A 72,089-nucleotide genomic window follows, 5' to 3' on the forward strand; every position below is an offset into this window, starting at 1 on the left:
AGAGTATCTCAACGATCAACAACTCACAATGAAAATATCTCAACAATACACAACTCAAAAGAAACAATATTCAGCGGAAGCATTTCGAGAGTAGAATAATGCTATGTATGAAGACACACCATATTCTAGACATTTGATAGACATTCTTCACTTTTATGCTCAACACCCACTGCGCTCGTCACCGCTCAACCTGCACATAGGGAAAACATATGCAGGGGCTGAGTACTTTAATGCACTCAGTGAACTCATGCCCAAAATACATTCATCATTTAAGTTATGTCAAGCCATCATTGAGTGAAACTCGGGTTTTACTTTAAAAGGCCGAGAATCACTAAAACCATTCCATAAAAAGTTGTCTGCAGACAAATATCATTATCATCCCCATTCATGTACCATATCTGAACCATCATGTGAAACGAGAATGTGGCCACAAACTCGATCACTGGACTGGTCGACCACAAAGGACGGCTCACGATCCCCATCAGTGCACTAGTCTGAGTAGGGACTCACTCCCTAGTCAGACCCGAATTCGTTAACCATCAAAGTCTAGTAGGACATTATCCTAGTAGACAATCAGATAGGCAATTCAAAATATAACATACGGCATGACATAATACTTAAAACCACCCTTATTTCACCATAAACATATCATTTCAAATAAAAGAGTTTAAGTAATAAGCCCACCTCGAGTGCTTAATCCGAAAACACTTTCTTTCCCTTGCGATCACGATTCACTTGCGATGTTTCACCTTTAAAAATTTACATAGCACATATATCAACATATTTTCCAATCACATAAATCACATCATAACATACATCTTTGCATATCCTATCACTTCATCACATATATAATTTCATTTGAAAACTGGCAGCACTGCGCAACGATTTTATAAAAATCATTTAAAAATCATCCGACTTCCATTGGGGCTAAAACTTTACCACAATACAGAAGACTCATCAAAGGACTTCCAGTTAAAATTTCATGTCCAAATACCCCTTTTAGGTCAGTCAAAACAACCACGTAACCTACTGGTCGAGAAAACATTTTCGGCAGAGTTGCGCAGTTAACTTCAAAAATTCACCAAAATTTCATCTTTAATCCAAAAGGGTTGAAATTTACACACAACATAGAAGACATCATGAAGTTTACTCAGGAAAAAGAATTGGTCAAATCGGAGTTCATTTGGTCGGTCAAAAACGTGTCGGAACTTACTGTTCGGAATTCGTCGAGCAGACGAGCGGTGCCATCGCTGTTCGGCCCGTTGCTGCACGTTGTTGCTGTTGTTGGCTGCTGCACAGAGCCGGGAGACGCTGCTGTACGAACGTTGCTGCTCCGCCGTTGCTCCCTTTCCTCTTTCGACCACCATCACTCATCTCTCTATCAATTCGTTTTGTTCCATCACTGTAAACTCTGCAACTCACGGTCCAGATCGGTCATCGTCGGCTACTGCCCGTTGGTCAGCCTGTTCGCCGCCGACGTCGCCGCTGCTGACTCCGATTCGTCACCCGTGTCCACCACAGACGCTCGGCGCTGCTGCGTCGTCGCTGCCGTGCAGTCGAAGGTCTCGCAGCGTCGCCGTCATTCGCAATTAGCCACTGCATTGTCTGTTTGCTGTTCGGACAGCCATCGTTCCTCACCGATTCAACCTCGAAACGACACGGCAGCCCCTGAAACATCTCCGAACAGCCCCGAACCAACTCCGAACCGCCCCGAAAGATAAGTTCTCCTTCAAAAATATGTTCTTTCGTTTCAGTTTTCAAAACGCAGCAAGGGGGCCACTGTTCGTCGCCACTGCTGGATCGTTGCCGCTGAACTGACGTTGCTGCGTTCGATTGAACCGGAGCCCTCACGCTTCTAACGTCGCCATTTCTCTTCCTCATCGCCGCTGCCTCACTCTTCTTCTCCCCTCATCTCTCGGTTTCTTCTCCTCTCTCTCTTTGTTCTTGTTGTAAAGTATAAAGTGAGAAGAGAAGTGAAAGGGTGGATGTTTAAATGGGGTGTCTTTTGGTTGTAGGATTAATTGAGGGAGTTGGAAGGTGGAAGATGAAGGGTGGAAGGTGTCGTGGGGTTGAGGAAAGGATGCATGTATAGAAATCATTAATCTCTAATTGGGCTTCAAAGTGTGGTTTCCAAATAAAATGAATTGGGCTTGGAAACTTAAAGTTCTTTGATGAAATTGGGCCCAACATGTAAATTGTAGAGTTTGGCTAAGTTGGTTAAAGAATAAGAAAATTTGGATGACCCAACACTCTTAAAATTAATAGCCCAAAGCCAAATTGTAAAATTATTCTCTCGACAAAAGAAACAAGGTCGAAAAAATTTTCAAGTGTACAAACGACGGTCCTTTCAAGAACACAATAAAAAGAGTAGAAAAAGTCGGGGTGTTACAATCTACCCACCTTAACAAAAATTTCGTCCCGAAATTTACTTACGTCCTTCGAGTATAGAATTTTTCCATCGTCTTGTCTTCCAAGCAGCTTCCTCATGTCGTTTAATTGTAGTTCAAAGTCACATCGCTGCCACTCCTAACAATTTATGCGAGATTAGACTATATTAACTTAACTCGCGCACTGCGCGTCATCCCTCCTTGTCTTACACCCTCTTTTGCGTTTGAACTTCATTTCGTCTTCGCTATCTTCCACTACTTGAAATCTACCTCGTATTCTTTTTGTTCTTGTCGTTCAGGGAAAACGTAGGAAATCGTGAAATAGTTCGCACATCAAGCTTGCTCCAACATTTCGCATCATTCCAAGAATAAAAAGTTTCATGGTTCACCGACCTCCATTCGCACTCTCGATCTCCTTGCCTCGTCATCTCATCACGCCCCTTGGAATTCGCTATTTTCTAGGCCTCATTCGTTCCATCGATAAGTATATTGCCTTAAAAGAAAACATAGTTCGCGCGTATAACTAGCCTACATCTAAGGCCTTTGAAGTCTACATCTCATAACATTATCAATCATACTCCATTCATTATCACGTCCAACATCAATTGCATAAACATTTCTCATTTCACAACATTTTACCACCTCATAGATCAACAAATATCACATATCCAGTCATTCATACTTCAAATAACAAGTACAATACACAACATTTCACTTCCCAAAACAAAACGCTTTCACATTTCACATCTACTTTCAAATCAAAACATTTTCTTCAAAACTCACACTTTTCTCAAAAATTCAACATCTCACTTTCAACTTTGAAGTACAAGCTTTGACTCAAAAATCAAAACATACTTGAACATCAACTTTCATCTTTTCATGTAAAAACAAACAATCCATCGTTCCTCATCAAAACTTCATCATCTTTCTTTCTCAAAACATTCTCATAAAACATCTTACCTTTTTCTCGGTTGAGTGTGACGAGTCGGGATGTTGAGCCTTCAATTCACAACCTCATAGTCTAGCGAAACGAGTCTAGACTAGATTGAATAAGAGACTCTCGGTCCAGAGCGGAAGGAAAAATTGCTCTGATACCATTCTGTCACGCCCGCATTTTCTAAGGATAGAAAACACGGTTGATCGCGACTAGGGGAGGATTAAAGAAGCGGGGAAGAAAGGGGAAAACAACACAACTTGACCATAGCTCGAAACAAATTAGAATAGCTCGACTAAAATCAGAGTATCTCAACGATCAACAACTCACAATGAAAATATCTCAACAATACACAACTCAAAAGAAACAATATTCAGCGGAAGCATTTCGAGAGTAGAATAATGCTATGTATGAAGACACACCATATTCTAGACATTTGATAGACATTCTTCACTTTTATGCTCAACACCCACTGCGCTCGTCACCGCTCAACCTGCACATAGGGAAAACATATGCAGGGGCTGAGTACTTTAATGCACTCAGTGAACTCATGCCCAAAATACATTCATCATTTAAGTTATGTCAAGCCATCATTGAGTGAAACTCGGGTTTTACTTTAAAAGGCCGAGAATCACTAAAACCATTCCATAAAAAGTTGTCTGCAGACAAATATCATTATCATCCCCATTCATGTACCATATCTGAACCATCATGTGAAACGAGAATGTGGCCACAAACTCGATCACTGGACTGGTCGACCACAAAGGACGGCTCACGATCCCCATCAGTGCACTAGTCTGAGTAGGGACTCACTCCCTAGTCAGACCCGAATTCGTTAACCATCAAAGTCTAGTAGGACATTATCCTAGTAGACAATCAGATAGGCAATTCAAAATATAACATACGGCATGACATAATACTTAAAACCACCCTTATTTCACCATAAACATATCATTTCAAATAAAAGAGTTTAAGTAATAAGCCCACCTCGAGTGCTTAATCCGAAAACACTTTCTTTCCCTTGCGATCACGATTCACTTGCGATGTTTCACCTTTAAAAATTTACATAGCACATATATCAACATATTTTCCAATCACATAAATCACATCATAACATACATCTTTGCATATCCTATCACTTCATCACATATATAATTTCATTTGAAAACTGGCAGCACTGCGCAACGATTTTATAAAAATCATTTAAAAATCATCCGACTTCCATTGGGGCTAAAACTTTACCACAATACAGAAGACTCATCAAAGGACTTCCAGTTAAAATTTCATGTCCAAATACCCCTTTTAGGTCAGTCAAAACAACCACGTAACCTACTGGTCGAGAAAACATTTTCGGCAGAGTTGCGCAATTAACTTCAAAAATTCACCAAAATTTCATCTTTAATCCAAAAGGGTTGAAATTTACACACAACATAGAAGACATCATGAAGTTTACTCAGGAAAAAGAATTGGTCAAATCGGAGTTCATTTGGTCGGTCAAAAACGTGTCGGAACTTACTGTTCGGAATTCGTCGAGCAGACGAGCGGTGCCATCGCTGTTCGGCCCGTTGCTGCACGTTGTTGCTGTTGTTGGCTGCTGCACAGAGCCGGGAGACGCTGCTGTACGAACGTTGCTGCTCCGCCGTCGCTCCCTTTCCTCTTTCGACCACCATCACTCATCTCTCTATCAATTCGTTTTGTTCCATCACTGTAAACTCTGCAACTCACGGTCCAGATCGGTCATCGTCGGCTACTGCCCGTTGGTCAGCCTGTTCGCCGCCGACGTCGCCGCTGCTGACTCCGATTCGTCACCCGTGTCCACCACAGACGCTCGGCGCTGCTGCGTCGTCGCTGCTGTGCAGTCGAAGGTCTCGCAGCGTCGCCGTCATTCGCAATTAGCCACTGCATTGTCTGTTTGCTGTTCGGACAGCCATCGTTCCTCACCGATTCAACCTCGAAACGACACGGCAGCCCCTGAAACATCTCCGAACAGCCCCGAACCAACTCCGAACCGCCCCGAAAGATAAGTTCTCCTTCAAAAATATGTTCTTTCGTTTCAGTTTTCAAAACGCAGCAAGGGGGCCACTGTTCGTCGCCACTGCTGGATCGTTGCCGCTGAACTGACGTTGCTGCGTTCGATTGAACCGGAGCCCTCACGCTTCTAACGTCGCCATTTCTCTTCCTCATCGCCGCTGCCTCACTCTTCTTCTCCCCTCATCTCTCGGTTTCTTCTCCTCTCTCTCTTTGTTCTTGTTGTAAAGTATAAAGTGAGAAGAGAAGTGAAAGGGTGGATGTTTAAATGGGGTGTCTTTTGGTTGTAGGATTAATTGAGGGAGTTGGAAGGTGGAAGATGAAGGGTGGAAGGTGTCGTGGGGTTGAGGAAAGGATGCATGTATAGAAATCATTAATCTCTAATTGGGCTTCAAAGTGTGGTTTCCAAATAAAATGAATTGGGCTTGGAAACTTAAAGTTCTTTGATGAAATTGGGCCCAACATGTAAATTGTAGAGTTTGGCTAAGTTGGTTAAAGAATAAGAAAATTTGGATGACCCAAAACTCTTAAAATTAATAGCCCAAAGCCAAATTGTAAAATTATTCTCTCGACAAAAGAAACAAGGTCGAAAAAATTTTCAAGTGTACAAACGATGGTCCTTTCAAGAACACAATAAAAAGAGTAGAAAAAGTCGGGGTGTTACACTTTGCCTTGTCCTCCTCTATCTTTTTTTGGACTTGGTCCATTTGGTTCTTGATATTGGTGATGGCGGTGGAAATGGCGGTGGAAAGAGAATTTCAGGGATGTGCGTTCACAGTTATGGTTATACAAATTCTAAATGCAATACCCTAGCACAGTTTATACTTCGATAGAACGAGTCACATAAGTTTTGCCCATACGGTACAACCGTAGATTACTAACACTAGGGTTGTCAATCCTAGATCCGTAACTCCTAAAAGATCATAAGACCCTTAAAAAGTCCTCACTCTCAATTAATAGTGTCGTTTTAAGGGAAGCTAATTGTAGTGTCTACTAAGTGGATCTAACTCACTAATCTCCTCTCACGATTATGCAAGAAGTTATATTAAATCATCACCGAATGTGTCACTCAAACGTGAAGTATTATAGAACAACTTAGGAAAGAAACGAAATAAAAATAAAACAGATATTAAATAGTAAAACTGAATTGTATAACCAAAGTCGTTACTAACACATCCCTAGAATCCTATGAATTTAGTTAAACATAATTGAATAAGCTAAAAACATAGAATGAAGGGAAAACAAAGTGAACATAAGAACAAAAGCAATAAAGAAGAAGGTTGAATCCTTGTAGCATTGATATTCTCTTGATTCCTTCTTCAACCTCTTGCACAATGAAGAACTCTCTCAATTTTATGCTCTAGAATTATATGGCAAAAAGAAGATATAATGAAGAGGTTTTAGGGGGTATTTATAGAGGAAAAATCGAGCTCCATCATATAAGGAAATAAGTGGCTAAGTCAATTTCGTGGTAGCTGCACCTTGGGGAAAGAAGAAGATTATAATGAAGAGGTTTCGCGGGCCGCTGCACCTTGGCCAGCGGTCGCTGCACAACGATCCATAGCCTCTGCTTCTTGGATAGTGATTGCTGCACTGTGTTGCACAGCGGTCGCTGTGAATATTCCAGCGGTCGCTGCGTACTCCCCATCTGTCGTTGGACGAGTTTTTCGTTTCAGCACAACTTTCTCTGGAGCGGACCGCTATTGGTTCGGCGGTCTCTGGGCACCAGCAGTCGCGGTGCATGTTGCAGCGGACCGCTGGGCATCTCGAATGCTCCAGATTTCCAACTTCGACTTTTTCCTGTCTTTTTAGGCTTAAATATGCACAAATCTCACAAAACACGTCAAAATACCAAAATAGAGAAAATATGCAAAAATGGACATGAATTGTGATTTTGACATTAAAAACAGTCCAAATAAAGGCCTTAAAACAGTGCAAATTTGAGCGTATCACTTCTTCACAGGCGGAATCACCTGCAAACGAGGAGAAATGGGAGAAGATGATGGAGCACATGTTCCAAAAGTTTGAAGAAACTCATAAAGAACAGAAGGGGCTTTTTGAGATCCAATCTGAAAACATGAATAAGGCCATATCCCATATAAAGAACATGACTGCTTTGGCGGAAATGAATTCCCGAATTGCCCAATAGCTCCTGTCCGCCTCTGTTTCAAAGGAGAACCAACAAAAGGAAGCCAACCCAGAGGCCAACCCTGTTCTAACACCGCTAAAAAGAAAGGATGTTGCCGCCAACACCAGCCAGTCAACCGCTGAAGAGACCGAAGGGCCTTCCCAGAGGATTAAATTGGCATGTACCAAGCAACTGACCTAGTGGTTCTAATTTTGCTTCTTCTCAGCATGAGCATGATCCTTCTACCAGTATATGTATGCTGACTGTGTTTGTTCCGTATGCTTATTTTGCTACTGTCATTTATATGTGTACTTCTCTCACTTAGCCCAGTGCCTGGTCTAAGTGTGAGAAGTTTATCTGTTTTCCCCTGTCAATATGTGTATGTTTGTTTTTATGCTCTTCTCACACTTAGCCCATTGCATGCTCTAAGTGTGAGAAATTTTTGTTAAAGATATGTTTTATGTATTTTGGTTTTCTGTCTGATCATCTCATACTTAGCCCACTGCTTGGTCTAAGTGTGGGAAGTTTGTTTCTCTATTTTTGACACCAACCACCTGTTTTTCACTTCATCAAGTCACTTGAGGACAAACTGTAATGAAGTGGGATGGGGGAAACAGTTGGTGTAGTTAGTGTCAAAGTTGTGTTTTGTTAGCTAGGAGTCTCCTGTCAGTGTTTTGTTTTATGTGTTTTCAAATATGAACCGATTTAAGAAAATAAAGGCAAGATTCCCTTAGTAAGAGTGATTGAAGAGAAGATACATGTTGATCTGTGAGTTTCCCTTCTTTAATAAATCAAAATCTGCTTGGAATATGTAAGGACGATGGAAGTAGCTTTAATCTAATCCCTTTGTGAAGCCCTCTAAATTATGAGTTAGAAGTCAGAGTAGAACACTTTCTACCAAAATAAAAAAAATAGAGAGGCTGCCATTGATGCTTAGGGGGAAATGACATAGGCTAGCAAGGACTAAAGGCAATAGGAATAACCAGTTGAGCCAAATGCTTTCAAACCAGATGGACTGTTAGGATTGGTATACCGAAAAGCATATTTCGAACATGTTGCACATATATAATTGCTTGTAAACAATAAACTCTACAATCCACTTTTAACCAAAGGCGAGAAGAAGTAATTTATCGCATTGGCGTTTGCTTACGCATTTATAAGATGTTTCTCAAACATTTAAATGTATAAGAAGCAAACAAGTCTAATTTTCTACAATAGTAGACTGGTCGTGAACGACGTTCAAAGAAGGTGACACAGTCGGTTCTTTGTAGAAGAGAAATAGAATTTCACAACCTAGATAGGCTTTGACTACCTATCGTGAAAGGTTGCAGTGTCAGTCGGTATGTTTCCTTACCTTAGGAAATAAACGACACTGGAGTGGTATAGCACTGAATGATCTAACAGTTGAGATAAGTCTTTCTTGCTATTTACTGAATGATCTAACAGTTGAGATAAGTCTTTCTTGCTATTTACTGAAAGATGAGGTCTCGGTGATTGTTATTTCTTAATCATTATTGATATAACATTGAGCATACGATATTGATTACGCACTACTTTGATTTATCAAATGGTGTGGATTTTTCGCAATCCAAGAATCCTGATATCTTGGGTTGTGGTAATCAATGTCTAGAGGTGCTAGTATTGTTATTGCAATGAATCGTGTGCTGGGTGAGTCCAGTTTGATAATATCCTCAAGAGGTGTTCGAAAAAGGTTTTATTATTTAGAAACTCGACCGGTTGGAATTTATTCCAAAATAATAAATAAAGAATTTGAACTAGACAACTCTTGGAAAAATATATTAATTAATTAAAGTTGAATAGCAAACTTAAATTAATTAATGGATATTTATATCTTAAAAATGAGAAATAATAAATTAAAGAGGTAAAGCCCGGATTACTCGTAATTTGAGATTGGACGGGCAGTCAATATTATTTTACTATAGTGGCGGATAATAATATTCTGTTGGACTTGTATTAAATTTGGGCTCAATTTAATTAGTAAAAGTCCAACAGGTTTGGCCTAAGTCCGACCTCCATGGATCCCTAATCAGGCCCATCATAACTCTATATATAAAGGAGATTAGGGAGAAGACAAATTAATTAATTTTATTCAAAAGTTTCGTTCTCTCCTCTCACAGATTGAACGTGTTTTTCAGTTCTCTCCAGAACTGAATTTTTGTCTCCTCTAATCAAGTCCTTTTGATTCTGACGAACTTTGCCCACCCAAAAATCATATTCTGAGTTCGGGGTACATATTAGAGGATTCGTGGTTGAGTATGAAGAACATCACGTGGAGAAGACGCAAGCAATCGTCGATTCTTTGGAGAATCAGATCGGTAATTCTAAACTGTAGGAAATTCATGTTTTAGGTTTAATTCCTTTTACATGAATTATTTTCGTTCTAGCATGCAATTGATTGTTTAACATCTGATAAATTGATCACATAATCTTTCAAATAGATCCATATGTATGATTTATTTGTGAATGCATGGCTTCCGCTGTGTAAGGGGCACCAAACCCCAACAATTGGTACCGGAGGTAATTTTTGGCTCTAATTATGTGGATTAATTTTATGTTATGTAAATTGCTTGAATGCATATTGTATGATTATGTGTTAGAACATGTAAACTTCGAAAACCCTAGTTCTACGTAATCTTGTGATCTGCCCTGATTCATCGAATTGGGAGAATTAATTCTCCATAATCAATTCTTATCATCCTAGTTTGTAATCATTACTTGGAATGATCACTTTGGCTGATTGAATGAGTCGGCGACATGCCCTTGATATTAAGAATGTAACGCCCCGCTTTTCGAACCCTAATTTTCGAACCCTAAGACGTTGTATTTATTGCTTTGATTGCCGCAATTAAATGACGATTTATTTTGTGCATACTTTGGTGACCTAATTTGTTTTGACTAAGTCAAAACCGTTGATTTTATGACGTGGCTTTAATTAATTGTCGGGGAATGAGATATATTGCGGTGAATTATATTATCTTTGGGGAGTGAGATTTAATTAGTATCATAAATATTTACCTTGCCCCTTTCATTGTGGAAATTTCGACCACTATTATTTTAAGGAGAGGAATTCTATTTCTTGGATTTAATTATTTGCTTGGGATAATTATCCAATTAAATCCAAAGCCTAATTATCCTATTTCCTTCTTGAGAAAATCGGCCCCCACTAATTTTCCTAAGGAGATTTCGAAATCTCCTTACTTGTGGGAGAAGAAATTATTCATTATTCATTTGATCTCTTAATTATTTCTTTCCATGTTTTAATTGGAATATCCTAGCAAATCTTTCCCTATCTTATTTTATTAAAGATTTGGAAATTTATTCCTTGTGGGAGGAATTGAATAACACGCCTATTTCCATATTGTTTGGGAGGATTTTTATTAATTTTCTTGCTCCGTATTATTTTATTCTGCTCCGTGAAAATACCAAATTAAATTGGAGGCTAATTAAATAGCCTTAATTTTCGAAAATCCTCCTTAATTCTTCCCCCTTATTCACGCCATTTCCCCTCCATCAAATCTCAATCTTTATTACAATTATTCTCCCAAATATTCTCTAATTAATTGTGGGGTATTTTCAAGCTCTATAAATAAGAACCTAACCCTAACCTCACAAATCACACGCCTCTCTCTCTCAATCTCACGCCATTCCCTCTTCTTCACTCTCCCACACTTGTTCTTCCATTCAACTCAAGATCCTTTCGATTCGCCAAGAGTTTGTCGAAGAACCAAGAGTTTTAAACGTTTCTACCGATTGTTTTGTTCAAGAAAGGTACAATCAAGCCTCTATTCTTCATCCTCTCCATCCCAACTCTTCTTTTGTTCTCTCATGCATGTAGAGAGTGTAGGGAATGCAGATCTAAGGGATTTAATCGGTGGGACTTTGTGATTGTGTATATGATTGCGTTTTGAATGAATTGTTTGATGATTTAATGAATCCTCGGTGAATGATATGTGATGTTATGAAAGCATGAGTGTAAGGACCCTTTTGAGCATGTTTGTGTGTTAAAACCATGAAAAGGTTGATTTTGAATAAGTGGGTGAAAACCCAAATGAACTCCGATTTGATCGATTCTTTTTCCTGAGTAAACTGCATGATGTGTTCTGTGTTGTGTGTGAATTTCAACTCTTTTGAACGAAAGATGAATTTTTGGTGAATTTTTAAAGTTGACTGCACTTTTCTGGCAGAAACTGTTTTCTCGACCAGTAGGTTACGTCTTTTAATTGACCGACTTAAAAGGGGTATTTTGACATGAAAATTAAACTGGAAGTTATTTGATGAGTCTTCTGCCTTGTGGTAAAATTTTAGCCCCAACGGAAGTTGGGTGAATTTTTAGTAAATTTTACAGAATGATTGCGCAGTGCTGCCAGATTCCTATCTTTACAAAAACACTATGTTACTATAAGTAAATTACATGATTGATATATGTGATGACGTGATGTGATGTTCAAAGATGGGAAAAGGGAAAACGATAGGGACATGCATAATATTAAGTCAATGGTTGTGACTGATAAGTCATATATATTATCTAAAGGTGATAACTCGTGCTCGAAGCGTGATAGCAAAGGAAAGGCAGTAGTTGAAATCAAAACGGTCGAGGTGGGCTACTTTTCTACCCTACACTATGTGTGGGTTTCTCTTTTACTAAAAACTCTTTTACGTATGACTGTGGAGCTATAAGGGTGGTTTTAAGCGATTATCATGCCGTGATTTGTTTTAACGTGCCTATCTGATGTGGCTGTTGCCACTGTTATATAAATCGAATTCGGGTCCTCGTAGGGCCGCAAACCCTACTTGGATTAGTGTACACCTATGGTAGACTGTGTGCTAGCGTACGGGCTGGCCGGTCTAGTGACCTGGTTTGCGGCCGCATTCCTTGTCATGTATTGGCAGATATGGACGACGATGGGGAAAAATGACTGCGCAGTCGCTATTTTGAACAATGGAAAATATTTTGGTGCCTCGGGCCTTTCCAAAGCAAAACCCCGATGGTTACTTACGTATGGCATGATAATATGTACTTTTATTTAAAATATTTTCGGGCATGAGCCACTGAGTATTATTTTTATAGTACTCAGCCCTGCATATGTTTTCTCTATGTGCAGGTTGAGCAGCGACGAGCGGTTGGTGGTGTTGAGCAGAAATAATAATATGGTTGTTTTGAAACTTCGAGTGTCGTTGTGTCTTCATACATGACTTCACTCTTCTCTTGGATGCTTCCGCTGTGATATTTTCTTTACGTACATTTTTACTTAACTATGGATCTTTTTGATTAAATGTTGAGAACTCGTTACCCTTTTTATTAATGTCAAACCTTTGGTCTTTTCATTTATTTTAATATAGATATCGTTGGTCGTTTAATTATTAGACTTAAATTTTGGTCAGACTTTTATCGAAACCCTAGCCTTCTAAGCCCGTTCATTTAAACCCCTTTAAGTCGCGATCGCCCGTTTTTATTAACCCTAGGGGGGCGGTCGTGACAAAGAATCTGTTCATGGAGAATCAAATCGTCACATTGCATCAATGACCGACCACTTGGTTAATTCGCGATGGCGGCGGCTGTCTTTGATGGCTGTTCATGGTCGAGAATTCGGCTGGGCTTTCTGCGGTGACAACGTAGCTGATGCAGCGACTACACCGAGGCAGAAGCAGCGCCGATCCGGCGGGGATAAGAATTGCATCGGAGATCAGCAGACGGACAGCAACGCTGCAGCAAGGCAGCTGCAGAGACGACGTCGCACAAGTGACGACGACGCAGCAACGCTGGCGGCAGCAGAAACAGCGGTGCAGCAGCTGCTGCGAAGTCGACATCGCAGCAGCTACGGCGACGCAGCAAAAGCAGCAACGTCGGTCCGACGGGCAGCTCGACGCGCCGGTGTGTGTGCTGCAGAGATACAGCAACAGCGGCGCTGTCCGAGATGCAGTTTCGGTGGAGTTCCGGGCAGCAGGAGGTGCAGATTTCAGTGGGAGTACGACTACGCAAGATTAGGGGTTCCCTATGCGTGACGTCGCATCACCTCGTCCAGTGATTTCGCTTTCCAAAATGATTAGGGTTTTCCAAATACTTGGATTCATTTTTGGAAATAATTCAAGATATAATTTGGAATAAGATTTGAATATATCTAAACGGATTATTTAAAATTTAATTTAATTAAATTATGGATTAATTGGATTTTTATCCTTATTTTATAGATTTAGATAAATTAAATTCTAGAGTGAACTACATAAAATGACCCTGACGTTTCCATTTGTTTCACTCCAGACCCCTGACTAAAAAAATATCACCACATGCCTCTGACCTTTAACATAATTACAAATGAGGTTTTTTCGGACTAAAAGGCGCTTCAGCTCTAAAAGGGCATTATTGTCATAACACCACGCGTCTGCAGTGGCGGCCCTGCATGCTGCCTGCCAACCTGCGTGATTTAACGGGCCGCACGTCAGCTGTGGCAGTTATGATGGTGCTACAACGGCAGTTCAAACGACCATTCTACACGAATACGCCACGTAACGAGGACTCCCTGCGTGGATTATCAAATAAGTTTCAAAAATTTCACATGCCTCATTTTCGGCCTTCTCTCTTCTACCCCGCCTAAAATTCTACCAAAAATATCTTGTTATCCCACCCCGCCTAAAATTCTAACCATTGCGAAACATTGTTTTCACTCAACATTGCGAAACATTGTTTTCACTCTTCATTCTATGTGCACCCCCCCTGTGAAAAAAACTATCTTGCATGAATGGCGCCTAAACGGAAGCGCGGTGGATCCTCAGGCGCATCGTCGTCACGCCGTAAAAGAAAACCAATACCCCCGCCATCGCCACCACACTGCCGACCACCACCTAGACATGCACCAGTGGTCATAGATGTGGAAGAAGAAACCTGGGATATCCGAGATCATGAACTGGATTTTTTCGTCCCAGAGGATGAATATAGTAAGTTAACTTTTAATCCTCGGTTTGTGATTCAGGCTCCAAAAATTGATTTCGTTGTGAATTTATTTTTTACTGTTTTAGTTTGATTTTTTATTGTGCGTTTATTGTCCTCCTTAATAGGGGATGCACCTGGAAAGTTTTCAGTTGCTTTCCATCATGGAGGTTCATTCTTCTCTATGAAAGATGCGAAAAAAGTATGTTGGTGGGCATTTGACATACTTCGATTTCTGTAACATAGACAAATTCCAGCTCATAGACCTCTCGAGCATGGTATTAAAGCTGAAGTATGATAAGAAGATGATATTTGAGTTTCTATTACTGTGATCCGAAGTACAGTCATTACTGCGCAGGGGTTTTAATCGGAGGACCGTTGTTTCCCATTGTTGAGGAAACACATCTGAAGGATTTCCTCAAAGTGGCGTCTACAACGACAAAGTTAGTTCACATCTATGTTGTGGAGATAACCCGGGCTCAAGCCATACTGAAAAAAATGAAGAATCAGGGCGTCTAAACCCCCAGGAGTCATTATTGAAGAGATTGAAGAAGTCACACCGAATGTGCCAAGGCAAAAGCCTAGACCGAAGAGGAGGCGACGGTGTGAGTTTCAAGGGCAACGACATGAGCCTTTAATGATTGGCTGGTATGATAGGGATGTAGAGTTCGAGGAATATCTTACGAAAAGTTTAGAAGATGATCGTGCTCAGAGGAAGAGGGACGCGGAGGTAGCCATGCAAAATTTGGCGAAAGCATTTGAAGTTGTATCCCCTGAAGCTCTGGTCTGTGAGATTGGAGAAGTATCAATACCTGACGTGGAATTTATAGCAGAAATATGTGTAGTAGACAATGCTGGAGAAGCAGAACCTGGAGGTGGAGACTCTCATGCACACGTACAAGAGGTAATGACTTGTGTGATTTACATATTGATTTAATACCTCATTTGTGATTTTGTTCTCGTTTGTAATTTAGTCCTGCATTTGTGATATTGCACTTTGCAGGATGTAGTTAGATCTAGGGGTGGGAAATTATACCGAAATACCGTAATACCGGACTTACCGTACCGGAAAAATACCGAAAATACCGATTTTTCGGTATACCGCAGTTTCCGGTACGGTATGATACCGTACCGCAGTGTTTCGGTACGGTAACGGTATCATTTTTTCTATACCGCGGTATACCGAATCCACGGTATACCGAAACTTCGGTATATACCGAATCCACGGTATACCGTGGTATATCGAATATTCGGTATATACCGAAGATTCGGTATACCGATATATATATATATATATATATATATATATATATATATATGTATGTATAGGGTTGTGATCATATGATAACCCCTAATTTATGTGAAAACCCTATAACCAAATCTGGACCACACATATTTTCTAAATATTTTTTCCTTACAATTGGCGTGATTCACTACTGGGCTTCAAACCCTCTCCATCAGATCAATACCATCATAAATTAATAGAGAATCAAGGCTAACAATACGGAGTAATAGTTTATTATAATTTTATAGCTGTAACGATAAATTAATTCCTGTATTATGATCCTCACTTTTTAATAGTCATCCAATAGTACATGCAGTGATATCACGTATACAAACAATTAAACAAACACACACAAAAACCTAAAACTATCATTTTAAAACAAAAGTATCATTTTATCATTTGAAACTATCATTTTATCCCTTCAAACTATCATTTTATGATGCAAAAGTATCATTTTATCATCCAAAAATCTAAAACTATCATTATTAAACAAAAGTATCATTTTATCATTTGAAACTATCATTTTATCCCCTCGAACTATCATTTTATAATGCAAAAGTATCATTTATCATCCAAAAATCTAAAACTATCATTATTAAACAAAAGTATCATTTTATCATTTGAAACTATCATTTTATCCCCTCAAACTATCATTTTATGATGCAAAAGTATCATTTTATCATCCAAAAAATCTAAAACTATCATTATTAAACAAAAGTATTTGAAACTATCATTTTATCCCCTCAAACTATCATTTTATGATGCAAAAGTATCATTTTATCATCCAAAAAATCTAAAACTATCATTATTAAACAAAAGTATCATTTTATCCCCTCAAACTATCATTTTATGATGCAAAAGTATCATTTTATCATCCAAAAAATCTAAAACTATCATTATTAAACAAAAGTATCATTTTATCATTTGAAACTATCATTTTATCCCCTCAAACTATCATTTTATTATGCAAAAGCATCATTTTATCATCCAAAAAATCTAAAACTATAATTATTAAACAAAAGTATCATTTTATCATTTGAAACTATCATTTTATCCCCTCAAACTATCATTTTATGATGCAAAAGTATCATTTTATCATCCAAAAAATCTAAAACTATCATTATTAAACAAAAGTATCATTTTATCATTTGAAACTATCATTTTATCCTCCCAAACTATCATTTTATGATGCAAAAGTATCATTTTATCATCCAAAAAATCTAAAACTATCATTATTAAACAAAAGTATCATTTTATCATTTGAAACTATCATTTTATCCTCTCAAACTATCATTTTATGATGCAAAAGTATCATTTTATCATCCAAAAAATCTAAAACTATCATTATTAAACAAAAGTATCATTTTATCATTTGAAACTATCATTTTATCCCCTCAAACTATCATTTTATGATGCAAAAGTATCATTTTATCATCCAAAAAATCTAAAACTATCATTATTAAACAAAAGTATCATGTTATCATTTGAAACTATCATTTTATCCCCCCAAACTATCATTTTATGATGCAAAAGTATCATTTTATCATCCAAAAAATCTAAAACTATAATTATTAAACAAAAGTATCATTTTATCATTTGAAACTATCATTTTATCCCCTCAAACTATCATTTATGATGCAAAAGTATCATTTTATCATCCAAAAAATCTAAAACTATCATTATTAAACAAAAGTATCATTTTATCATTTGAAACTATCATTTTATCCTCTCAAACTATCATTTTATGATGCAAAAATATCATTTATCATCCAAACATCATGGTGCTTCAGCAGATTGCCCATGTTTTCCCTAAGTAAGGTCACTGCAACATTCGCCATATTCCAAAAGAATGAGAACGAAACTGATTTAGGGATGTTCAGTTGTAGTAGTAGTAATTTGTTTATTGACATGCAACTAGTACATATATATATATATATATGAAGATTATTTAGAGAGATCATTGCAATGTTTACTATATATAAAAATCTTTCCTTCTGTGCTCCGTTTTTTAGAATAGAAACTTTCCTTAATATTTCATACGTTATATCTTTACATATATAAAATAAGAGTTTTAGGAATAACATTCTAGGAGAAAATTTGTTGGAGTAATTTAATTAAGGATAGAGTATAATGTAATTAAGGTAGTGATTTTGTTAACAATATGACTCTCATGATGTTTATATCATTTTTTTCCTCCACTTAAATTGAAGGATGAATAAATAGGATACTGATCAGTCATTTTTAATTCTTCAAGAGAAATAAATGTCCAATTTAAATTACTAACTAGTGTCACGCCCATGCGATGGACGGGTCATTTTAATTTCTTCATATTTATTTCATTATGCGAAATAAAAGTTGTGAAATGATAAACAAAAGAATATTCGACATCCTCTTACTTTGGATTATACTTTTTCAATCACATTAACCCCACATAGCCACAAGAGTGCGTTTAAATGCTACATTTTCTTAAAAATGTCAATACGATCACATTAAAATTTCAACACATATTTGTGTTGACATTTTAATAAAAATTTATTCAAATCAAAGGAAGATCCTGCCTTGTTAATATTTTTGAGAATTTTGTATGCATGTTTTTTCGGTATACCGTTACCGTTACCATACCGTTATTACGGTATACCGTACCGTGTTTCGGTATACCGTTAAAAATGGTATACCGAAACACGATACGGTATACCGTAATAACGGTATGGTTACCGGTATCAAAAAATGTTATACCGAATTTCCGGTATACCGAAAATTCGGTACGGTATCGGTATTGAATTTTTTCATACCGTACTTTCCGGTACGGTAAGCGGTATGGCACGGTCGGTACGGTATACCGTACCGACCCACCCCTAGTTAGATCTTCATTAGTTGACGATTCCAATCCGATTGTCGATGTCGCTGAACCTGCGACTGAGTCTGAATCTGTAGTTCACCAACCAGATTTGGTCGGGCCAGGAGAATTTGCAGATGAAGATGTGTACCGACCGGTATTGGATGGTGGTAGTCAGCCACATCCAGACATACGGGTAGACAATGATTTCTTTCCAATCATTGAGGACATTACCCATGAATTGTTCATGGTCGCCGCTGACACCGACACCCAAGTGCAAGAGTCAGCTCCAGCTTGTGAAGAACCCGTACCAGTGATAGGAGATGAACCCCATCAGGTGGCGGAAGATGTTTATTGTCCGTCATTCGATTATGTTCCCGATGGATGTCATCTTCATAACGAGGGAAGTAATGACGATGATGATGGTGATGAGGTCGGCCATTTTATCTCGTTGGCCAACGTGTGTCGTGATGAACAAATGTTTACCTCATACTACGATTCGTTATGTCAGCAACAACAGCCGGAGGGGGTGGGACAACAAGGGAGTGGGGAGCCAGACACCGAAGCACAAGGGTCTGGCCAGCAGCCTGGTGAAGGCAGCGGTGGGTCCAACAAAAAGCGAAAGTTCTCCCCTGTTGTTGAGAAAGGGAACTTGTCATATACAAACCCCCTATACGAGCCAGATGCAGTTGATGAGCTACGAGATCTCCAAGATCTAGAGGATTTGGAAGGCTTGCGTAAACAGGGTATCAAGTACACCCCCTCCAAGCTGACAAATGAGCTGCCAAATTGGAAGCCTGGTGATTTCTTTAAGGATCGAGATTTCTTCTATCAGGTCATTCGCCAGTACGCGATAATGACCAGACGCCGTGTACATGTAGCCAAGAATGATGCCAAAAGGCTTCGTGCCATTTGTAAGGGAAAGTCATGTGAGTGGTATGTTTATGCAAGGAAGATCGAAGCCCACAACAATACTGATTTTGTGGTAGTGAATATGCAGAGAGACCATGCTCACACATGTTCTCAAGTGTTGGATCAGAGATGGCTGACGTCCAAGTGGCTAGTCGAGCGTTACATGGAGAAAATCAAAGTGAATCCCCGCATCCCGTTGGCAGCTATACGGCAGTGCGTTGATGAGGAGTTCGGATTCAAAGTTGGTAGGATGAAGGCGTACCGCGCAAGAGACAGTGCATTAGAAAGTATTTTTGGCAAGGCAGGACTACAGTATCGGAGACTATTCGACTACAAAGCTGAATTGGAAAGGACACACGCTGACTCTAGTGTGCATATGCACTACGAGAACTTCAGGGATCCTGAAGTTGTGGGTCTAAGATTCTTGAGATTTTATAGTTGTCTCGGGCCATGAAAAAAGGTTGGATATGTTTTTGCAGTCCGATTATATTCTTGGATGCATGTTTCTTGCGAGGTATGTACAGAGGCCAACTTATGACGGCCATGGGAATTGGTCTAAACAACGGTTGGTGGCCTATTGCGTGGGCGGTGACGGAGGCTGAGAGCTACGAACAGTGGAAATGGTTCCGCGGCTATCTGGTAGATGACCTCCACATACAGGAGAATGCCCCAAGATTTGTCTTCATGTCTGACCAGCAAAAGGTACGAGTAATGTGATTTCAGTAAAATGTGTATACTTCAACTGTGATTTTTGAAGTAATAATACTATAGTTGTGATTTGGCCTATAGAGTAGTAGTTTGAGTGTGATTATAGATTTTCTGTCTGTGTTATGGCTTATACTTGTACTAATTTGTTGGAAACCACATTTGGTAGGGTCTTGCAAAAGCCATCCTCGAGGATTTCCCACAGAGCGAGCATTGCTTATGTGTGCAGCACATATACAACAACTTCAAGAAGAGATTCATCAGGGAGAATTTTAAGGAGATGTTGTGGGAGCTTGCGTCGAGTACAACCCCCGAACAGTATGTGGAGCGAATGGATGCAGTGCGGATTATATATCCCCAAGCACATCAATACCTACTCGGTGTTGCTCCTAAAGAAAAATGGGTGAAGGCTTATTTCTCACCGCATGTTTGTTGTGATGTTATCCTCAACAATATATGCAAGACCTTTAATTCGAAGATAGCAACTGCTCGCGAATTGGCCATTGTCACCATGTTGGAGGAGATCCGGACAAGTCAGATGGAGAGGATACAGATTAGAGGCCAATGGATCAAGACATACGATCACACACTGTCGCCCGTTATCAAAGAGATCGTGGATAAGTATTTGACGAGGGCTTCTTCTTAGAGATCAACATGGAACGGAGAGGATTCGTACTAAGTGTCGGGACCGTTAGGCCAGTATGTAGTGACCATGCGTGACTTTACTTGCTCTTGCAGATTATGGCAGCTGACTAGGATCCCATGCACTCACGTCATCGCTACAATCAACAAGAATGGGAAGGATGTAGCAGACTATGTATCCCGCTATTATTTGCGGTCCACAATGACACTCCTATACGAGAATGTCCTCTACCCAATCAATGGGATGGATAATTGGCCGAAGACTTCTGACGTTGGATTTGAACTGGCACCCCCGAGGACAAAGCGACAACGTGGACGGCCAAAGAAACTGAGGCATGAAGAACCCCAGGTTCGTCACCATGCGAATGGATCAGAGTCTCTGCGACGAACCTTTGTACTCAGGTGTCGTCGGTGCGGACAAGATGGGCATAACCGAAGAACATGCACTAATGATCCACGCGTAGATGCCTGAACCGAAGTTGGACAGAGTTCACAGCCCAGTGAGACCAGTGCGCCACCCACAACGGACGGCAGTGACAGGCCTGTGGCGTCCAACGTGTTTCAAAATGAAGAGGTATTGTTATTATTAATCACGATTATATGATTTCCCAACCCGCTAATTGTGTTTTTTAATGGTTTGTTTGTTACAGACCACTCTACCTCGGCGAGAACGACCTAGCACACGTCGGTCTCCGCAGTCAAACCAGGAGGTAGTAGTCAAGATCTCTTTTCATTTCATAAACATTGCAAGTCAATTTGACTGGTTTGTTGTTTTTTGTAGACCAATCCTACAGCTACAAGGCCCAACACACGTCGGTCTACCTGGTCAAGTCAGGAGGTAGTATTCAAGATCAAGCTTTCACTTTTCATTTCCTAAAAATCCAGTCAATTTGACCGGTTTGTTGTTTGTTGTAGACCAATACCACTGTTCCAAGGCCTAGCACATGTCGGACCAGGACTCAACCGCAGAGCTGTGGCTGTCGAGGGGATCGGGATTGAATACGCGCTCTTGTCAAGTTTGGGAACCTTAAAAGCGGAGACAATGGTGTTGGTTTTTGTTTATGTTTTGTAAACTATGGTGGCTTGAAGCCTTTTTGTCAAACATTATTAAGATATTACCTACGGTGATTGTTATGGATCATCGTGAGAAGACACTTGTATTTGCTATGCATGTTATGGATCCATGTTATGGATCCAACATTATGAAAGATTTTTGGTATATGCTATATGAGAATGCCCTTGTACTGCATATGTTAACTGTAACACCCCAAAAAATAAAGGAGAGGAAAAAAAATCAAATTTATCTAATTAAATATTTTCCTGTTGACTCACCAAGTCAATAATTTAAAGATAATTAAAGATTCTACAAAGATTTTCCTCCTCCGTGATATGATTTTCCTCCTCCGTGATCTGCAAATAAATATCAAACAAATCTAAATTATCAAAATATGATGCGGTTTCTCCCATATCTCCACTCCCTAAAATCTCTCCAACAAACCAAATCTCTACATAATATATTATATAACCATCCCCACACGTACGTTTTCCACCTTTCATAAATCTGAGAAAAAGTAGAGTACAGGTCCGAGAGGGATAGAGAAGCAAAGGCAGATTCTTCGTTGCATAAGGTAAACCCCAAGGTCTCAAGTTCCCTTGTTTGATTTCACAAGTTCCATATGCATTAGTACACCACATACCCAACATCTTTTCCCTCTGAAATTGCCTCAAATTTTTACATCTCATGAAAGTTGAAAACCGATCTCCGAATTGAATGAATCAAAGCAAACTGAATTAAAGAATCGGACTTTAATCCATAGAATCAAATTAAAATCACTGTGTTTTGTACAAAGTTTCAATCTTTAAGTTTAGCCTTTGTCTCAACTGAAAATTTAATCATCCGAGAAACAAATCAAAATCGATTAGGAGAAATAGAATTAGAATGAAAAGGGAGAGAAAGAGCTTACCGGTTGTGAGAAACGGCACTGCCGACGGAGGAGCTGGGCAACGACGGACAGTGGCTGCTCGGCGACGGAGGCCGAGCGTGACAGAGGCAGCGCGCTGGCCGACAGAGAGGCGGGGGACGATTTTGGAACGAGGGAGATGAGCTTGGTGTTTTGAGATGTAATTTGCAGAGGTGAGTTACAGAGAATTTTGAGAGTTGAGAGTTGGGATTGTTCTGTTTTATGAATTGTAGAAGATGACGGAGAGAGCAAGCATGAGTTTTAGAGAGACAGAGAGTGACGATTTGATAAGCAGAGACTAGAGAGGGGAAGAGTTTGTTGTTTTGAATTGAGGAGTGACGTGTGTTTAGTTGGGAGTATTTCTGTTAATTTCTTTTAGTTGTTGTCTTTTTCTTTCTGTTTGGATTAGGAGTATAGAGGTGTGTCGTGAGGGAGTATACTTGGTTTGACTTTTAGGTTTAAACAATATTAAATGCTAGATGGCTAGTTTTAAAATAATTAGACTGAGGTGCAGATCTTTAATAGAAACTCTTGTTAGACTCTGTGGTTAGTGCTGATTGGAAGTAATAGTAATGTTTGGGGTTGCTTCGTCTAATTGATGAATCTGATTGATTATATGAAGTTTTCTTTGTAGTAATGACGACGGTTAAAATGAGCACTCACATAGGAAGCATACATTCTTTTAATTAGATGTTTTCTCGAGTTTTAATGAGCTTATTACTTTTATTTTAAAAGGATTTTCTTTCGCAAGAGAGCTAAGGCGGAGTGAGAATTTTCAAGTTAAGAATTGTAAGAGAATATGGTGGGCTTTATTTTTAAATAAGGGCAATGCCCTAAGTATATTTTTATGTGAAATATATTATATCATGCCGTATTTTTGTTTTTGAGAATGTGCCTATCTGATCGCCTAGTGGAGAGCGAGTCCCTACTAGAAGTTATGAGTTTAATCGAATTCGGGTTTGTCTAGGGAGCGAGTCCCTATTCAAGCTAGTGTACACAGAGGGGATCGTGCGCTAGCTTTCGAGTTGGCCGGTCCGGTGATCGAGAATGTGGCCACGTTCTCGTTTCACATATGAGGTTCAGATATGGTACGAGGAGAGAGAAAAATGGGTTGCAACCATACTTTTGAGCGATAAAATGTTTTGGGTGACTTGGTCTTTTATAAAACCCCGAGTTCACTTTTAAATGCTGACACAATATTTTATAAAATATTTTCGGCATGAGTCCACTGAGTGCATCAAGTACTCAGCCCTGCATTTCTTTTTAAAAATGTGCAGGTTGAGCGTGACGGGCGCGGTGGGTGTTGAGCAAGGTCGTTGAAGAAATCTAAGTGTCTAGAGTGTGTCATGTCTTCACACGTGGCATATTCCTTCTCTAAAATGCTTCCGCTGAGTAGTTGTTGAGTGCATGTATTGTTGAGATACTCTGATTTTATTCGAGTTATTCCCATTTGTTTCGAGCTATGGTCGTTTTGTGTTGTTTTTCCCCTTTCTTCCTCGCTTCTTTAATCCTCCGCTAGTCGCGATCAACCGTGTTTTCTATCCTTAGAAAATGCGGGCGTGACATTAACTTTGTACGTATGGTGGTATTTCACAGAAAGTTTTGGACGTCGTGTGTTATTCAACCAAACGTTTTGTACGCATGGTGGTATTTTCACCAGAAGATGCATGCATGCGTACTTCATTCGTGATTATTAACTAAAACTAAAACTTCAAAGTGAACACTTTAATGAACCTATGCATGCGTGAACTCCATTCGGCTGTGTGAAACTTATTGTTGGGGTATACTTACAGCGGAACTTCAATCCACTTCAAATGTTTAGTACCAAAATTTCCATCTTATTGCTTGAAGAAAAAAAAGTGTTACCATTACTTTAGAAAAATAATTACAAAGCATTCGGGACGCTTTTTTGGTTCTAAAAATTTCTAAATTAAGACCTGCACACTCCTCAGTCTTCATGCTCAATTTTCCCTTCAGATCTTCACATTCGTCACTTTTCATGCGGAATTTGTCTTCAAGATCACCATGCACAATACTCTTGCATCGGAGTTGTTCTTCAAACCTGTCTCGTTCGAGCTTGATTTGTTGAAAGTAAGTGTCTTGGCTTGGCGATAGACCCGCATCAAACCAACGGAAGAATCTGCAATCATCTTCCTTCCAGAATGGACACCGATAGTAACGTCGACCAGGATTAGCCGTCGTCCTAGACGTCACAAGCTCAGCCGCGACATCGTGACTACATAGAACAATCGGTGGACGAGGCCAATCCCAATTAAAACTTGACCCGAACGATTGCGAACTTGAAGACGACATTGCAAGAGCGGCCAAAATTGGAAATTCAAACCCAAACATATTAAAGTTATATGTCATTATTTATGAAATTAATTTCCTAAAAAAATTGCACCCCACAGCCGAACACACATAACCCCTAAATTGAATACAGTCAACTTCAGCTACAAAATCCACCCCAATTCAGCAACAAAATCTACCCAAATGGATCGGAGTGCAACAAACATCGCGATCTCAAGCTCAGCTACAACAGAGATTGAACTGAAAAATGAATTGACAAATTAGTACACGCATCAGACGAAAGAAAATGGGGGGATGGATGAATTGAGGTGAGAGAATAGAACATAGTTCCTTATCCTTAAAATGTAGAGGGAATTACACCGATTAATTCGAACATCAACTTTAATTTGAAATGAAATCCCAAAAACAAACCTCGACCCAGCCAAACAAACATAAACCCTACTTCGAATACAACCACATTCCGCTGCAAATACGACCCAATAAAAATCCCCAAGCGACGGACGAATTTCAGTGCGAGAGAATAAATTACATAAATTGGGATCTTACAACAGAGTATACGGTAGAGTTGAAACGACCAATGAATTGAATGTTGAATTACAGTGAGAGAAGGAAGTGAAGTGAGAGAAGGAAGAAGAGAAATTAATTTAAACACTCTAACTATAGAGGTATGAACACGGCAGTATGTGGAACATCAAATTTGAGTTGACAAAGGTGCAGCCTATTGTCTGCAAAAGTGCAGCATCAGAGCAGAGTAGGACTGCAACAGGCCGCAAATTGACTTAAATGCCCTTCAAGGCATAAGGGCCTTTTAGTCCGAAAAATGGCTACAAATATCTTATTTGTGATTATGTTAAAGGTCAGAGGCATGTGGCGATATTTTTTTTAGTCAGGGGTCTGGAGTGAAACAAATGGAAACGTCAGGGTCATTTTATGTAGTTCGCTCTAAATTCTATCTAGATAAATCCTAGATAAATTAGGATAAGTATAATTAATTTTACTTTGTCTTATGGATTTATATATATTTAATTCTATGTGAATAAATCCTAGAGTTATGGATTTAGATATATTTAATTATATCTTGAAAAATCCTAGATGAATTGGGATGGTACTAATTAAATTTATTTTTGTCATGTTGATTTAGATAGAGTTTATTCTATCTTGGTAAATCCTAGATAGACTAAAATAAATAATAATTATGTTTATTCATATCTTGTAGATATTGATAGATTTATATCTATCTAGAATATCTTAGTAGATTTGGATAATTAAAATCCATGTTTATCTTTATCTTGTGGATATTTATAAAATTAATTCTATTTAGAAAATATCATAGTAGATTTAGATAATGAAGTCTATCTGTATCATATAGATATTAATAGATTTATATCTATCTAGAATTTATCTTAGTAGATTTAGATAGTTATTAATCCAGTATTGTAATTATCTTTTGGATTTAAGATAGATTTAGTTCTATCTAGTTAAATCCTAATTGAATTAATTAATATTAATTTTAGTTTATCCTAATTTTATGGATATAAATAGATATATTTCTATTTAGAAAATATCCTAGGTAAATTTGGATAAAGACAATACAAGATAATCCTTATCTAATTAGATTTTGATAAAATTAATTTTATCTAGAATAAATCCTAATAGATATGATATATTCTAGTTTCTTATTCTAAATAATCAAAGATTTTTTTAAATCTTGGAATGATTGGATTTCATCTTTATCTTATGAATTTGGAGAAATTTGTTTTTATCCTGAAATATCCTAGTATGATTTAGATAATGATAACCCAAGGTCAGCATTATCCTGAATTTTAGGATTTGCTTTTATTCATATAAAATGTAGAATATCCTAGTTGGATTTAGATAGGTTAAATTCTATCTAATTAAATCCTAATAAATTTGGATAACCATTATCCACGATAAATTTTATCAAATCCAAAATTCGTATTTTGGATAAGATAAGAATTAATTATTTAATTAAATCTCCCTATATTTATTAAATAATTTTCAGTAATTATCCTCTGTGATTAATCACCATGAATTAAATGGATTTATTTATTTATTTGGTGTTAATTTGTTTTAAGTAGATTATCTGTCATATCTACTTATGCGATAATTATGCAAAAACCATGTTTAAAATAACTAAGCGATAATTACAACAGTGCGTTGTATATGGTCTTCATAAATTGGTCTATATATGAAGCAGTTTCTAATATTATCGCGACCCACCTTAGTGGGAGCAATAATCCTATGAAATAGCAAGTTCATAAGATTATACTTCTTAATAGTAAATTGTTTAAACTAGAAGCCTGTTTCTAATATTATCGCGACCCACCCTAGTGGGAGCCATAATCCTATGAAATTGCACGTTCATATGTTTAAACATATTTATAAGATAGCTATGGAATTTTGTTAGTGGCATATGACCTTCCCTAAGAGTATCAAAATAGAATCAAAATTTCTAGATGCTAATATTTATGGTAAAAGCTTAGGCAAAATTTGGCGGTCATGCCACCTTAGTGGTCTTTGGACTATTCGTCGATATTGTAACCAGGAAATTGTTGGAATCTGAATTTGTATGACCTCCCTAGAGGCATACTTATTTTGGTTTTGGCAGTTGCGAGATACATAAATTGTTTTGTGGTTGTTTGCAATTATGTATCAAGCATAGTATGTGATAAATAGTTTTATTTCTTCTCAGCCAAATTCTTAATAATGTCTTCGAACCTTAAAGAAATCAAACTCGAATGCCAAAATTATATAGAGTGGAAATGTAAATGGATAAGATTCTCATTGCTGAAAACTTAAAGTTTGTATTCACCAATCCATGTTCTCTATTTCATTGACAAAATTCTATTAAGAAAGTTTAAGAATGCATTTCATGCATGCACTTGACAAGTTCTTTGAGATAGAAGGTCAAGCTACTTTCTTTTAAGTAGTAAGACACGTCTTGGTTTATATTGAAGAAAGAGGAATATCTAATAAGGACGATGTCCAGATTCTATTGGAACATCCAAAAGAGATAGAATGTTTTGAGGAATCTTCTGATTCAATTACTTAAATAATTTCTACACTTAGTTCATCACAAAATGTAATAGGAAGTGATTATATGAAGGTTGTTACTTAAAAGTTGGAAACCTTCTACATGATATTCACTTTATTACTAACATGATAGATAACAAAATCGTTAAAGCTGCATCTTTCTTATGTCTTAGTTCAATCGATCAGAAGACTAGCAATGGAAAGAGGAAAAAGCTGACTTGTCATCAATGCCTGCTGAAAGCAAGAAAGGCAAGATAAATTAGGTGAAAAGGCAAAGTGAAGATGCATTGTAAGTCGGATTGACCTCTTCTATAAAAGGACAATGGCTTAGATAACTATGCAACTTCAAAAAGAGATATCTAGATCCAATTGGGCTATTGTTGCAGTGGGAGCTATTTATTTATGCTCATTTTATTATTTTGTTTTGGTGTGTAAGATTTTTGTTTTATTGGTACAATTTAGTTTAGAAAGAATTCAGTTTCAGTTTCTAAACATGTTAATGATTAAGGGATGTTCGATGTCATTTTATAATGCGTGCATTATTAAGAAATGTGATTCGAATATCTATCATAGTACCATAGAAAAACAAATTATACATCATAGTATCTAAACAATATAAATGCAACAAGATTGTGTTTTACACAACAGTCCAACTTCCTAATCAATGAATGATAAAGTATTTATGACATAAGGCCAAGAAAGTACTTAGTAATTGTTCAAACTGATTTTGTGTAACTCAAGTGACTATCGAGTTTTTAACAACTTACTTCTTAAATAGCTTGAAAGTCAAGTAAGTCTGGTTGATGCACTATAAGTTATAATCCGTTGGTGGTTCAAGGGATTCAGAATACTTATAGAGATGCAACATAGAAAGACTAGCAAGTCTCAATAGTCCACACCATAGGACATGAGTAATGAGTTAAGATCAGTAGTGGGAGTAAAATCCTAGTTGACTACTCCAAGCATTCTTCTAAAGAATGAGATAGTCATATAAGAAGATATCGAAGTCCCTCTAAGACGAGTTCGATAAGTGAACAACTGTACTCAATAACACCTTATCATTGATGGGATATACATTGGAAACAACAAGTTTTACCTTAAAGAAACTACCATAATATCAGTACCTTCTACAACACACGAGTTGTGGACTAGAGACAAGTCTAGTCTAGTATATCTCAAGGTGAGTTATTCCAACACATGTTTTGGAAAAGGTATCCAAGTAATTGGAGTTGTGTACTGATGTATGTTTTAAGGTTATCCCAGATGATTGAAATTCTATAAGTTCTATATTCTTCATTACTAGAAGGTATTTGTTTATACAAATATCAGATTCTTGGATGAAGATTATGAAAAGAATTACAAGCCTAACAATAATGATAATTCTCAAGATAATGAGAATATCTATTTTCCATCTTAACTAAGATGTCATACCATTAGAAACTTATGCACTTGGAAAATCAACATTTGTACCTAAGATTATAAGAGTCATGTTGTAGTGGGAGCGTTATTTGCGAACACAATAAGTTCATGTGCCTAAGAGAGTCTTTAGACTCAAGTCTTAGATCAACTTGAATCTAATCCCTGTAACTACAACGACACATTGGCTCATTCAGATAATCATTTTTAAAGAGACGATAGATTTTGAATAATAATCTAATATAGATAAGAATGTTTGCAAGACTTGCGATACTACCCATACACTATTTCAGCCAGTGGGAGCTAGTGGATCTGCAAGTGTAAACATGGATCTCAAAAGGCTAAAATAATGGCAAAGGGTTATACCCAGAGAGAATCATATTCTAGGCTGCCATTTTGCCTAAGTCGATCTGTATATTGCCTTCTATTTCGGAGAGTGGTTATAATATACGAATTGACTGATGTACCCTTCTATGCAACTAAAATGCTCTGAAATGCAACCTCGGTTTCTCTACGCCTCAGTACCTGAAAGCGCTAGTTAGGAAGGACCAGCTGAGATATTCTAACTTCCGTTTCTGACGTAGAGATGTGGGTTGATTTTGCTCCCATGATGGTTGGTTTTGATCTATATTCGTATCTTCCTTTTGTGTATTTAGTCATTTTTTTCTCTTGATAGCATGGAGGATCCCGGCTTGTGGGACCTCTACTTTGCATTTTCATGCTCTTGTTTGGATTTTAGTCACTTTTGGGCTAAGATCACGTTTTGGAACATTATATTTTTGATCTTATTCACGGGTTGGGGGTCTGCCTAAACCCCCCGCCCATGAAGGGCACTTTTGAAGAAAAAAAAATGCAACCTCGGCTGATGAAATCATAACCCATATCTCTATATCTAACGGTCCATATAAGTAGGATGTTATAACTAGATAAGTCTATATGGAGTGTAGTGCTCCCCTTACGTTATATACCTTAATATACAGTATATACCAAATTTCAGTATGCCGAGGTATATGAAAATTCATATCATTACCTTACCAAAATATATTTGATGTATAATTATATTTATATTTTACGGTATATACCTTAATATACGGTATATATTGAATTTCGGTATGTCGAGGTATGCCGAGGTATACCGAGGTATACCGCGGTATATGAAAATCCATATCATTACCTTACTGAAATATTACTGTAAGTAATCATACCGTATCGAAAATCACGGTATATCAAAAATTTGGTATTTTTGATATTTTTTGGTACGATAAGACCGGTATTTCGGCGTTTCAATATTTTTCATCAACCCTAGGTGAGGGAGAGGAGCAGTGACGCCTGGGTATTCCCAACAATGGAGAGGGGGCCAACATCGATCTTCTCCTGCCTTGCGAGTCTGACGACGGCGACAACATTGCTGCATTTCGCCGACGCGAGAGAGGAGGCTAATTCGAATACCCTAATTTGAGTGTTGGAGAGAGAGAAGGGTACCTATTTTCTTTCGTTTTTTTTAGTTGGGGGAGATTTGAGGGTGAAGAATGACCGGTCCAAATGAGGAGGGTAATTTAGTAATCTAATAATCTTATCTTCCTTTGATTTTAAATTGAGATAAGAAACACACCCTCTTTGTTGGTTCAAATTATCCAATTAAAATATAAAAAAGAATGCGGACCTATCCGGACTGAAAAAATAAGATAGGCATACGGTTAATTTATTGAGCGAACTGCACAAAAGGTTCCTAACTTTTCGCCCTGTAACAGCAGAGACCCCTAACATTTAAAAATCCCATCACAGGTATCTAACAAAATATATAATCACAAACCTTGTGTTTTTTGCCCTTTTCCGGATGAAAATGCCCAAGTGGGCTGAAGAGCAATTTAGTCTTTTTACCTAGTCTGCATGTGTAGTGGGACTGTGCCATATATCCCTTTTCAGAACATGTAATTTATTTTATGTACATGCATTCTTAGTTAATTGGCCTATTCTATATATCATTTATTAATATCGCGATTCATCATTTTCAATGTACTTGTAATTACAATGCAAATTATGTGAATTTTTTTTATAAGTTGCGTTCGTTTTGTTTTTTTTTTCTTTTTCTTTGCTTTAAATGGGAAATAACTCATAGCGTCATAGTAGTAGTATATAACACGTGTAGCCATGTATATAGGATAAAAAAATTGAAATTCAACTAATAAAAAAAAACTCTTGTATATAAATCGAGCTAAAATATTGAATTTATATGAAATTAATTAACCCACGTAATTAAATTCCTAATAGTGTAAGGATAATAAATGCATGATCTAATGCTTAAATGCGAGAAATTTTAAATTTTATAACACATTTTAATTGTAGATTGAATTGGTAAATCGTAATTTGAAAAAAAAATTTATAATTAACTATAAATATATGTCTTTATCGTTGCAAGGCTTTATTTTAAGTGGGATATAGTATTTCTATTTTCTTTGTTTGTTTCTTGAATGCATGAGAGATATTCTATTTCTTTGGAAGATTTATATGCTACTATGTTTTTATTGTTTTGAAAAGTTATAAGCTTTATTTATTTGTAAATATACGCTGAAAGTGATGTGAACATATATATAATAAGATTGAAAAACAAAATAGACTTTACATATATAGTTTCTTTTTTTAAAAGAGAAGGCTTGATCTACAAAAAACATGCCGACATATTATTTAAAATACTCTATTTTTTCAAAGGATCAATAACGAATAAATTTATACTACTTTCTTTCATTATCAATTTTCTTATATGTTCATTAAAATTAAATTAATACAACGATTAATTGAAAAGAACGACACCAGTTTATGTTGTCTTTTACTTCAACCATTAGCCTATCAATTTTATTTAGAATAATTTATGGAGTCTCCCTTAGTCAATGATGATGTGTACCCCCACCCCACCCCCACCACACCATTCATTGATTCCTTTTTCTGTCACATCAATTAGGATTGGCAGTACATGCAGCAGGTGGGATGCAGTGGCGGCGTCACAAAAGGTCGAGTTTGCCCTTTCAAGCCTTGAGGGTGTTATGGTCCGAAACAACAAGGTTTGTGATTATATATTTTGTTAGATACCTGTGATGAGATTTTTAAATGTTAGGGGTCTCTGTTGTTAAAGGGCGAAAAGTTAGAGACCTTTTGTGCAATTCACTCTCATTTATTTTATATACCAAACAATAAGTCATAATAAATAAATGTTCGTAGTAAAACATAACTACCAAACAAAGCCTAATATTTTTATATCATAAATAGACAAAAAAACCGTTCTATTTCTTCCTTTACTTAAAGATGAGAATGGTTCTTTATATATCAAAATGTTTCTATGGTAATATATGCATATTTTGAGAATTTCATTAGTAGCATTTCAAGAAGTAAATTACAGTTAAAAACCAATTATTACAGTAAGTAAAAAAAGAAAGGGATATTGGATTCTAATATCATGGAACTTTTAAAAAGTGGGTTTTTTTCCACGAACTTTCAACTTGATAAATAATATCACGAACTTTACTAAAGTTTGTTATTTCTCACCGACAAAAAAAATTCCAACAAATAATATCACGATACGGTTTTTTTTCGTAATTTCTCAACAACTTCGAGCTTCAAGTTCTTCAACTTTTTAAGAAAGTTTTTCTTAAAGTACACCCACCCTCCAAAATTGTTCTTCAATCCATTAATATAGCAAAAAAAAATTTGCTGGTGGGAAATAACTAACTCGGGTGATATTATTTGCTAAGTTGATAGTTCGTTGGTAAAACTCAACTTTTTGAAAGTTCTATGATATTAGGGGCCAATATTCCAAGAAAAAAAGAAATGGACACCAGTCTTCACTGATTTGGGTGTGGAAATACCCAAATATGAAAATATTTTAAAAACCTAAAACACAACACAAACTATTTGCATCTTACTCTCGAAGTTCCTAAGTACTCCAAATTAAGGATTTTTTTTAAAATTTAGAGAAAAAGAATCAGGCACCAAGAATCAGCTTAAGAGATGGCACCATAGCTTGAAAATTAATCTAACCAAAATTCAATGATGAAAATGTCAACTTGAACCCTTTCTTGGCAAGGTATGGATCATGCCATCATCATACCACTTTGAGAAACCATTCTCAAGGGCCTCCCGCATCCACGCGTGCCTGCAGCACCCAACTGCTTCCCCAACGGTTAGCCAGCTCCTCTGCCGGTGGCACTTCTCAGGCCACGAGTCGAGCTCCTCCTTCACGTGCAAGGCATACATAGCTGCTCTACACAGTCCTTCCGGGCTGTATTCATCTTGGAGTGTTTTGCTCTTGAAAGGATAGCATCCAAGAAAATGCTGACACAAAAGAACAAGCATGATAGAGAGACATGGATTGACAAGCATGATAGAGAAAGGACAGCTGAAGACAGTGTTCTAAGCATTCATTTAAGTTTGAGTTCTATTCGATCAAGGTGCTGATTCAATTAAATCGGACAGCTTTGCTATAAAACAAGCTATAGGAATGTAATCAATCAAACAATAAACGAATAGACGTATAGATTACCACTAGATCGCCTCGAACTCCAGCCTCTTCCATGGCTTCCCTTTCGGCTGCCTCCTCGGCCGTTTCATCATTCTCCCACCCACCCTATAGAAAATAACATGAAAATGAAAAGGTGGGGCATTTTTCATATCAAGGTTAATTGACCGAAACAATGCAGATTTTATACATGTATGTCACGTAATCTTTTACATTCATCACACATAAACATGTCATGAAAATTCAAAATCATGTATGCCATTGTGTCACACCTTATATCACTAAACCATAACTTTACAAAAATTTTACTTCAATTTCAGTCATAAAAATGCACCATATATGATCTGTATGCCTAAGCATACTAAAATCATAAACACGTCCAATCAAATTATAGAAGAAAACTACCTTCTTAGGATGAGATAATTACAGAGGGAAAGGATGATATACGACTGACAAAGATAAAATTAAGAACCAAGTATTACTTTGTTGTCACTGTAGTTCTGATAAAAGGAAACATTAGCTCGAGGAGTTTATTAGAAAATCGCAACACTCAAATCAGTGTCGAACAAAGGAGTGACACTTCCAAGAAACGCCTTATTGTTGCTATGTTAAGGAAAGTAGTGCAACCGTGAAATCATTTGCTTGAAACCTCGACTTTTGGTATAAGGACTAGGAGCTTAAACTAACTTCTGAAAGATGGATGAAACTGAAACCAAACATGAAAAGAATGTAAGAGAATATTCCCCAAGATAGTATTCGAAAATGTGGCCTATTTGTATTCGTGAATGGTCACATAGGCAGATTAGTGAGATTAGAGAGATAAGAATTGGTTCTCTTTCCAGAGTAGAAATTGGGTATATTGAAAGAGAAAATTTGCTACCTTTATTAGAAATTAAAAATAAAACTGCATTTTATAAAAAAAATCTAACGAAAGCATTCAGTTAACGCCTAAATAAAACTATTCATTCGCCCTTATCCAGTCTCCATCTTTCTTTCAGCTTTAGGTTAAACCATAATGGTTACAGATATGCCAAGTTACTGATTTTAAATCGTTACAAGGATATGCTTCCTAGCCAAGGTAATGTATGACATGAACTATATCTTAACTCATTTTATCAACGGTAACATAACACTGGAACCAACAGAGGAGCAGTGGGGGAAAAAAACATGCTTTATGCAGTCTGCTTCCATTGACATAGTTCAAAGATCCGAACCTTTGGAAACAGAAGACCAGGTCCACCAGTTGAATTGATCATTAATACTTCAACGATATTCTCAATTCTGCCACCATCATCATCTTTTACTGTCTTATATCTGAAGGGAATACACCTGGGAAATCACAATTTTGATCAGCACAGATGAATACGGTGAATGCTTTTTAATATAAACAAAACAACATATCAGATTAAGCAAGGCAAACGAGAAACCAAAAAGGCTCAAAAGGTATAGTAGTTTAAGTCCACCAATAAACCCTGAATCTGACCCTACCTACACCTCCTATTTCGTGCTAACTGAAGAGACAGATAAAATGCTTAAACAGTAAACCATCCATAAGAGTCATCCAATTCTGGTTGTGTCAGTGAATAATATGTTTTGTGCTTTTCCTACTTCACTTTTCAGCCCACAGAAACAAATGGAGAAGAATGCCAAACTTTTTTCTGCCTTCTCTAAATTCCAAAGTAGATCTCTCATATCAATTCAAGATTATCATATAATCAAAGAAAGTAGTGCTAACACCAGATTCTATTGAAGAAACAAAAGTTAAGTGAACGCTGGAATATAAAGAGGCCAACTTAGCAAAACTTTAGAGATGTTCGAAGCATTATAGAGAGGAGAAGCATGTATGTTTGATCATAAAGATTTCCAAGTTTGAAGCATTATACGCTCTTTTTTCGTCACGAAATAAGTTTATGTAGGATTGTGTAAAATATACTCCATATTGATATTATTCGCTGTGAAACTAGATTGGAACAAGGCACCATACCATTACGGAAGCTGTTAGGAGTAAAGGCTGAATTCCAACTCAATCAATAGAACACTGATTAAGGAAATAAGATCTCAATTTATTGATAAAAAGGACAGAAAGAAAGAAGCAAATAGAATAACAATCCTCACGAAGGAGGCCACGATAATCCTCTGCAGAGGCCTACGGCTACCGCCGTCCCATTTCTGATCTCTCCAAAAGATACGCTGCTCTCATTCTTAAGTTCTATTTATAATAATCTATAACCCTAAAATATTAAACCAGATCCTAACTAATTAGGTAAATAAATCTAATCAAATCCTAACTAATTAATACTTAAGAGTAAGGCGTTAATCTCCTTCTCTATCATTCTGCCGCTGCTTTCTCTAACCCGTTAATCTCATTCTCTATCATTCTGCCGCTGCCCACCAAATCCTCCATCAGCTGGCCCAGCTACTTCCCTATTTCCACTCCTCCAATCCGTATCAACTGCCTCACCCTCAAAACAGCCTTGTCCGCAAGGCTAGTCAAATTCGCAGATGAAGATCAGGTGGAGGCTCAAACACAAGCTTGTAGATGTGAATCTGTCGGTGTGGTCGATGTACTAGTTGATTCGCTGGCTTGTGTGAAGAAGCACCGAATAGAGACCTGGAGAAACGCAATTCCTTGGCACTATGCATCATCTGCCGTTCCGACGAATCATGAGATGAGCTGCTGAATTCGAGTACAGGCGGTGAGGGCAGGGAAGGTGATGATGGCGCCGAAACAGACACTATTCTCATATATGGATCTTTTAAAACATCAGGCACTTTCAAACCATACACTGATGTTGTCTCCCCAAGGATTGAAACTTCATGTTCCTTAGATGGAAGGCCGTTTGTGGCCACAGACAGTTTGGGGATTGGAACCTCATGTGGTGGGTTCTTTGACGCCATGGCTGCTGAAGGATACCTGCTAATAACTGCGGCTGCTGTTGCGGTAATATTGTTGGGTATGGGTGGGATTTTTGGCGGGTTTTTGGCAACCTGGGTAGTAGCAATAGGGCCTTCACTGCTGTGCTTGGATGAATTGCCTGCGACGCAGCCTTCTGATGTGATGGTATCGCCAAAACGTTGCAAGAGCTGTTGAACAAACTTGTCCCACGATAAGGAGGGGCAGCGACGAACGAGCAATTGCTTCCAAGGCTTGGCTGGTCCTTCTATGGCGAGCATGGCAACGTCGACCCGTCTATCCGATGATGTTTTGTTGATGAGGAAATATTGGTTTGCCCGCGCGAGCCACGTGAGAGGCTCAGATCCATCAAAAGTTGGCATTGGCGACGTTGATTTGATGCCGGCTGACACCGAATTAGATTCCCGATTTTCAGAGGACGCATCGTCCTCCGGCGTTGCTCTGGACTTGTGGTTGAGGGCCGCGAACCCCGCACGCATTTCCTCTATCAAGGAGTCGAGTTTTGATCCCAACGCGGAGATCCGTACGTTCGTCTGCTGGAACTGGGCGTTGAGTTCTTTAGTAGCCTTCTCCAAACCGTCTAGGCGTGAATCTCCCCGAGAATTGACCATCGTTCACCGCACCAATTGTTAGGAGTAAAGGCTGAATTCCAACTCAATCAATAGAACACTGATTAAGGAAATAAGATCTCAATTTATTGATAAAAAGGACAGAAAGAAAGAAGCAAATAGAATAACAATCCTCACGAAGGAGGCCACAATAATCCTCCGCAGAGGCCATAGCCGTCCCATTTCTGATCTCTCCAAAAGATACGCTGCTCTCATTCTTAAGTTCTATTTATAATAATCTATAACCCTAAAATATTAAACCAGATCCTAACTAATTAGGTAAATAAATCTAATCAAATCCTAACTAATTAATACTTAAGAGTAAGGCGTTAATCTCCTTCTCTATCATTCTGCCGCTGCTTTCTCTAACCCGTTAATCTCATTCTCAATCATTCTGCCGCTGCCCACCAAATCCTCCATCAGCTGGCCCAGCTACTTCCCTATTTCCACTCCTCCAATCCGTATCAGAAGCTCAAATCAAAACTTCATAGCTTTCTCTTAAGCCATGATACAAAAATCATCCACTTTCATGCAGAATCAACACTTAGTTGCAAAACACCCAAAAATTGAATAAAGTGGCTCAAAAGCAGAATCTAATATATACACTACACAAACAATTAAAAGGGAATGCCATGTACATATATTACTTCAAGTTACCACCATCACCCTCAGTGAGAAAGGAAAGTTCTAGTAATCAATCAAGCAAAACAAACAGACAAAATTCACATAAAAATTTATCAAGATTGCACATTTTCATTCTAATCAAGCAAAACCTAGCATCCACAACCCCCAATTTTGAAATGATCCAAGCAACAAGATCCCAAACACAAAATTCCACACATTCCTCAGTTAACAAAACTAACAACATATCTCAGCATTCCCCCCAATTGGAAACGCATTATAAAATCCATCACGAAAAAAAAATGCACACATGATAAAAATTGAAGATGAAAAATACATAAATGAAGATGTATGTATGTATATACCCAGCAATGAGACGGTAGCCATCCTCGTAACGCTGCTGCTGCCGACCAGTTCGAGCCACCAATTCAGACATCTAATCGAGAAACGGAACAAATGATGAGAAATCCCCAACACTTGTGTATCTATATATACAAATCAGAAGCTGGCCTCTCGATTGATGAAAACGAAGCAATAAATCATTGCTCAAATTGGGTCTAAAATATCTGCATTACTCCTCTTCTACTCGATTTCTCAACCCTAAAAATCCCCGAATATTTTCGCATTATTTCATCAAGGGTTTCAAAAAAAATTCAATTTGTTAGTGTTGGTTCACCGTGAAAGAGCAGCGAAAGAATAGAAACAAGTTTTTGGAGAATTTTTTGAGTCCTCAGTCAATCGTGGTTAGAGCATCCACAATGGAGGCGAGCGGACCGGCTAGCCGATCCCTGGCGCTCGCCGGTCCGCTCGCCGAACCATTGCAGCAGGCGAGCGCCAAATCGGCGAGCGCTGGCTGATGCGCTCGCCGATCGACTGGCCGTCATTACAGACTCTCGATCGGCCAGCGGATTTTATTTTATTTTTTATTTAATTATCGAAACACTATATATACGCGATTTGCACGTCATTTTCATTTGCACCACTTGTTTTAACGAGTATTCTCTGTATCTTAATTTCTGTACAAAAGCAACAACACGAAATGGAGCAAAACAACGAGCCTACTCCAAAGACGAGCGGGTCTCAAACTCCCACGGTACCCATGGGAGGTGGATGGGGTCCGATGGCCGGGTACTACAACATGTACCATTGGCAGCAGATGATGCCCGGGGATGGCATCCGGGGGTGGTATGCAGGGATGGCAGGGGATGCCGGGGTGGCACCCGGGATGCAAATGATGTTGGGGTACCCGGGGATGTAGGGGACGTGGGGGGGGGGGGGGGACAACGTCTATCGCCCCAGTTTTGATTTTGTGACTGCTTCTTCGCACACATCGACCCCATCGGAGACGCAGTTCACTGGGTATGATACTTTCTCCTTAGAGGAGTTGGCGATAGATCTCGGGGATGCGGACACCCCCTTTCGAACGGGGGGAGTAGGGCGGGGTCGGGCGCGCCAAAGAAGAAGAAGGGGAAGGGCAAGAGGGTGGTCGGCGAGTCGTCGCAGCCGGCTGATGACGACAGCCCGGCACGGAGGAAGTGGACGGACGCGGAGTACGTCGCGCTGTCCAAGGTATGGGTGAGTGTTTGCGAAGATCCCCTCGCCTCGAGCAATCAGAGGATCGTCAACTTGTGGGCTAAAATTGCAGCAGCCTACAAGGCATTTTGCCCGGAGGGGAGACCACGCAGCGCGGAAGAGTGCCGGAAGGAGTGGGACCGAATCAGGGCTGGGGTCTGCTGATTTTCGGGCTTGTACACCAACGCCCTCCGCATGCAGACCAGTGGTCAAACTGAGGACGACTGCAGGAGGATAGCGGAGAAAGCCTTCCCCGTGCCCGGGCTTTATAAGGAGTTCACCTACTGGAACTGCTATGAGGTGCTGATGGACTCCGAGAAGTTTCGGGCAGGTGTCGATGCTGGCTGGCCGAAGAAGCAGTTCCTGAACTATACCGGTGATTACAGCGGCGGGCAGCAGCGGCAGTTCCCACGACCTCCCCGAGGATGTATAGGAGTTCCCGTCCCCTCCCGCGTTTGCTCTCCGCACTCGCCCGGTTGGTCAAAGGCGGGCGCAACGGGCTTGCCAGGCCTCCCAGGAGGTCCAGTCAACAAACGCGAGCTCATATGCCATAGATTTGGAGGGCGGCAACTGACCCCGAGGAGAAGAGTTTTCTACACGCAATGCTCGTGAGTATGCGGGCCGATTTGAATCCCGCCGCAGCACAGGTGGGGGGCTCAGACGCGGGCTAAGATGCCGCAGATTTGGGGGTCCCGGATAGCGGCGGCGACGGCGGCGGCGATGGCGAGGAGTGAGCCGGAGGCGGGGGCTCGTGTGTGGCGGAGGAGTTTTTTTTTAGATTAATGTAATTTTTTTTAATTAATGTACTTTTTTTTAATTAATGTACTTTTTAAAATTTCAATATTATTATTGACTTTTCCCGTATCCGTGTCGTAAATTTAATTCCTTATTTTGTGTGATTGTTAATTATTTGTTTTTATAAGTTTGTTTATTGTGGCTAAGCTATGTCTGGCCTATTACTTGTCCAGTTGATTTTCATGATGATGTGCCAGGAGGAATTTTTAGTGCTGGTTATGTGGCAGGAGGAGTTTGTGACTAGGCTATGGCTGGGCTATGACTGAGCTATTTCTATTGGAGATGCTCTTAGTCTCAATTCAAGAATTGATTGAAAATACTGTAAAAGTTAAAACATCAAAACTTACACTTATGGATGTCCGTAATGCGTGGGAAGACTCGAATAGCCCACTAAATTTAAAGGGTAAGGATTGACATTTTTAACCTGATAAAATTACAACTCGATTATCCCACAATCCGATAAGCCCATATCCCAAACTTGATGGACTGGCCCAATAAATTGGACCTATGTACAACTATTGTCTATTATTTCTTCATGTTTATCTCAATTCAAGAATTGACTGAAAATAGTGTAAAAGTTAAACATCAATGCTTACACTTAGGGATGTCCAGCCCGTACTCTCATGGGATGGTCCGAATAGTCCCCTAAATTTAAAGGGTTAGAATTAAGAATTTTCAATCCGATAAAATTACAATGCAATTAGTCCACATTCCTATAGGGACAGACCCCAAACTTGATGGGCTGGCCCAGTGGGTTGCTTTTATAACATAAATAACTACACCAAAAAAGCATTTAATTTTATATGTAATATACATATATGGTGCATTTTAATATAATAATATATAAGTAAATTTTTAAAAATCATATTAATAATATAAAATATTATATTTCTAAAATAACTTTAAAATTTATGTGAATTTTAAATTAGTATTTAGTTAGGCCACTCGCAACGCGTCACGTGGGTGGCCCGTAATCTGTCACTAAGGGACGAGACGACGGCGTGCCGCGTTGCAGCGCCCCGTCTCGTCCCCAGCCCGCCACACGTTCCGTCCCGCCTTGAAAGATGGCAAGACGTCTCGCCACGCGTGAGGGCGACGTGGCGCTCTCCGGCGCCATGCGTGACGCCCACTCGCCGACCCGCGAGTGGACATCGTCACGCTGACGCAATAAATCAATTTTTTTAAAATTAGAATTAAAAAAATTAAAAAACGAAAACGGTAATATTATCGTTATATTACCTTTTAATTTTATTTATTTATTTATTTTTACTCTAAAAATACTCCTAATTCATCCCCATTTCACACACAAATACACATCTATTCTTCCCAAATCATCTCCATTTCCTCTCCAGTTTTCACCTAACCTCTCATCACAAAATGTCCGGCGACGGAAACTCTGGCGGTGGCGGCTCCGGCGGGTTCGACATCAACGTGTTCGGCGACTAGGGGGCATGAACAATGTCCTAAGTGGTGGATCCGGTTCGTCGACGCCGGGCACCCAGGGTTCGTCGACGCCGGGGGGTACCAACCACCCCAATTTGATGTGGATGCATACGCCCGTCCCTCCACCCGGAGGTATTCACGTGGATTATCCCAGATTCGGGGAGGATTATTCTGTTGAACCCACTCCGGAAGAAGGCCGAGGCGGAGGAGGAAGCCGAGGCGGTGGAGGAGGCCGAGGCGGGGGAGGAATCCGAGGCGGTGGAAGCTCCAGGGCGGAGGCGGAGGAGGATGAGGATCTAGGCCGGCATCCGTACAACCCCAAAGAAACGCTGGCGGTGTACAACGCCTGGATCAACGTCTCGTACGATCCCATCGTCGGGAATCAACAACCCCGGAAGTGCTTATGGGAAAAGGTCACCGATGCCTACCACGAGATTAAGTCGAAGGGGTCCCGCCGCCGCACATATAAGATGCTTCGCGCTCACTTTGACCGAGTCGACATAGATGTTAAAAAATTCTGCACCATCTACAAGAGTGAAGCGGCTCATTACCAAAGCGGAGCTACGGAAAGCCGATATTCTGAAGTCAGCTTTGCAAGTCTACTACGATGACACCGCCAAACAATTCAAATATGTCGATGTTTGGGAGGTCGTCAAAGACGAGGAAATGTGGGCCGGCGGTGTCCGGTCCAGCTCGGGCTCGACCTCGAAGCGCACGGAGCACACGGCGGGTGGCCAATACTCGTCTAGTGATGACGGTTCGGGCAGTGCCGCACAAGAGTTTACCTCGTTGGAGGTTGAGGGCACGACAGACGATGCCGGGGGGTCCTCCCGTGGGCGGGGCACCGTCGGCCGCAAGGGAGAAATGCGGCGAAGGCGGCTAGAGAGAGGAGGGGCCAAGCCGAATCAAGCGAGGCTGGCTCGGGCTCGGGGGCACCCTCAAACTCCCTAATGTCCATGTACATGACGTCCACAATGGCAGACACTTCCCGCATGACGCCTCCCCAATACCAAGTCTATCTTGCCGGAATTGAGTTTATGGCAAGACAACTTGGTATTCCTCCTCCAGGTGGCTTCAGTGCACCTCCACCGCCTTCGGGGGATGATTCGCCGGCGGAGTAGTTTTTCTATTCTCTATAAAATTGTATTTTAAATTATGTAATTTTTTTTAGGATTTTAATTATGTGTTTTTTTTAATTCTAAGTTGTATTTTTATTTTATGTTGTAATTTTATTTTACTTTTAATGAAGTGTGTTTTTATTAATTGAATTGTTGGAAATAAAAATAAAAAATGAAATTAAATGAATAGTAATTTAAGGGACGGATAAGAGATGGAGGGTTGCAGGTTCAGTCCCTTAGTTAAGAGATGGAGTAAAAAAGTACAGTGGGGCCCATGAATAATAATTTAAGGGACGGTTAAGTGACAGCGTTGCGGATGGCCTACTGTTTGATTTTAAGTATATATCTTAAAATTATTATGCTTAACGATTTACATCCTGCAAAATTAATTATTTTTCAGCATAATATATTAGATGGACTACATGTTAATTTTATTGGTAGTTATTCAATTAGCCCGAAACCGAACATTTAGGGTTAGGCAGTGGCGGACGCAGGATTTTGCCGTTGGGGGTCCAATATATTGGTAACAATTGTAGTCTTGTAGGGTAGTATTTTTTTTGTTCGTCGTAGCCGAAAGTTGCGATAAAGATGCGCATGGGGTGTGTAATGAGATATAAATAATTAAATGATATGAAAATTTGAGATATGTATATATTTAATATTATTAATTACAAATAAATTTTGAAATAAATTAAATTATAACATCAAATTTTCATGTATAATAGTTGTAGAAAAATAAAAGACATCACTAAAAATTGTAAAGAAAATGAAATTATCAATTATGAATAAATTTAAAATAAGTTAATTAAATTGTTTTTATGAATAATAGCCGGAAGAAAAATAAAAGACAAACAGAAAAAGTTGCAATAAAGATGCGCATGGGATGTGTAATGAGATTAAATAATTAAATGATATGAAAATTCGAGATATGTATACATTTAGTATTATTAATTACAAATAAATTTAAAATAAGGTAAATTATAACATCAAATTTTTATGTATAATAGTTGTAGAAAAATGAAAGACATCACTAAAAATTGCAAAGAAAATGAAATTATCAATTATGAATAAATTTAAAATACGTTAATTAAATTGTTTTTATGAATAATAGCAGGAAGAAAAGTAAAAGACAAAAAATTGTAAAAAGATAGAAAAGTGAGCTTGACAAGAATTGAACACAGGCTGCGAAGTTGCTAAACCCAACAACTAACCACTAACGCAGTTGAGTGACTATATTATTGTAATGAATATAGGTAAACTTACTTGGAATTGTTGGGGGTTCCATGGGTCCCCCAAGACCCTTATAGGTCCGCCACTGGGGTTAGGCTGAATATTTACAATCCGATAAAATCACAACTAGATTAGCCCGCACCCGATTACGCTCAACCTGAGTAAGGTTGGCCCGAAATCCACTGGGCTGACCCGATTGACATCACAACTTACACTAGATTAATACGAATGTATCCACAAACTCTTTTTTCTACTTTAACTTATTTATTTTATTCAATGTGCTATTAGTGTAACGCCCACCCTTTTTATTTCCTAAGTCTGTTAGAAAACCAACCTGGTAGTATATCATTCACACCTAATCCCTTTTATCACGCGTTGTGATCGAGTATTATGTTTAAAGTACGTACCGAGTGGTGAATGAAAACTTTGAGGAAACATTATTTAACTACTACCTCATATTACCTATTTTAATCATGAGAAACAGATATATAAAAATATGAAGAGATAAATAGCTAAGAACACTCCGCACATGTCTTATTTTTCATCACTCTTCTCATTTATTTTATTTACATAGTATTCCAATTACTTTTTAAATACTTAAATAAATATAAATTAATAAAATTTATACATTGAAATAGTTATATATTTTAATCATGATAAGTTAAAACTAGGAACTTATAAATTTAATTTAATTTTAATTTTAGTATTTAAGTAAAGGAAAAAAGTGCAAAAATACAAATAAAAGAAATGGAAAGAGCGTACTAAAATAAGACGCGTGTGTAGTGTTCGTAGCTTTTTTTCTCTTTCTTTCACATTTCTGTTTACTATCTATGATGAGGATAATCTAATACTACTAGTAAATTAATGTTTCCTTGAAATTTGAACTAATTATAATATTTACTGTAGGGATCAGATCGTTCGTGATTCACTAACTACCAAGACCTCTTTAGGAGATGGTCAATCTCCAAGAACACAAACCAAGATACAATTGAAAGACTAGCTAAACAATTCTATCTAAGTAGTTATACAACAGAAAGAACCCTAGCTCAGCTAATTGTCCTTGATCGGACTCGAAGCAGCACCGCTAAGTTCTTCATTGTTCCAGCACTCTAGGAAGAATGATCAGTATAACAAGTAACTAGATCCTAAGGGATCTGAGACAAGAAACCACAAGAAGTAAAGCGAGTCAGAACCCAAGGGACAATGGCTCAGGTTGCACACGTAACTTCACAAGGCCAAAGACATCCACCGTCTGAACCACGAGTCACAAGGGAGCACCGTGAGACAAACCAGACCCCAAACCCTAGGGATCTACCGATTGCTACTTCGCACCGGCCAACTACCACACGATGTTCACGGTCACAACTCAGAATCACCTCCGAAACCACTAGAGGTCACAGATCTCTCAAATCACAAGGAATCGCCTGAAGTTCTTCACTCAACCGCCAGATCTGAACTAAACAGTTCAATCTTGGGTCAACCGATCTACCAACACAAGAGTTGAAGACTCTACACTCTTCGCTCACTCAACTGGAGGGAAGAAGTCACCGGAGAAGAAGATCGGTGAAGATCAGAGATGAGAGAGAGAGAAGTTTCTAGAGAGAAGGAGGAGCAAATATCTGAGAGAGAGTGTGAGTAATCGAATGAATGAGTGAATGAGAAACGTCCCTCAAACTTATCTCACATCACAAACTCACTTCCAGATCCAACGGCTTAGGAGCGCGATCCTCGTGGAGTTGCCACACGGCAGCAATCGGTTCACCCTGGTAAGTAACGGGCCACAATCAATTGGCCCACACAATTAGGATTCGGTCTCAGAATTAATTCAGCCCATTGATTTAATTCCTCAAGCCCACTCCAATGGGTCTATATATCTCACATACTTCACCTTGGACCACATTGGGTAAATAGAGGAGAGCCCTGGTCTACGTGTGTCTTCATCACAACCTACTAGATAGATCCTAGACACCAAAGAACCAAAGTTCATTAGCTAAGGAAATACCAGGTTGCCTCAGAGGCACCAAAGGAACTAAGTCCATTAGCCAGAGAGGTCTTTCGACACTTAGACACCAGAGAATCACCCAAGGGCAGACTCACAAGTCTAGGTCATTTATCCGTGGGACATGCAATTCTAACCACAATCAAAAAGCAAAGTTTTGATGCAAGAAAACAATTTGTCAACAGATAGACACTTAGTGCCCATATCTGCTGGGTTTTGATCAGTGTAAATTTTATGCAAGGAAATTTCACCCTTTTCAACAACATCTATAATAAAATGAAACCTAACATCTATATGCTTGGTTCTATCATGAAAGACAGGGTTTTTGCACCACTGAATAGCATATTGACTGTCAAGAGAAAACAACAGGCAAAGACTTAAAGAATTTCAGTTCAGAAAGCACTCCCTTTAGCCAAATGGCTTCCTTCATGGCTTATGTTATAGCAATGTATTCAGACTCAGTTGTTGATAGAGCCACAATGTGTTGGAGTAGTGACTTCCAGCTGATACAAGATCTGCACATAGTAAAAGCATAGGAAGTAGTGGACTTTCTCTTGTCCCTATCATTAGCATAGTTAGAATCCACATAACCACATAAATCAACACCATCATCACACTTAGAGTAACACAGACCATACTTAGAAGTATGTTTCAAGTATCTCATCAACCATTTCAAAGCTTCCCAATGCATAGGGCATGTATTAGACATATATCTACTAAGCAGAAAGACAACATAAGCAATATCAGGTCTAGTACTAACCATCAAGTACATCACAGAACCAATAGCATTTGCATAGAGAATCTTTTGCATGGCAGCAATATCATCATCAGACTTAGGGCAAAGATCTTTAATCAGTAAAAAATGTGCAGCTAAAGGAACAAAAGCAGTTTTAGCAGCAACCATATTAAACTTTTGAAGAATCTTATGCACATAAGGCTCTTGGTGAAGCACCAGGATAAACTTCTTTCTATCCCTGAAAATATCAATCCCTAATATTTTCTGAGCATCACTCAAGTCCTTCATGTCAAAGTTCTCACACAAAGCAGTTTGCACAAACTTGATACACTTTAAACATGGTCCCATAATAAGCATATCATCCACATAAAACAACAAGAATACAGGAACACTACCAAGATTTTTGACATACAAACATGCATCGAAGGTACTCCTAACCAAGCCTAACTTCTGCTTACAAGTATAAAATTCGATGTTCCACTGTCTAGGAGACTGCTTCAATCCATATAAAGCCTTTTTTTAACAAGCAAACATAATTGGGAAACTTCGGGTCAACAAAACCTTCAGGTTGTTTCATGTAAATAGGTTTGTCAAGATCACCATGAAGGAAAGCAGTTTTTACATCCATCTGTTTCATTTTCCAATTAAAGTGAGCACACAAAGAAAGCATAAGTTTGACAATAGTAAATTTCACAACAGGAGCAAATATTTCAGTATAAACTACCCCCTCTTGCTGAGTAAACCCTTTGACAACTAGTCTGGCCTTGTACCTAATACCATCTATCTCATTTTTCAGCTTATAAAGCCACCTGCAATCAACTACAGAGGCACCAACAGGTAAAGGAACAAGGATCCAAGTATGGTTTATCAACAAGGAATGCATTTCACCTTTTATAGCCGTGAGCCACAAGTTCCAAGCCTTAGATTTTACAGTTTGCTTATAAGTCTGAGGTTCATCCCCATCAGATTCAAACAAATTGAAGGCAAGAGCAAATAAGTTCACAATTCCAGTATATCTATCAGGGGTAGTGATGGTTCTTCTGACCATATCCCTAGACAACAAGTAGTTATGCAAGTCTGGCTAATCAACAACAGAATTATCTTGGACATCAGTTTGATCAGGGGGTGTATTAACATCAACATCTACTGGGTCCTCAGCATGGTCACCATTAGGTTCACGGGAAGGATCATTGATCCATACCTGCTCCACCTCACTTGAGGAACGGGTAGGAATCTCCACCTCACTTAGAATGTGGGTAGGGGACTCACTGATGGGAGCAGACTGCGCATTGGGCTTAAGACAAGGGAATTCAGTCTTATTAAAGACAACATCCCTGCTTATTACAACCCTAAAACCTGGTTCATCCTTTAGCCGTACCTTATACCCTTTAACACCATCAGGGTAACCCAGAAAAACACCTTCCTAGACCTAGAATCAAGTTTATCAACCTTTGGATGGGTAAAGGAAGATCAACCAAACACTCTAAGATGTGATAAGTCAATTCTTTTACCAGAAAACACAGACTCTGGATATTTTCCTGTCAAAGGGACTGAAGGTGATCTATTCACCAAATATCAAGCAGTAAGAAGAGCTTTCCCCAAAACTTTTTAGACGGACCACTTTTAGAAAGAATGCACCTAACTTTTTCAAGTAGGGTCCTATTCATCATCTCAGCAACTCCATTTTACTGAGGGGTATAAGACACAGTTTTGTGTCTCTTAATGCTATAAGAAACACACAGACTATCCATCTGAGCATTGCAGAACTCCAATCCATTGTCTGTTCTGATTGCTTTGATGGATTTACCAATTTGGTTTTCAATCAAGCACTTCCGATTTTTAAAAGTGTAAAAAATATCAGATTTTTGCTTTAAAAGAAAACACCAGACCTTTCTAGAGAAGTCATCTATCATAGACACGAAATAAACGAACCCAGAGTAGGTAGTGATACGCTCGGATTTTGCACTGTTTTAAGGCCTTTAATTAGTCTGTTTTTAATGTCAAAATCACAATTCACGTCCATATTTTGCGTATTTTCTTTATTTTGGTATTTTGACGTATTTTGTGAGATTTGTGCATATTTGAGCCTAAAAGACAGCAAAAGGTTGAAGTTGGAAATCTGGAGATTTCAAGATGCCCAACGGTCCGCTGCAATACGTACAACGACCGCTGAGCCAATAGCGGTCCGCTCCGGAGAAAGTTGTGCTAAAACGAAGAACATGCCCATCGACCGCTGGGGAGTGCGCAGCGACCTCTCGAAGAGTTTCCGAAGCTACGAGATTATTTACAGCGACCGCTGCGATAGTGTAGCGACCGCTATCCAAGACGCAGAAGCTACGGATCAACATGCAGCGACCGCTGGCCAAGGCGCAGCGGCCCGTGGGAAATCGCGGCGCACGAATTTAACCTACTTTCTCCCCAAGATTTACCAAACTTAGCCATCATTGACCTTATTTGCTGTTGCTCGAAATTTCCTCTATAAATATCCCCTCAAACCTCTTCATTAGGATCTTCTTTTTGCCTTATAAGTCTAGAGCATAAATTTGAGAGAGTTCTTCACTGTATATAAGAGGTTGAAGAAGGAATCAAGAGATGATCAAGGCTACAAGGATTCAACCTTTGGGTTTTATTACTTTAGTTCTTATGTTCTTTTTGTTTTCCCTTCATTCTATGTTTTTAGATTATTCAATTACGTGTAACTAAATTCATTGAATTCTAGGGATGTGTTAGTAACAACTTCCGTTTTCTATTTAATATCCGTTTTGTTTTTATTGCATTTCTTCCCTAAGTTGTTCTATAATAATTCACGTTTAAGTGATACATTCGGTGATGATTTAATATAACTTGCTACATAATCGTGAGAGGAGGTTGGCCAGTTAGATCCACTTAGTAGACACTACAATTAGCTTTCCTTAAAACTACACTGTTAATTGAGATTGAGGTCTTTTCAAGGGTCTTAGGAGCTTTTAGGAGTTACGGATCTAGGATTGACAACGCTAGTGTTAGTAATCTACGCTTGTGCCGCATGGGTAAAATTTATATGACTCGTTCTATCGAAATATAAACTGTGCTAGGGTATTGTAGTTGGAATTTGTATAACCATAACTGTGAACACACATCCTTGAAATTCTCTTATCTCTCATATTTTACCTATTTAATTATTTGCAATTAGTTGTTTTATTGCTTTCAAACTATTTTTAGTTTTCAAAATCTACAAAACTTTCAGTTTTCCAAATCGTGCACGAAGCTTAGTACAAGGTAGCCAATCCGTGATTATTTTCCATGTGTTCGATATCAGGTACTGACCTTTAGCTATACTATATATACTCTGCATACTTCCAGGTTTATTTAGTGCTAATAAAAAGTGCAACCATTCTCCATGGAGGGTCTCTGCGAGGTGTTTCAATGCTACAACCTCAACCCCGGCGAAGAAGTGGAGTACGACTACTCCGATGTTTGGGGTGCCATGACTATCAAGGGGGAGGACTTTATCCCGGCTTATGCCAAGTCTTCCTCCATCCGCAACCCCATCCTTAGGTACCTCCACCGAGCTAGGACTCAATTGATGTTTGCTCGGACCGACGGTGGAGGCGTCTCCCAAACCGAGTTGGATGTGATGTGGAGTCTCCTTAACAAGAAGGGGATCAACTTTGGAATCCTCTTCACCATTTACTTCGACCGCATCTCAAAGAAGGACGGGAGAACTATTTGTTATGGGGGCTTGATCATGGCGACTGCCGAACACCTCGACATCCCGACCACGGACTTCACTCTGGACATGGGTGAGATGTACATCACCTATGATATGCTCTTTGCGGTTGGACTTTTGAAGACCGACACGAGTGGGCAAGCTTTCTTTCTTCAAGTAGAGCGGGATTGGAAGTAAGGTCGACATGAGTTCCAATTCCATATTTAACTAAGGTCGACACGTGGGACAACAAGGCTAATTGGAAGCTTGACACCGCCGCCCACCGGAGAGCCATTGAGGCTAACCCCATTCAAGGGGAGTTTAAGAAGAGAAACATGCCGTTGCGCACCCCTGTCTTCGACCCAGAGGAGGACTCCGCCTTTGACGCCATTGATCAATACCATGTGGGCGGAGAGCATTCGCATGCTCAAGGAAGTGGGGCGCCGCAACAAGAAGAAGAAGAAGAAGAAGAAGAAGAGGTGGAAGTTGACGGCCACCACTGCCGCAATAGGAGGAACCGCCAACGAGAGAGGCCGGATCCTACTGAATAGTTCCAAGCCGGTACTTCTTCCCAACTAGGAGAGATGTTCTCCTATATGGAAAACATGTCCAACACTTGGTACAACCGTTAGGTGGAGTAACAAGTCAACACCTTCAATCAACAAGGTTGGGAGGCAGAAGGCGATTGGCGGGTGGCGGAGTAAGATTTTTGGGAGGCTCAAAGGCTCGCGGATGTGCAACAACGTCAACAAATCACCGAGCTCCAAAGTATCACCGTCGAGGTTCGAGAGGAGCGCCAAACCATGAGGGGTGAAATCACCTATCTCATTGGCGCTTTTGAAGACATCAATGCTCGTTTCCCTCCTCGTCAAGAATGAAGAAGTCAAGCTCATGACTCTAAATGAGCACTTGTAAAATTTATTTTTGTTTTAAGAAAATTTTATTTTTGTGTTTTGACAATTTTTGCTTAAGTTTTTTAGTACTTTTTGGTTTAATTTTCATTTTTGTGTTGATGAAAATTTTAGCAGGTTTCTGGACTCTCGCCAGAAAAGTGGAGTCATTTTAGAAAGTGTTAAAAGTGTCTTGGGTTTTTAGAAAAGTGGAGTCATTTTAACACTACTTGGGATATTTTTATTTTTGAGTCACATTTTAGCCAAATATTCATCACCATCCAAAGATCCTACATTACAACAAAAAATAAAGACCTTTCGGACTTTTGATGCTTAATAACATCGAGTAGAGGAGGGATTAGACTTTGAGCAAGCCTACGGTAAACTTTGCATGATGCATGATTTGAGTGCTATACACTTTACATTTATACACTTTGAGAGTGAGAGAAAGAATCACTTCCCATCTTTGGAAGTTTGCCACATGTGAGTACATGAATTCAAGGTGTTCCACGAGTTAGTAATGAAAGTGCACTAATAAGCCATGCTTGATTTGATTGCGTTAATACAAGCTTGATCCATCTTTTCCATAATTTGAGGCAATTGTGACGTCTAGTCCTTGTGCATTCCGTGCGTCTATTTTGTGTCTTTATTGTTTTTTTTAGGACAAACAAAAATGTAAGTTTGGGGGAGTTGATACGCTCGGATTTTGCATTGTTTTAAGGCCTTTAATTGGTCTGTTTTTAATGTCAAAATCACAATTCATGTCCATATTTAGCAATTCACGTCCATATTTTGCATATTTTCTCTATTTTGGTATTTTGACGTGTTTTGTGAGATTTGTGCATATTTGAGCCTAAAAGACAACAAAAAGTTGAAGTTGGAAATCTTGAGCTTTCAAGACGTCCAGCGGTCCGCTGCAACACACAGAGCGACCGCTGGGGCCCAACGAACGCTGAGCCAGTAGCGGTCCGCTCCGGAGAAAGTTGTGCTGAAATGAAGAACACGCCCAACGACCGCTCGAAGAGTTTCCGAAGCTACGGGATTATTTACAGCGACCACTGTGACATAGTGTAGCGACCGCTATCCAAAAGGCGAAGCTATGGATCAACATGCAGCGACCGCTAACTAAGGCGCAGCGGCCCACTGGGAAAACCCGACGCACTAATTTGACCTACTTTCTCCCCAAGATTTACCAAACTTAGCCATCTTTTACCTGATTTGCTGCTGCTCGAAATTTCCTCTATAAATATCCCCTCAAATCTCTTCATTAGGATCTTCTTTTTGCCTTATAATGCTAGAGCATAAATTTGAGAGAGTTCTTCATTGTACAGGAGGTTGAAGAAGGAATCAAGAGAAGATCAAGGCTACAAGGATTCAACATTTAGATTTTATTACTTTAGTTCTTATGTTATTTTTGTTTTCCCTTCATTCTATGTTTTTAAATTATTCAATTATGTGTAACTAAATTCATAGGATTCTAGGGATGTGTTAGTAACAACTTTCGTTTTCTATTTAATACTCATTTTGTTTTTACTTCGTTTCTTCCCTAAGTTGTTCCATAATACTTCATGTTTGAGTGACACATTCGGTGATGATTTAATATAACTTGCTACATAAACGTGAGAGGAGGTTGGCGAGTTAGATCCACTTACTAGACACTACAATTAGGTTCCCTTAAAACCGCACTGTTAATTGAGAGTGAAGACTTTTCAAGGGTATTAGGAGCTTTTAGGAGTTACGGATCTAGGATTGACAACCCTAGTCTTAGTAATCTATGCTTGTGCCACATGGGCAAAACTTATGTGACTCGTTCTATTGAAGTTTAAACTGTGCTAGGGTATTGTAGTTGGAATTTGTATAACCATAACTGTGAACGCACATCCCTGGAATTATCTTATCTCTCATATTTTACCTCTTTAATTATTTGCAATTAGTTGTTTTATTGCTTTCAAACTATCTTTAGTTTTCAAAATCTCCTAAACTTTTGGTTTTCCAAATAGTGAACGAAGCTTAGTAGAACGTAGCCAATCTGTGATTGTTTTCCCTGTGTTCGATATCCGGTACTGACCTTTAGCTATACTATATATACTCTGTATACTTGCAGGTTTATTCAGTGCTAATAAAAAGTGCATCAGATAGCGATGGCTTTCCCTTTCCTTTTTCGCTCCCTCCATTTTCATTCACTGTCTTCCACCTCAACAGGTGGGTCGGTTTGCCCAGAAGTAGGCTGTGCATCTATCGAAATGAAGATAACATCCTATTTTTCTTCAGGTTCTTCATCAATTAAGAGCCTTTTTCTGCGGCGCGGAATTCCAACTACACTCCTCGCTGGACTATCTACATTCCCCCCTGCTCTCTGAGTAGGGGCTTCCTTTGGTTGTTCTTCCTCAGATCTCTTTCCTGACGTCTCTTCTCTAGCTGGCCTCCGCTGATAAGTACGGACGGTAGCAACTCTTGTTTCAGCACCCTCATCACTGGGAAGCACAATCTCCTCATCTTGGTCAGTTACAATCACTACTTCACTTTTCTCCGGTGCAGTTATGCTTATTGCGATGCCTTCAACGAGGCTTGTTTCCACCTTCTCAGTAGGGTACTCCTCTGCATTCATTGTCGTTCCTCTCTCAAACTCCTCGGTAATCACATCCAACTCCATTCACTTGGGTTTAGACATTATTGCGGCCAGAATCCTTTCAACCTCCTCCGTAGTAAGCAGTGGCTGTTCTGCTTCCATAGCAACAATCCCCTCATCTCTCTTTTCCTCAGTGTTCACGCCAGTTTCCTCCACCCCCTATCAGTGGTTACTCGATGTTGGTCGACCTCTTCTCCTTGCTCCACTGCTTCAACCATTCTCATTTCCCCCTCCTTTCGTCTTATCTTAACTCCATTGTTCCCTCACTGCAAGTTTCTGGGATTTGGACATCGCTGGTCGGTGATGGGGTAGGTACGACTCCAATTTGAGCTAGCAACAGAGTAGCATCGGCGTTGGGCTTCAGCGTCAAGACTAACCTCTCCAACAACTCCATGGAAAATGTGACGGTGGATTGGCGACTACTTTCAGCGATTTGAGGTGCTATATTGGTTGGAATGTACCCGACCCTTCAACTCCTCGCTGCTGGGGCTTCGAACTACCGACGGATTTGGGTGCGGAGGCACTTCCTAAAACGTTCTATGACTTTCCTTCCATTTTCTTCAGTGGACTGTGGTGGTTTCAAGAGCTAGGGTTTGTTTTCGCCGGAATCTGCAGAGAAAATCATGGTGAGAAATTTGGGGAGTAGTTGGGGGAGTGGAGTACGAGAGGTTCAAATAATACTATTCTATTCGTGACCTTTCGGTTTCCCTCCAAAAACTCTATTTTCCCCCCTTTTTTCCCTACACGTGCTAGTCACCTCCTTTTTTACACTTAGTGAAAATTTAAAATTTTATCTAGAAACTTTGGAATTCGGATAAACTAGATCAAGTAAAGTTGAAGTCTTTCAAAAAAGTGTAGCTTGATCCACTCAATCCGAATTCCCGAAAATATTTTTTCCAGTTTTTTAAACAGTTTACTATGTTTGGATTTTCATTTTAAAACTGAAGAATACCCTATTTACAATTATATACAAGCATGTAAACGTCCTAGGGATTCACTTGATCGATTCATGATTCGACATGCTCCGTTGTACTGATCAAGTGGATCTCCTAGAACATTTACTAGCTGATCAACTTAGGCGAGAACACCAGTGGTGCGCAGTGGAATTTCTTCCACTATACTCACCTCCGAGTTATCCCTAAAAGGTTTCACACGGTGACAATTAACCATAAAAGGGGCAGAGTTTGGGTCACTTCCCTGAAGTTCCACTTCTCCATTCGCTCTTAGGGCGACGATGGTGTATGGTCCCGTCCACTTTGATTCCAACTTCCCAGGCATCAGTTTGAGTCTTGACTGGAACAACAAAACTCTCTGCACGACTTGCAGCTCCTCTCACATGGCTGCATCGTAGGATTCCAGTCAGAGTTCTTCCAATTCTTGCAGTTGGAGCTTTCTTTCCCCGGCACAAACTTGAGGTTGCACGTTTACTTCCTTGACTTCCCAGTAAGCCTTGTGCTCAATACCCACAGGAAGATGGCACATTTTTCCAAAAACCAATCTGTATGGTGACATGCCGATCAGAGTTTTGTAAGCGGTACGATAAGCCCACAAGGCATCGTCTAACCTCTTGCTCCAGTCCATCCTCGAAGGGCTCACCGTTTTCTCTAGAATACTCTTGATTTCTCTGTTTGAAATTTCTGCTTGACCATTGCTTTGCGGATGATACGGGGTTGGCAGACTGTGGTTAACCTCATACTTCTTCATTAGAGCTTCAGTTGTGCGATTGCAAAAATGAGTACCTTGATCTGAGATTATGGCTCTGGGAATCCCATACCTGCTGAAAATGTTTGATTTCAAAAACTTTAAGACCTCTTTAGCCTCGCAGGTTACAATTGCCTTAGCCTCCACCCACTTGGATACATAGTCCACTGCGACAAGAATGTAAAAATTCCTATAAGATGAACAAAAAGGGCCCATAAAATCCATCCCCCATACATCGAATATCTCGCAAACCACGATGGGTACTTGTTGCATCTCATCTTTAGCATAAATTCCCCCTGTCAACTGACATCGACTACACCTCCTGCAGAATTCATAGGCGCCCTTATGCAAATCCAGCCAATAGAAACCACTGTCGGAGACTTTCCTTACTGTCTTTTTCGGACTGAAGTGACCGCCGCAGGCAAGAGAGTGACAATGAACCAATATATCTTCTTTGTCCCACTTAGGGATACACCTCCCGATGACTTGATCAACTCCCATTTTTCACAAATAAGGGTCATCCCAAAAGTAGTATTCCCTCCGTCTCATGTTACTTGCACTTTTCATTTTAGGCCGTAAATTTAGGATTGATTTTTTAGTATAGTTAAACAAGAATTTTAAGTATAATGAGACATCACTTAATAAAGGAGCTCTTAACTTAATCTAACATATTAATTAAATACATTAATTCTAACTTAATCTAAAAATAGTGTAAGTAGTTTGTGACTAGCCGAAATGGAAGAGTGTAAGTAACATGGGACGGAGGGAGTACTTGGCTTCACTCTTGATCTTCAACCTCTAAGCTCTAGTTACCTCTGGTGTAGAAGGCGGTTCTCCAGTTACCAAATAATTCGCCAGATTAGCGAACCACGACTCAACATGTCTCTTGCTTACTTCATTCAGAAATGCCTCTGGATCAGCTGAATCAAGCACATCCTTTAAACTGACCAAGACAGTCGATCCTTGGGCGTAATACAAATGTTCTTCCGAAAAAGTATCGGGAACATCTTCTTTATCTTCCCATTGATTTATTCTGCTCAAATGGTCAGCTACTATATTCTCTGTCCCTGCTTTATCCTTTGCCTCCCAATGGAATTCTTGCAGCAGTAGCACCCAACGAATCAGCCTTGGTTTCGATTCTTTCTTTGCCAACAGGTACTTGATCACGGCGTGATCTGTATACACAATAACTTTAGATCCGAGCAAATAAGGGAAAATTTTTTCAAAAGAATACACTATAGCCAGCATCTCCTTCTCGGTTGTATCATAGTTCTTTTGAGCATGGTTAAGAGTTTTAGAGGCATAGAAGATGACATAACTTTTTCCATCTATTTTCTGACCAAGAACTGCTCTCACTGCAAAGTCGGGTGCTCTGATGATTGGGGCTTAGATAAGTCGATCCTTCAAAACCAGGAAAACCTTCTGGCATGGTTCGTAAAAAATGAATTCGACATCATTTTTTAGAAGGTGGGTTAATGGCTGAGCGATTGTTTCAAAGTCTCTGATAAACCTCCTATAAAACCAAGCATGTCCCAGAAACGTCCGTATCTCTTTTTGATTAGAGGGAAAGGGCAGTTTGTTAATCACCTCCACCTTAGCCTTGTCAACTTGTACACCTTTCTTTGAGTTAACATGGCCAAAGACAATCCCTTCGGGAACCATAAAGTGGTATTTCTCGAAATTTAATACCAAATTCTTCTCCTAACATCTTCTTAATACCCGATCCAGATTACCAAGGCACGACGCAAAAGAATTCCCATAGACTGTGAAATCATCCACGAAGATCTCAATGCAGTCTTCGAGCAGGTCGGAGAAGATACTCATCATGCACCTTTCCCTGGTGCATTACAGAGGCCAAAAGACATCCTTCTATATGCATATGTCCCAAAAGGGCATGTGAAGGTTGTCTTTTCTTGATCTTCTAGGTCCACATTAATCTGAAAGTATCCGCTGTAGCCATCTAAAAAGTAAAAATACTGCTTACTGGCTAATCTCTCGAGCATCTGGTCAATGAAAGGCAGTGGAAAATGATCTTTCCTCGTATTCTCATTTAATTTCAGATAATCAATACACATCCTCCATCATATAACCAACCTCATGGGCACCAACTCATTCTTGTCATTTTTAACCACCTTAATTCCAGACTTCGTTGGTACCATATGCACTGGACTGACCCATTTGCTGCCAGGAAGAGGTAGCTTCAGTACCTCATCAAGAACCTCTTCTCTCATATTGGGATTCAGCTTCCTTTGTTGCTCTTGGTAGGTATCCACACCGCCATCAAGGCGGATTTAATGCATGCAAAGGTCAGGACTGATGCCGACCAAGTCCGACAAGGTCCATCCGATGGGCTTTTGGTTTCTCATCAATACTTCTAACAACTCTTCTTCTTGCTTCTCAGTCAACTGACTGTTGATGATTACTGGAAAGGTTTCTTCGACTCCCAGATAAGAGTACTTTAATCCTGGGAGTAATGTCTCCAGCTCTTTCTTAGGCGAGATCGCCTCCTGAGGTAATGGGTTTTTCTTAATGTTCTTTGCTGCAAGCTCCCCAAAATCAGGCACATTTTCCAGACTGCTCAGTTGAGTGAAATCAGTTGATTCGGTAGAAGTAGACTTCTGACAGAACCCCATGATTTCATCATTAATTTCTTCATCGGTCATGTTTTGTGTCAAAAATGTTACACACCATCCGGAAACCTCCTCTTCAATCGAGTCGTTCAGTTCAGCAGCTGCAAGCTGCTGCTCCTGCAAATGTTCAGTCTCAAGAAATTCTTGGAGTAATGGGTAAATAACATCCAAGGAAAGTACATTTTCAGTATCCAAGGGTTTTTTCATAGCTTTATTAATATTGAAAGTAAATTTCTCCCCATAATAGTCCAAGCAAATTGTACCGTCACTCACATCAATTATAGTTTTGGCCGTTCACAGGAATGGCCTCCCCAACAATACTTTACTGGACTCACCAGCTTCAGACTCATTCATACGGATCACATGAAAATCAATAGGGTATAGGAAGTCATGCACCCTCACTATTACAATTTCCAGTACTCCTTCAGGGCTAATGCATGATTTGTCCGCCAGTTGAATGACAACCTTTGTATCTACCAAGCTGACTCTAGTTAATCTCTTGTAAACTGAGAAGAGTAGCACATTAATAGAAGCCCTAGATCACACATAGCATGCTCAATTTTAACATCTCCAATAATGATGGGTAGAGTAAACATCCCAGGATCAGTCCTCTTGGAAGGAAGTCTCTTCTTCTGGATTACAACAAACACACTTTCTCCAATCACAATCTTCCCATCGGCCTTAGCTTTTCCAGCTATGAAGTCCTTGATAAACCTGCTGAACGAGGGTTGTTTCAGTGCTTGATGAAAAGGCAGGTTGATCTCAAGCTTACCAAAAATCTCCATGAAATCGGTCGGATCATCTTTCTGCCTCTTGGGCTCTCCCCTGTATGGGTAAGGCTTCATGCGCTTGACTGCATTGCTTGACCCCTCTCCTGGGTCTTCCCTCTCATGTTTCTTTACTTGCAGCGGACCGCTGGGCGTCTCGAAAGCTCTAGATTTCCAACTTCGATTTTTTATTGTGTTTTTTGGCTCAAATATGCACATTTTTCACAAAACACGTTAAAATAACAAAATAGATAAAAGATGCAAAATATGGACATGAATTGTGATTTTAACATTACAAACGGACCAAATAAAGGCCTTAAAATAGTGCAAAATCAGAGCGTATCACCTGATCGCAGAGTAATTTTGCTGATATTAGTACTATCGGGCATCTTGACGGTAGCAGGGATCCGACCATCATGTCCACGTATCTCATTTAACGTAGTGGCCATCTGGGAGAGCTATTCAGTAAGCATATCCATAGCCGTCTTCTGCTCTTGTTGGGCATCTTGTATCCTACGCACCAGATCGTTATTGGCTTGCATATTTCCTTGAATGTGCTGTTGAGAATTCATCAAATCCCCCACTAAGTCATCTATGTGCTTAGGCAATTTGAAATTTGGCTGGATCGGATTTACTCCCAGTGGGTGATTGGTCGTAGACCCCTGTCCATGGTGGAAGTTCCCATGTGGCCTTTGATTTCCATGCTGCTATGACTGGGCGTTTTGACTGTTCTTCTGGTATCATCTCTGATGCGGCAGAACGTAAGAAACAATCTGATTATTCTGATTTCGGTTCGGCCAATTAGGTTGGTTCCCTTGTCCCCTGTTATTATTCCAGTTGTTTTGCCCATCGTGGTTACGGTTTTTCCACTGGGATTGCCCTTCTCACTGTGGTGGATAACTGATGGCTGGTGGCTGATGATAACTAACTGCTGAAGGTTGTTGGTAGGTAATCGCCTGTGGCAGTTGTTGGGTTGTGTTCGGATCCAACCACCTGAAATTGGGGTGATCCCTCCATGGAGCATCCATAATTTTCCAAGGATTCCAATTACTGTTCTGATTCCAATTCCCCACCGCATTCACCCGAGTTTGAAAATCTTGTTCTCCTGGAGGTCCATAACTAGGATACACCTCTTCCTGACTTGCTGCACTCTTTTACTTTCTCCGCAGGAGCAGGTGGGTTGTTTTTTTCCATGGCAGTTAATATCGCCTTCTCCAACCTATCCATTCGAGCTCCCATCCCGTCTTCAGTAGTTTCCACCGATGTATTTGCTACTACTCGTCTCATCACTAGGGTCGTGGGAGAGTCATAAGCCTTCTTGGAGTTGACCAGCCTATCCAGCACCCTCTTCACTTCACTCACCTTTAATTTCGAGATATCACCGCCACTTGAGGAATTCATCAGATCCTTGCTCTCGGGTGTTATTCCTTCATAAAAATTGTTGAATTTTTTTGCCTCCGCCATGTGGTTGTTTGGGCAGGCATCCAACATCCCCTTAAACCTACTCCAGTACTGACTCAGAGTCTCATCACAATCCTGATGGGCTCCTTGAATCTCCTTTTTCAGAGCATTGGTCCTTGTAGAAGGGAAAAAGTAGTCCAAAATATGGGATCTGAAATCAACCCACGTTCTGATAGAGCTGGGAGGTAGCCTCATGAACCAAGTATCGGCTTCTCCTTTTAAAGTAAAAGGGATTACCATGAGTCTGCAGTCATCCTCAGTTGATCCAGCAGGACGTTTCTGAATTCCACAGATTTTGCAGAAATCGTGTAGGAATTCATATGGGCTCTCGATTTTCCTTCCATAGTAGTGGGGCATGAAGGCCAGTATGTTGTTCTTAACCTCTATATTCGCTTGCTCTTGAGTCACCATGTCACGACCGCCCATACTAGGGGTACTACAAACGCGGCGATCGTGATACAACATGCAAGGATAGCCTTTTATGAAAACTTAATTAACTTAAAGGATGAAAAACTTTTTTTTTTATTTTAAAGAAGCTTAAAGTTATAATTTTACTATTAAATAAAAACGACTTATGATAAACACTTTTAAAAGAAGCAGCGGAGAAACAATAAATATTAAAACTCAATCAACTCCTAAGAAAACATTTAGTTTAAAGAGCGGGAGATATCATTTTCAAGTAACATTGTAAATACTCGTTTCAAGCCTGACACAACCAAAACATACACAAACATAGTACGGAAAAGATTAAAGTAGTGAAACATAGTTAAAAAAAAACATAGCAGCGGAAATAAGGTTTAAAGAGAGTCAAGGATAACGCCTATGTATGAAGACACAACGCATCCTAAGGCCAACTCAACATCCTCCGCAACATCCCGCTCAACCTGCACATAAGAAAAATAATATGCAGGGCTGAGTACTTGTTGTACTCAATGGGCTCATGCCGAAAATATTTTATATTAGTTATGTCATCCATACCAGTGATCTCGAGTTTTATATGTAGTAAGAAATATCACGAGAACACAAAAATATTTCAAGTCTGGCCAGACAATTTATCTCCCCACTTTTCACATCAATCCATCAATCACAATCATCATATCACAGTGCGACGAAAGTGTGGCCACACTATTCGCCCACGAGACCGGCCGACTAGCAAGGACGGCTCACGATCCCACCAGTGTACACAGCCTGATAGGGTTTACGGCCCTACTCAGACCCGAATTCGTTTCACAACACAACCATATAGCCTAACGGAGCAAGCTCAGACGAACTAGGCATCAGGTAACAATCTCACAAACAAAATAACATGGCAAGACATAACAAGTTAAACCACCCTTATAACACCACATCGTATTTTTGGAAAATAAAAATGTTTGAAAAGAAAGTCCACCTCGATTGCTTAACAACACAATTCCAACTAATGCAACTCTCGTTCCTCGAGCTCACGTATACTCAATCACCCTTGCCAACGACAACACAATCAGCTTTCCATAAACTTATGTTATCATGCATGTCCTATTGTTCCTTTTTATCGTTTCCCTTAAATTACCCATCCCATCATTCATCGACATAAGGAAAAACACGCCATAATATTTCTCAACATGTCACACATAATCTCGTCATAGGATACTTTCGCAAATCATACATGCATCATATAGTTCATCAAACTTAGCAACAAGAGATATTTTCACATAACAACAAAACTGGCAGAACTGCGCGGTTGGTTTGTAAAAATCACCAAAAATTCATCTGACCTCATATGAAGCTAAATTCTGATCACAACACAGTAGACACATTCAAGTTCATTCAGTTAAAGTTTCACACTCAAATCATGGCATTTGTCAGTCAAAACATTTATACAACTCTCTGGTCGGAACATAAAAATTCTGACAGTATTCCGCAGTTCATTTGAAAAATTCACCATAAATTCATCCGATGTCCAATGAGGCTGAACTTTTTACACGACTCAGAAGACACTTCAAATGTTCATTTAGTTCAAGAATCACATCAAACGAAGGTCATTTGGTCGGTCAAACAGAATACGAAACTTTCTGGGCGAGAACATAAGTTTCTAGCAGAATTGCGCAGTCAACTTCAAACATTTATTAAAAATCCATTTTTTGACAAAAAGTGCTGAAATTCACACGAGACACAGAAAACACCTTGAAATTTACTCAGTAAAATTTGTACATCAAAATTCGATCGTTTGATAGGTCAATTACACATCCGAAACTGCTGTTCGAACGTCACAGACTTCAGGCTCACAAATTCGAAATTAGGGTTTCTTCCTCAATCATCCAAATACAATTTTTCATGCTTATAACACAAAATCATGCTAAAAAAGGTTCTCATAATCATGTTTGCACATAAACTCACATCATTCACCGAAGATTCAAATCAAACTTCACATAAACTCAATCAAAATCGCATAATTATCAAAGTTCTCATGCAAACACACTTTCCCACCGATTAATTTTGCGATCTATCATTCCTACACTCACTATATGCATGTAGGGTTCAAGAACAAGGATTATATAAAAAGACTGAGGGAAAGTGAATCAAATATACCTTGCTTGATGAAAACGAATCGGTAGAAACAAGAATTGATGTGATTCGTCGGAGACTCTTGAAAATTAACTTCAACGGATGCAAGAACAAGGATTGAATGGATGATTTTTGGAGAGAATGTGTGTGGGAGAGGAGAGGCGTGTGAGAGAGAGAGGGAGAGAGGAGAGTGGCGAAAATTTTGAGGGAATGGGGGCTAGGGTTTAGTTTAGGTGATTATATAGTCCTAGGTTTAATCCCACAAAATTAATTAATTGTGGAGGAATAAAATAGAGGCCAATAATTAAAATCCCACAATTAGAAAGAAGGCATAACTTTTGAAATTTATGGCTGGGAATTAACAAGGAATTATTTGGTATTTACTTGGAGAGAAATAGATCCACAATTTAGGAAATAAAACAATGAATATTCCATAAACAAGGGAACAAAATAAATTAAATCTCCAAGTAGGAAAAATAATGAGGGGGCCGAAAATTCAAGGAGTGTGCACAAGAAAATTATTTAAATCCTCAATTAAATAGAATAGAATTTAAATTTGGTAGTTTCTTTATAGGAAAAGACTCCCATAAATTAGGTAACAATTATAATCTCCTCTACAAAATAGAGGGGGGCCGAAAATTGGCTTAATTAGCCACAAGGAATAATTCAACTCTTAATTTAATTTGGGTGAAGAAATAAAATGTGACATGATTTAATTGGATTTAATTAAAAAGAAGGGAATCAATAAGGCACCAATTAAATCAAGGAAAAATAATTCATCCTCCTATTAAATAGGGGATTTTTTGAAAACTCCAAAAGAATAGGTTAGAGTTCGGATTCCATGTTGTACAAATTAGGGCTAATTTGGTTTGGATTTAATTTGGATAAATATCCCAAAATAATTAATTAAATCCAAGAAATGTAATACCATTTCCAAAAATTAGGAAGGGCCGAAAATTCCAATGAATTGGCTCGGAAAAATATATGCATGATCCTATTAAATTATCTCCCCACATTGGAAAATATAAAAAATATCAACCACTTCATTCCACATCACCCACGACAATTATTTCACATAATTCACTTAATCGCATAGAAACAAAAGTTTCATAATTGAAATTTCAAATCAACTTATTAAATAAACATCACAAATTTTTGGGATGTTACATCCTTCCCCTCTTAACAGAAATTTCATCTCGAAATTTGATCGTCTCACATAAACAACTCGGGGAACTTTTCTTTCAATTTATCTTCTAACTCCCACGTGGCTTCCTCGGGACCATGGTGTTTCCACAACACCTTCACGGACGCTATTGACTTGTTTCGCAACTCTTGTACCTTCCGATCTAGGATTGCCTCGGGCCTTTCCTCGTAGCTCATGTCAGGCGTTAGGATCACTTCCTCTTGATGAACCACATGCTTGGGGTCGAACACGTACTTGCGTAACTGTGACACATGGAACACGTTGTGCACGTTCCCAAAGCTGGGAGGTAACGCCAAGCGGTAAGCTACAAGACCTACTTCATCGATAATCTCGTACGGTCCTACAAAACACGGTTTCAGCATGCCTTTCACTCCAAACCTCACAACTCCTCTCGTCGGGGATACTTTCAAGAACACTTTGTCACCAACGTCGAATTTGATTTCCGTTCGACGCACGTCAGCATACGACTTCTGCCTATTTTGAGCTTCCTTGATCCTTGCGCGGATTTGATGCACAATTTCGGTCATCTCCTTTATAGCGTCGGGTCCTAACATCTTCTCTCGCCAACTTCATCCCAATAGAGTGGGGATTGACACTTCCTGCCATACAAGGCGTCATACGGAGCCGTATCGATCGTCATTTGGTAGCTATTGTTGTAGGCGAATTCAACCAACGGTAAAGCTGTTTCATAACTTTCTCCTCGATCTAAGATAACGGGTCGCAGCATATCCTCAAGTGTTTGAATCGTCCTCTCTGACTGTCCGTCCGATTGCGGGTGATAAGCAGTGATGAAGTTCAGTTGTGTGCCCAATTTACGTTGCAAACTCATCCAAAACTTTGATGTGAACTTCGTATCGCGGTCGGACACAATGGTCTTTGGCACTCCATGCAAACGCACAATCTCATTCACGTAGAGTTTTGCTAATTTGTCCGCGCCATAAGTAATTCGAATTGGTAAAAAGTGCGCGCTTTTAGTTAGTCGATCGATGATCACCCAAATCGCAGTGTTGCCCTTCTGTGACTTTGGCAAACCCGTCACGAAATCCATAGCTAGATGCTCCCACTTCCATTCGGGGATTTCGAGTGGTTGTAACTTCCCATATGGCCGTTGGTGTAAGGCCTTCACTTGTTGGCATGCTAGACATCGTTCCACATATGACGCTACGTCTCCTTTCATTCTATTCCACCAAAAACGTTGCTTCAAATATCGATAAATCTTCGTGCTTCCGGGGTGTGCAGTGTAAGGCGTGTCATGCGCTTCACTCAAAATCTCATCTTTTACCATCTCATCGCTCGGCACACACAATCGCTCATCGTACGTCAAAGCATTATCTGCCTCTTCACGGTAATGATCAAGCTTCTTGGCTCTCACCTTCACACGTAATTCTTCCAACTTCTCATCACGTCGTTGGGCTTCTATGAGCTTGGTTCTCAAATCTGGCTCAATCACTAGCGTCGATATTCGTCCTTCTACTGGCTCGGGCACTTTTACTATTTCCAATCTCATTCTGTCGAATTCGCGAATCAACGCTTCCTCTTGCGTTAGGAAATAAGCCAATTGTGGTTGGTTCTTCCTACTCAAAGCATCTGCTACTACGTTTGCCTTGCCCGGATGATAGTGAATACCACAGTCATAATCTTTCACGATCTCCAACCAACGTCGTTGCCGCATGTTCAGCTCCTTCTGCTCGAAGAAGTACTTGAGACTCTTGTGATCCGTACAGATCTCGCATCTCACTCCATAGAGATGGTGTCTCCAAATTTTCAGTGCATGCACCAATGCTGCTAACTCCAAATCATGAGTCGAAAAATTCAATTCATTCGGTCTCAACTGTCGGGAAGCGTATGCTATCACTTTTCCATCTTGCATTAGCACACATCCTAGTCCTACTTTCGACGCATCTGTATAGACGTCGAAGTCCTTGTCGGCTTCGGGTACCTCTAGGACTAGTGCTGTAGTCAATTTCTCTTTCAACAGTTGGAAACTCGCCTCGCACTCCGGCGTCCAAACCACTTTGATTCCTTTCTTCAACAGTTGTGTCATGGGTCTCGCGATTTTAGAGAATCCTTCAATGAAACGTCGATAGTATCCCGCCAATCCCAAGAAACAGCGGATTCCACTCGGCGTTTTCGGCGATTTCCAATTCTGCAAGGCCTCGACCTTTGCTGGGTCTACTAGGATTCCATTTGCCGTCACAATATGACCAAGAAAGTTCACTCGAGTCAACCAAAACTCGCACTTACTAAACTTGGCATAAAGCTTCTCCTTTCGCAACGTTTCTAACACTGTTTGTAGATGCCATCCATGTTCCTCCTCGTTCTTCGAGTACACTAAAACATCGTCGATGAAGACTAACATGAACTTGTCGAGATACTCATGGAAAACTCGGTTCATCTAGTCCATGAAGAAAGCCGGGGAATTGGTTAGCCCAAATGGCATCACGACGAATTCATAATGTCCATAACGAGAGCGAAAAGCAGTCTTAGGCACATCCTCTCGTCGGACCTTTAGTTGATGATATCCCGACCTCCGGTCCATTTTTGAAAATACGCCCGCTCCTCGAAGTTGGTCAAAGAAATCATCAATCCTCGGCATTGGGTACTTGTTCTTCAAGGTCATCTTGTTGAGCTCACGATAGTCGATGCACATCCTCATCGTTCCATCCTTCTTCTTAACGAACAACACTGGCGCTCCCCACGGTGACACACTGGGTCGAATAAAACCCAAGTCTAACAGTTCTTGCAACTGTATCTTCAACTCGGCCAATTCCTTAGGGGCCATTCGGTATGGCCCCTTCGATACTGGCGCAGACCCTGGTTCTAAAACAATAGTGAACTCTAATTGTCTGTCGGGTGGCGGTCCAGATAAAGCTTCGGGAAACACATCGGGAAAATCTCGTACTACTGCCACGTCTTCCACTCTCAAATCCTTCTTTTCCTCTCCGTTCAAGTACACAAGATGCGTCGGACGCCCTTTTCTTATCATCGTGGTTGCTTGTAAAGCAGAGATTATGGGGGTTTGGTCGGTTCATGGAAATTCGATACAAGATAGTCGGCTCTTTGCTAGAGGCTCGAAAAGAAATTTGCCTCTTCTTGCAATGTTGCATCAAAAACTCAGAATATGTATCAAGAACGCGAACTTTAATCAAACGGTCTTAACTTGGATATGAACCAATTTTGAAATATAACAATTGGTTATGATCATCCCCACGGAGCATGAAAGAACATAAGATAGGTCATGAATATGGGATGAAATCAAATAAATGTCAATTCTCATAGTTGGCTACCAAAAGATAATTCAGTTGTCCGACTAAAATTTAAAAAGTCCACACATCAATGGATAATGACTTGAAGGGTTGAGAGAAAAGAAATGATCAGTTGCATGAGGATTGAGAAATGTAGGCATTTGTCACAAGGCGGTACTGATCATGGTTTAACGAAAATCATAATATGGATTGATAGAATAACATCAATGGGTTCATAAGTTTGTGAAGGCAACCAAAGTCAAAGGGGCTTTTTGAAAAAATAAAAAATAAAAAAATAAAATCAAGTGGATTAAGTTTGTTAAGGCAAGGTATAAAATGTAGGCCTTAACTTCGTTTTGTAGAAAGGAAGATTCTATTATGAAAAGGATACATATAGTGGAACTGAACCAAAAAGAATTTCACTCTGTAAGAAAGAACTTGACACAAACATGGTTACAAAATGAAAAGCTGAACAAAAGTTCAAGGAATAATATCCCATAGAAACAAAATGTCTACGAAACATGATTATATTGAAGGACATAACTGCAAGCAGCTTTAGGAATGAAGTTCAATAGCAAAGGCTCACAAAGTCAAAATATTGTGCGTATAAATAATAAGTCATAGAAGACTACTATCAATCCAAGTGTCCAAAGTTATGAAGGCAACACCACTTTCCAAGAACTGAAAGTGAGTTAAGACTCAATGGAGGAAAAGAAATAATATGCATCACTTGCAAGGGGTGAACGAAACAAGCTATCAAGTAGACAAGGGTCCACGGTTATTTGAAAGGTCCTGAAAAATAACTTCTTAGAATCCAAATAAGAGCTGTTGATTAAAATAGTTTGTTCTAGCTATTAAACTCGCACTCCCTCGTTCATCTTTCGCAAGCTAAGACTGGTAACATCGCTCTAAGAACCGTGGATTCCACGCTGGGATTCTTCGTGTCATCGCCACTAATAATGATAGTCGGAATCCACATCTTCATAAAATTCTTTGCATGTCATAATGACTATCCTCGTACGACATTGTTATCATCCTCGTGCTCCTTAGTAGGGTATGAAGATAATCTCCATCGTGTTGTCACTTACGCAAGATTACACTATACTAATTTAATCGCGAGTATGATCGCTCGCCGTTGCATGAAAATATCACTTAGCTTCATCTCTTCTTGTCTCACACCTTGACTTAAGGGTTTGCCTCAACTTTCATATTCTCGTACGTTTCATTGCTCAGAGAAGCAATAGTTAAGTTTTCAACTTAGAACTACGATTCACGCGGTCAACTGGGCGTATATTTTAGGCACTCTAAGTTCACAACACAATTCATCATCTCATAGATCATCATCTACCACAATTTACGTAATTCATACCTCAAGATAAACACACCACATTTTCACATCTCATAGCAAAACATATTCGAACTTTACAACTATATTCAAAACTTTTGAAACAAAATTTCTTTACACTTTCACACTTTCCAAAAAAAAAATTCCACATCACTTTTAAAATAAAAGTTTTGACTCAACTAAAACGTACTTTCGCATCAACTTTCATCATTCGTATAAAACACTCCATAGAATAACGTATCATACTTCGCACCTCATAACATACATAACATCACACTTCCATAGCTCAAATTTCCAAACGAAAAAGTCATTTCTCTTTTTTTTTTAACTTTTTTTTTTGTCGAAACTCAAAATTTTTTTTCTTTTGGACAATTCATACTCACAACATTTTCCATTGATCAATTAATTTTCCTGAAAGAAAGAACTAACATGTTTTCATTTAAAGTTCAAAGATATTTTTTTTCAAAAATTCCAACAACTTTCCACAACATAAATATTTTTCCTCAATCATACTCCACTAGAACAACTAGTCATTAATATTGCAAAACAATCAACCTCAAAATCATTTTCCCATTTTTTTTTCTACATGTCAAACACTATGCAAATCTTTCAAAACTCATAACGCATTTGTATTCCAGACAAAACACTCATGCACTTCGCATATATATTTGAAACAACATTTTTAGTTACTCATCCTTTCTCATAAATTTCAACATTCTCAAAATAACTCATCGATTTCCATTTTTGATGTAAAACACTCCATCTTCCTATGTTCGCATGCTTACATCGTAGAACTTTCACACATAACACATATTTACGACATTATGTCACTCATGCTCATGTTTCACATAAGCATACCAGAACAATATCACATTATTACACACAACACGTGTTTAGATCATCTTGACAATCATGCTCATACTCAACAAAATCATACTATCACAACATCGTACTCATATATATATATCACGTGCTTAGATTATCATGACAATCATGGTCATATTCCACATAATCATGTCATTACAAATCATTTTCATGCATAACGTTCATTCACATGCATACACTTTCCAAACACCCTCATCATATCATCATCAACTACATGCATCGATCTCACATGCTTTCAACAACTTAAAACATACCTCACTTTCTTTGGTTGAGCGCGATGCTTTGGATGTTGAGCCTTCGTTACACCTCTAGTCAATAAGGATTCACTAATCTAGACTTAAGACAAAAGAAGACTCTCGGACCAGAGCGAAACACTAAGCTCTGATACCACTCTGTCACGACCGCCCATACCAGGGGTACTACAAATGCGGCGATCGTGATACAACATGCAAGGATAGCCTTTTATGAAAACTTAATTAACTTAAAGGATGAAAAACTTTTTTTTTGCTTTAAAGAAGCTTAAAGTTATAATTTTACTATTAAATAAAAACCACTTATGATAAACACTTTTAAAAGAAGCAGCGGAGAAACAATAAATATTAAAACTCAATCAACTCCTAAGAAAACATTTAGTTTAAAGAGCGGAAGACATCATTTTCAAGTAACATTGTAAATACTCGTTTCAATCCCGACACAACCAAAACATACTCAAACATAGTACGGAAAATATTAAAGTAGTGAAACATAGTTCAAAAAAAAACATAGCAGCGGAAATAAGGTTTAAAGAGAGTCAAGGATAACGCCTATGTAGGCCAACTCAACATCCTCCGCAATATCCCGCTCAACCTGCACATAAGAAAAATGATATGCAGGGCTGAGTACTTGTTGTACTCAATGGGCTCATGCCGAAAATATTTTATATTAGTTATGTCATCCATACCAGTGATCTCGAGTTTATATGTAGTAAGAAATATCACGAGAACACAAAAACATTTCAAGTCTGGCCAGACAATTTATCTCCCCACTTTTCACATCAATCCATCAATCACAATCATCATATCACAGTGCGACGAAAGTGTGGCGACACTATTCGCCCACGAGACCGGCCGACTAGCAAGCACGGCTCACGATCCCACTAGTGTACACAGCCTGATAGGGTTTACGGCCCTACTCAGATGCGAATTCGTTTCACAACACAACCATATAGCCTAACGGAGCAAGCTCAGACGAACTAGGCATCATGCAACAATCTCACAAATAAAATAACATGGCATGACATAACAAGTTAAACCACCCTTATAACACCACATCGTATTTTTGGAAAATAAAAATGTTTGAAAAGAAAGCCCACCTCGATTGCTTAACAACACAATTCCAACTTATGCAACTCTCGTTCCTCGAGCTCATGTATACTCAATCACCCTTGCCAACGACAACACAATCAGCTTTCCATAAACTTATGTTATCATGCATGTCCTATTGTTCCTTTTTATCGTTTCCCTTAAATTACCCATCTCATCATTCATCGACATAAGGAAAAATATGTCATAATATTTCTCAACGTGTCACACATAATCACGTCATAGGATACTTTCCCAAATCATACATGCATCATATAGTTCATCAAACTTAGCAACAAGTGATATTTTCACATAACAATAAAACTGGCAGAACTGCGCGGTTGGTTTGTAAAAATCACCAAAAATTCATCCGACCTCATATGAAGCTAAATTCTGGTCACAACACAGTAGACATATTCAAGTTCATTCAGTTAAAGTTTCACTCTCAAATCATGGCATTTGGTCAGTCAAAACATTTATAAAACTCTCTGGTCGGAACATAAAAATTCTGGCAGCATTGCGCAGTTCATTTGAAAAATTCCCCATAAATTCATCCGATGTCCAATGAGGCTGAACTTTTACACGACTCAGAATACACTTCAAATGTTCAATTAGTTCAAGAATCACATCAAACGGAGGTCATTTGGTCGGTCAAACAGAATACGAAACT

At 39.2% G+C, this 72,089-nt stretch overlaps 1 protein-coding gene and 2 long non-coding RNA genes across 6 annotated transcripts; 1 reads left to right on the plus strand and 2 right to left on the minus strand.

Moving 5' to 3' along the window:
* Window positions 1-11,133: 11,133 nt before the first annotated feature.
* LOC121803595 lies at window positions 11,134-12,636 on the plus strand. The gene is made up of 3 exons (XR_006051081.1): window positions 11,134-11,266; window positions 12,030-12,094; window positions 12,601-12,636. It is a non-coding gene; the product is annotated as an uncharacterized LOC121803595 (long non-coding RNA).
* Window positions 12,637-22,078: 9,442 nt separating this feature from the next.
* LOC121803400 lies at window positions 22,079-23,091 on the minus strand. Its single transcript, XR_006050986.1, has 2 exons — window positions 22,768-23,091; window positions 22,079-22,213 (listed from the first exon to the last, which is right to left on the minus strand). It is a non-coding gene; the product is annotated as an uncharacterized LOC121803400 (long non-coding RNA).
* Window positions 23,092-33,301: 10,210 nt separating this feature from the next.
* LOC121802920 (nudix hydrolase 16, mitochondrial-like) lies at window positions 33,302-38,912 on the minus strand. 4 transcript variants are annotated; one of them, XM_042202613.1, is made up of 4 exons: window positions 38,563-38,912; window positions 35,269-35,383; window positions 34,079-34,162; window positions 33,302-33,870 (listed from the first exon to the last, which is right to left on the minus strand). In XM_042202613.1, the coding sequence occupies exons 1-4, from the start codon at window positions 38,631-38,633 to the stop codon at window positions 33,598-33,600; spliced, it is 543 nt and encodes a 180-aa protein (XP_042058547.1). In that variant the 5' UTR covers window positions 38,634-38,912; the 3' UTR covers window positions 33,302-33,597. The 4 variants fall into 4 exon arrangements, with proteins under 4 accessions (XP_042058547.1, XP_042058546.1, XP_042058545.1 ...); XM_042202612.1 differs by lacking the exons at window positions 33,302-33,870; window positions 34,079-34,162; window positions 35,269-35,383 and adding an exon at window positions 36,060-37,610; XM_042202611.1 differs by lacking the exons at window positions 33,302-33,870; window positions 34,079-34,162; window positions 35,269-35,383 and adding an exon at window positions 36,060-37,637.
* Window positions 38,913-72,089: the final 33,177 nt, after the last annotated feature.

Source organism: Salvia splendens, chromosome 5, assembly GCF_004379255.2.
Source record: "Salvia splendens isolate huo1 chromosome 5, SspV2, whole genome shotgun sequence".
Taxonomy (NCBI): domain Eukaryota; kingdom Viridiplantae; phylum Streptophyta; class Magnoliopsida; order Lamiales; family Lamiaceae; genus Salvia; species Salvia splendens.

Bases quoted from the DNA above. Each gene is read 5' to 3' on its own strand.
- LOC121802920 (XM_042202612.1), bottom strand. From the start codon at position 37,579: ATGGTCAATTCTCGGGGAGATTCACGCCTAGACGGTTTGGAGAAGGCT.